The following is a 60948-nucleotide window of genomic DNA, read 5'->3' on the forward strand; positions in this document are numbered from 1 at the left end:
ACGTCAGCCCTAGTGAGCCTTGGGTCCCTCCAACCAGCTGGCACCCCCTCTAAGACCCAGGGATGACATGAGCACCCCCGACCCCAGCAGCCCCAGCCCACCCAGGAGCTGGAGGCAGCTCAGGAAGGCCCCGCCCCAAAGGGGTCTCCAAGGGCCACGCTCTCTGGAGAGAAGAGTGCTGTTTGGCAAGTCTCGGCACGATGCTTCCAGCCAAGAGTCCCTCAGCTCAGAGGGCTGACTGACCCGCTCGCCAGGACTTCACCCAGCCCTTTCCTCAGGGACTTCTGTGGTCCACTTCCTACAGAACTGCTGCCTCAAAAGCAAGCTTCCAGGAGCTCTTGGGCAGCTGAATGTCCCCACCATCACCAGAGCACAGAGCTTCAGGTGTCCCTGGGCCCTGAGGCGTAGTGTGGCTCCATGCAGGCAAGGCCATCGAGCTCTCCTGCCAGCTCACCAAGGAGGGTCTGGGTGGCTCTCCCATGGACACACATCTCTGTCTGCATGGAATTCCCAGAAGCCACCTACGGTCAGACATGGGGTCTCAGAGTCAAGAGAGAGGAGGGCCAAGGTTAGCCTCCACAGCCTCACTTACCACATGGCCCCTCTGCACTCACCCAATCCCCCGCCCTTCTCAGGCTCAAGGGCCACAGGGGACAATGACCTCACTGGTCCCTTAGTAGGCTGCAGGCAGACTGGGTTGAGATCTCAGCATCTCAGCATCTAGACTGAAGGGCAGACCCCGCTTCCCAAAGGCAGAGGCTGAGACAGGGGTGCTGAGTGCCTCTGACCCCTGAGTGTCTCTGGGTCGTGGGACTCCAGGAGCCATCTGCGAGGGCAGAGAGGGTCTGGGATCGGGTTCCTCGGTCCTATCGCCAGGCAGGCAGAGGCCAGGGTCCCACATACCAGGCTAATTGGCGTCTGGCAGAGCACGCTCCTCACGGGGCCTGCTTTCCCTCCCCGCTCTGCACACTGACACCCTCCAACTCTGGGCCCCGGAGTCCAGCCGGCAGCCCTGCGGCCTGTGCTGATCCGCCCTCCCCCTCCGGCAGTGGCACCAGGGCGGGAGCTCCGGGGGCTAGGAGATGAGAGCAGGCCACATAAACACCACGGGGAGCACGTCGCCACTCATCCAAACACTGGACACTGACCCGGCTCCCTGCAGACAGCATTTCCCCACAGGAATTGCCCAATGGGTCTGTTGCAAGGGTTTTGAATTCCGGCGCCTGCCCTGCAGATGGCTGCGGGGCCGGGCCTCCAGCCTCCAGCCCTGGCCACCCTGGAGCTCCTGAGGTTTGGGGAAGGATGGCCACAGAGCAAGAGCTCGGAGGCAGGCTTCTCTGGGCCAGGGGGCAGAAAGCAGCCTGGGAGGCAGGGTTGGCTCAGGGCTGGAACATGCCTTGTTCCCGGAACAGTCCTAGGCTATGACCGGCTTGCCTCCAGGAAGCAGGGAAGCCCCAAGCCCGTCCCCACTCTGGGGGCTGCAGGGCCAGGCAGCACTTCCCTAGGCTCCTGCCCTGAGCAGGGGATCCCCACAAGTACCCCCTCATGGTGGTCCCCGGGGAGCAGGAAGGGCCACAACCCCACCCGTCCCCACACACCAGCACAACTCTGGCCTCTGGGACGTCCCTTTAGTCCACATCCCAGTCAGGCCTTGGATGCCCTAGCCTCACCTCCCAGTCCCAATGTGGACAAGTCACACTGAGCACCCCCTCCCCACTGCCTCCTCTCCCAGCAAAAGCAAACGGCAAAACCAGCCCATCCCCTCTCATTTACCAAATCTCCCCCTGGTCTGCAGAATCTGCTGGGCTGAAGCCACCCCTTACCAAGCCCTTCTCCTACTGCCCGAGAGGTGTGAGTTCACCTCACCCTGTGAAGCAAGGCTCTTTGTCCCAGTCTAGAGGTGAGAAGGCCAAGGCAGGGGGGACACGGCCAGGTCCACAGCCCTGAGCCTCTGGCTCTGCTCTTCTGCAAGCCATTCTCCTGGCCTGGGAAAGAGCCACACTGGGACCCCCGTCCTTCCCTGCCCAGCAGGGCAGTACCTACTGCCTCAGACTTGCTGACTAGCCCAGCCCGGTCAACAGGCCTGTGGGCCACCGACCAGGCAAAGGAGGTAGCCCTAGGGTGGAGCACCAGCTAGACAGAGCTGCTGTGGCCTAGGCCTCCTGGGCTCCTCAGAAAGGACACCCTGGGAGGCCTCTGGTCTGCGGCATCCTGGAGAGCCACGGTAGTGACTTTTCTTCCGTCCAAAGGGGCCCGTGTGGCCCCTCCTCCTGGTCAGTCAGCACATCCCTGCCTCTGGGCCTCCACTCAGAGCTGATCTTCCTTGCCCTGGTTCAGGTCAGGCTATGGAACTCCTCCTCACCCAGGTGTCCAGACATGGCCAGTGCCCTGGACAGCAGGTACCCCCTTCGAGACTTGTGTCTTATCTGTGAACAGGCATGGTGACGCCAACTCCCTGCCAGGAGGCTGAGCTGGTGGCATCTGACGGGCGCTCAAAACACTAAGCATCAGTGGCACCCTCGCCACCAAGGGTCTTCGGCAGCCTGGCCTCCCACAGACTGGCTCCTGCCTTTCCTGTACACACGACACCCTGCGGCAGCCGCCCTCACAGAAGACTGTGGACAGGCGCTTACATGGGCTGCAGGAGCCTGTGGGGTCTCCTGTGTGTCCTGGGCCTCAGGTGCTGGTCTCTGAACCTCCTCCCATGAAGCCCCCGAGAAGAGGCAGAAGCTTCCAGAAGGTGCAGAGGGGAGCCAGCCCATTGGCAAACCCTGCTGTCCAGCTCTGGCTAAGCTCAGGGGCACGTCCAGGATGGCCACCTGGCCGCCCGTGGCAGGACCCACGTTCTGCACAAAGCAGCATTGGTTAAACGTTGTATTGATTGAACACCATCAGGAGCCAGCACGGGGCTCCCACGCGACCCGGGTTTTCTTAATGGGTGATCACAGACACTGGAGTTTGTGTGTTAAAGGAGGTTTAGGACGATTTAATAGCTCATAAAATTTTACGGTCCCAGTAGAAATCAGGCTGATAACTCTGGTCCTCGCGGCTGTCGTCCGCTAAACGGCTCCCGTCTATTTTTCCCGCTTATTGGAGAGTTGACATCTGCCCTGCTCGGGGTGCGGTGGCGGGAGGGAAGAAAAGATGATGTCTTCTTCAGGAAGCGAGGTGGGGCTCAGGCTCGCGAGGCAGCGCCCCCTTTCACACACGGGGTCTTCCTCTGAGCCACAGAGCAGCATGGGCTGGTCAGCCCCACAGTCCACCCAACGTGGCCGCAAGCCTGGCGCCCACGGCAGCTGCTGAGAGCCGTCTCTCCAGGCCAAGGCCGTGACTCAGGACCAGCCAGAACCGGTGGAGGCCACCACGAGTCATGACCCAGTAATTCATAAGGCACTCACTGTGTGCGTGGTCAGAGGCTCCTGAAGCAGGACTCGAACCCGAGGCGCTACGAGCTCGCATCCAGAGCCCGGCACCCAGCTCTGCGCCCAGGGACGGCTGGGCACTCGGGGAGCAGCAGACCCTCCCGAGGCTTGGGGGGCGCCGAAGGGCCCCAAGGACAGGCAGACTGTGAGGAGAACCGGTGTCCTGCGCCTCTCACCAGGTGCACTGACCACGGCCCCTCCATCTTCCCGACCCCCAGCTGGGGACCTGGAGCCACCCGCTCGAGGGCAGTGTGGACACCCGTCTGGTGCTGGACTTGTCACCAAAAGGAAGACACTGAGGAAGAGGACGGCAGCGCTTAAAGGTCAGCATTGCCACAGGCCCCAGCTTTCCACCTGCGGGGATCACCCCAAGGAACTGACGGCAGCAGCTCAAATAACCCACGTCCACACCGGCTCACAGCAGCACTGGCCACAGTGACCAAGCAGGAAATGGTCCAGCGTCCCTCAGCAGATGAGGGGACACAGCAAGAGTGGTCTGTCCACGGGATGGAACATCACTCAGCCAGGAAGAGGGAGGAGGCTGTGACCTGCTTCAACATGGAGCAGCCCAGAAACAGCATGCCACGTGACAGAAGCCAGCTGCAGAGGCCACGCGGGTATGGAGGGCAGACGTGGGACCAGGAGGAGTGACTGCCGCTGGGCGGGTTCTGGGGGTGATGGCAGCGTTCTGAAGCTACCAGAGGAGGTGGTCGCGTGTCACTGCGTATTCTGAAGGCCACCGACCCGAGAGCAGGGAAGTGACTGCTTTTATCCTGTGTGGATTTCCCCTCGGTAAAAACGAGCTTTTAAGGAAGGAAATTCATCCTGACCTACGTGACGCACAGGCGCCCCCAGGGCCAGACCCACACCCAGACCCGTCCCTGCCTCAGCCCTTGGTGCTGGGCAGTACGAGGCTGCCCGGTCTCCCAGTGTGATGGCCCGGGACCCCAGCAGCCAGTGCCAGCGTCGCGGCAGGGAGAGGATGAGGAGGCTGGCTCTTGGGCGCAGGGGGGCTACGATGGTCACCCTCTAGGAGGGTGCATCAGAAGTGGCCAGACCCCGCGGCAGACACGCTCTCAGCCAGGCGGCCACGCCCCACACAGCACCCCCCGGATCCAACCGCAGACACCCCTCTAACCTCCCTGGACACCTGACTTCCCATCCCCAAGTCCCACCCAGACCTTCCACACGCGTGGCTGCCAGTGACATCGTCCTGGGCTCCCTCTCGGGCATCTCATCCCCGCAGTCCTTGCTGGCCTGTCACTCCATGCCCTGGCCTCCTGGGCTTTTGCCCAGTAGGGATAAAGATCAAAAGAAGCCAGGGGACCTTTGTCCCCTGCCACATGGACACGTCTGTGCCAGGTGAGCAATACCGTCAGCACACAAGTCAGGAGGGAACACGCGGCCAAGGGACCCGAAGCCGTCAAACGCAGGCAGACCCTGAGGGCGTCGCTGCCCCTGGAAACAGACACATGTGGAGGAGTCCCTGCTGCCCTTACTCGGCCATTCCTCTCGAGTGGACAGGAGCCGTTTCCAGAGTGCTCCCGTCCGGGGCGCCTCCCCTCTCCCCGCCACGGGTTCGGGCAGGGGCTTTGGTTTGGATTTTTAAGACCATTCCTTAAAGAGAAAAGTGCAGGCATGCCTGCACTGTATGTGGCAGGGTTCCATCTCTTCTGGATGCCCCAGCCCCTGACAAGCATCTGGCTGGTGAAGGACAGGACCTGGACAGGCCACCCGACCTCAGGCCTGGCCATCGGAGCCACACTGGCTCCTGGCACCAGCTCTAATCTGCAGCTCCGGCAAAGGAAAAATTCCCCAGGACGAGTTTACTAGAACTTTCCCCTGTCGCATCTCCACAGGGCAGACCCCGCTGTCAGTCCCCTCCCAGGGCCACCTCCTGGAGACTGCCCTGGCCGGCCCTGGCAGAGCCCTGCAGCAGGCAGGGTGGCTTGGATGAGGACTGGACCCTGGAGTGGAAACAGCGGGGTCCAGACCCTGAGCGGGCATCCCAGCCCTGACCCTTAGTTGTTTGTGACCTCCTACTGGTCACTGGGCTCCTAAGTCGGGACAGTAACCAGTGCTCGCCATGATGCCTGCCCACCCCACAGAAAGAGGCTTCCAGGGACCCCACTGGCCTCGTCCCTGTCCATCGCGAGAGAAGCTCAGGTGTGTGGCACGGGCACTGCAGGACCAGAACCAGTGGAGGTTCAGGGCAAGAGGGGCCCCTCCCTGGGCGGCGCCTTGCACCCCCTCCCAGTTGTTTCCTGCGAGGTCCCAGAATCAAGCAGTTGGGCCGTCCTGGGCCCCAAAGACACGCGCTCCAAGGCCTCAGCATGGGGGGCTCCCTCCCTGCGTGCCCCCCGAGGCAGAGGCTGGCGGCTGGGCTCCGGCCTCCTGGGCTCAGCTGCCTTCCCACCTCCCCCTGGGATCTGCAGGCGTCACGGCGACCCTTTTCCATCACAGTTAAGGCAACGCACGACTTTTCATTTCCAAGTCTGGTTACTACAGATGCAAAATGAAAAATGAGCCAATAACCCAGCAAATCTGAGCCACTCGCACCAAATGCAATAAGCTCCATGCAGGGCCGGCGGCCATCCCAGCCCGACAAACCAGGCGGACGTCACCCGTCCCAGTGACAGGGAGAGGGCACGGGGAGGTCTCACCCTGAAGGAGAAGGAGGGTCATGGCCGAGTGGGGGTGCTGGAGTGGGCAGGGACGGCAAGGGGTCTGCCAGGAGACACGGCCCTTCACCCCCGGGTGTCCAGGTCTGTGAGGGGCCAGCTGAGCTCCAGCCGCCTGGGCTGCCCCAGCCACGGAGAACACACCTGAGAAGTCCTGGCACAGGAAAGGGCCAAGAGCAGCTGCCCACCCCGTCATGGAACAAACTCCGTCCTGCGACCTTGAAAGACGTCTTGGAGAGAGAAGCAGCAAGGCAGTGAGGCGTTCTGAAAGGAGGGCAGGCAGGCAGTCCCCATCCGTGTGACCGCCTGAAGGAGCCAGCAGGCTGCAACCCCCAGCCCAGCATAGGGACCCCAAGAAGTTTCCACCAAAGCTGGAGCCATGCGGGCGGCTTGCAGGGGCTTCATGACACCCCCACCCACAGGACCCATAGAGGGTTGTGAGGCCAGGTCCTGGTGGTCCAGGTGTGCTGAGCCAGCTAGGTGTGCCCGGTGTGCTGAGCCAGCTAGGCACCCCTTCTCCCCAAGGCTCCTGGGCTCGGGGTCTGCCAGACATTGGCCCAGTAGCAGCAAAAGCCACACCCTGACCAGTGTGTAGGGGGCTGCGAAGGTCTGGGGTCTCTGAGACCCCCTCCTTCCCTAGTCCACACTGGGCAGGCAAATCCCTCGGCCACAGAGGCCCCCAGAGACAGGCCCCTGCAAGGCCCTGCCTGGCCCTTGGAGCTGAGCTAGTGAAGTTGGGAACCGGACCCTCTTTAAACTTCCACATGGTTTAATTTTGCTTTTTAAAAACAAAGTAGCAGGCCTAGAGCCCCTGCCACTCAGGAGGTTGAGGTGGGAGGATCGCAAGTTCAAGACTGGACTGGGCAACTTAGCAAGACCCTGTCTCAAAATAGAAAACACAAACGCTGTGTTCAAACATCATTAGAGCTGTTCAAGCCTGGGACAAGAACTTCTGCTCGAGGCCCTGGCCCTGGCCTCTCCACTGGACGCACTGGATGCCCTGTCCACTCCCCAGCCCTTCAGACACATGACAGGCAGGAAGCTTTACGGGGAGACCCTCCAGGCCCTGGGCAGCTGTTCCTCCCTGCAGGCTCCTCGTGTCCCCAGAATGTGTGCCGTCACCAGGGTACGTCAGGTGGCTCATCACCAGTGGCTCCAGCCCAAGGGGCATTTTGGAAATTCAGGAAAAGTGGTTTTGGGTTTTTGTGATAACATTCAGTGACACCCAGGCCAGCCCTGCAGATAGTGCCCAGCAGACCAGGCATTCAGGTAAATGGCCAGGTGACTTCTAATTTCCTGAGTTGGAACCCCCGGCTCTTCTGTGCCTGTTTGCAGGTGGGATGGGCACAGGGATCTGATGACCTGGGCAAGTCTTGGAGGGATTCTACTGGAGAGGGCCAGGCATTTGCATATTGAAATATGTGTTATTTTATTATCAGTGATTTCCCTTTAATTCCTTACACTACAATCAGGGCGTGTGTGTGTGTGTGTGTGTGTGTGTGTGTGTGTGTTCCCAAAATCATGTGTGAGATGAGCGGTGTTGTCTGAGTTTCATTTCAGACCACCCTGGACTCAGGGTGAGAGCCCCCCGCCAATCCGTAGCCCAGCCTGCCACCACGTCTCCTGGGATGGCCGCACCAGGGACACTGACAGGCTGCTCCAGGGCTGCCTGGGTGGGCGTGGGGCATCTCTAGTGCAGCCCAGGCGGGAACCTCTGTCCTGGCCTTGGTTTTCTCAGCACTGAAGTGAGGATCTTCCGGATGTGCCCAGAACGAGTGCAGTCCCTGGGATGTGGCTGCCGGGCTGGCTCCTTCTCCCCCTGACCACATGCTGGAGCCTCCAGGAGGCGAGAGGAGCCTGCCAGGAAGGAAGGCCACTTACAGGTGGTGGTCAGCTTGGTCGAGGAAAACAGGCTTTGGGGGCACGGGACCCAGTGTGAGCAGCAGTGCGACATCAGGGCCACAGCAAAAGGCACGTCCTCCAGGAGGAGCAAGCCGGTCAGAGATGCCTCTGCGAGAAGCTGCGAGAAGAAGTGTGGCCTGTCCTGAGCCTGAGACCCCCGCTGGGGCAGGCACGGCTGCATCCTGCAGAAGTGAGGCAACAGGCCCTCCAGGGCCTCCCTCGGACACCCACGGGGCTGCAGAGGAGCAAAGGGGCACCTCCTCTTGAAGGAAGACGATGCTGGTCAGCCCGTTAGCATTTCTGCACCTGACGGCTGGCTTTGAGGTTCCCGCTCCTCACCCTCCGTCCTCCACTCCGGGAGCTCAATCCTTTCTGCTGGAAAGACTTTTCCTGTTGCTTCCTTTGCTCAGTTGGTGAAACTCCCCGGGGAGGCGCACCCCTAGCAGAGCTCTGCCCTGCAGCCCAGGCGTGCCTCTGTCCCTTCTGGGAGGGCCCTTGTGGCGGGACTGAGGGCCCCACGTTGCCCACTGTGGGAGGAGACCCCACCCCGTGAGCTCCAGGCACAGCGAGGCTCAGAGGGACTCGGCGGAGCACCCTGAGCGAGGCGAGGAAGGACGCCTTCCACCGTGAACCGCGGCGCAGACACAAGACAGCGTCCCACGGCCTGGCCACGCCTGGGCCTCCAGGCTCCCGGGACCAAGCTGCGGGCTGAAGCTCTGCCCTAGGGAGCGGCGCTGCCTTCGAGTCCGCAGGAGTGGCAGAGGGCGCGTGGGGTCCTGCCTTTGCATTGCCAGGACAGGAGTCCCTGTGGCAGGGACAGGCGGGGACTTTTTCTCCACTCCCCAAGAGAGGGACTTCTGACCAGGTTCTAAGAAAGACCCACATCCCAGGGGCCCTCAGCCCAGCCCTGCTCCACAGCAAAGCCTTCTGCAAATGCGTTGCTGTGTGCAGACGTGGGGTTGGGAGGCAACTCAGTGACCTGAGGCTGAGCCATTTGTCAACCACGGGCAGTCAGACCCTCAGCTCCTGCCTTAGGAGGCCAGGGGCCACTGTGACCCTCAGCTGCCACCAATCTTCTAGAATCACAGGCCTTTTATAAACAGGGTGACTGAGGCTATGGATGCCTGAGGATGCCTGAGAGGGGCTTCTGGGCCCTGCCTCTCCTCATCCACCCACCCCCATGCAGGTAACGCTCAGGGCTACACCTGTCCTGGCCCCAGCCCTTCCAGCCAAAGAAGGGAGCGGCCCGTGTCCCCAGCCTGAACTCGCCTGGGCGACGGTGAGTTGTGGGGAGCTGGCTCCACACAGCCATTTCTCAGCCCTGATGGCCTCGGCTGGGGCATCCCTCTGTTCCCAAGGGAAGGGACGGCTGGGCTCAGAGGGTGGCTGTGGGGGCGGCCAGCTCACTGCCTGTGCGTCTGCTGCCCGCTGTGAGAAGATCACTCAGGCCCTGATACGATCGCCGCGGGACAGGTGGAAATTGGAGTGTCCCGAATGCTTGATGGAGGCAGCTGGCGCTGCGGCCGCAGGGACATTAGAGGCCAGCGCAATGGCCTCATTCAGCTCCCCTGCAGCCCCATGACCTTGGGCAGCTCAGAGTCTGTGCACTTTCCTAAAGAAAAATCAGGTGTTAGGGAAATGACCACGAGCAGGCGAGCGCAGGGTGGCCACAGGGGCGTCTGTGCACCCTGATGTCCGTCTGTCTGTCCACGCTGGCTGCAGACCACCTGCCCCTCATGGTTAGGGCCTGGGAACCCTCAAGAGCTAAGAAATCCCCACTCCCCAGGAGGCTTGGCTCTAGCCCGTAATGAGAAGTGGGGTCCCCTGCAGGAGGCCAGCCCCCCTCAAGATCTGCAGACCTTCCAGGCCCCTCGACAGGTGGCCTGACGGACAGCGCCTGGTTGGTCTCACACTGCCCACATGTCAAGATCAAGGTCAAGCCGTGACCCTCAGCTGGGAAGCCTGGCAGGAGGACTGCACCAGTGTCCATGGCTCACGAAAGGCCCATGGGCAGCTGCCCACTCACACACACAGAGGTCGGCAACCCCAGCCCTCCAACCAGCCATTGGTCAGCTCTTCTGCCCACGGGCTGATGATACAAGTGGGCTGTCCACCCTCCAGCAGGGGTGGACTTCCTACACGGCCCGCCCTCCCAGAGGGTCCCACAACACCTCTCAGCAGAGCTGGAAGTGAGGCCCAGGCCCCCCAGGCTGAGTCCCCTCTGTCTTGCCCAGCACCCCAGGGCTGGGTCAGGCTGGGGACCACGGGTCACCTGGGAGCCCGCCCTGCCTCCCTGTGTGGTCCTCTGCTTACCTCCACCTCTCCGGGTTCAGGAGCTCTTCTTTGCTTCTCCTGCAAGCACAGGGAAGGGCCCCAAGACAATGAAAGGCCCACTCCCCAGGCTACACCTGCACCACTTCCCGAGGGACAGGCAGCTTACTCGGGGTCTGGCAGGGGCACAACGCCAGGGCTGCTGGCTCCAGGCCTGCTGAGGCTGGCCTCTAGCAACCAGGGGCAGGGTATGGTCACCCCACCCTCAGACCAGAACACAGAGGCACAGAGAGGCAAAGCAGCTGTCCCAGGGTCACACAGCTACCAGGTGGTGGAGCCAGGACCCAAACCCCAAAGGAGCCCCAGAGGCCCGTTTCCTGATTATAGGACTGACCGTGGGGTCACGTCCTGGTGTTCCAGTTATTTCCTACTCCTCCTTAGAAAGTGATGAAAAGATGAAAATCCCTCTCTCCTGACAGAAGGCTGGGCTGGGAAGGGTTGAAATGGCGCTGTGCTCGCACATCCCACCTCCCTCCTCGTCCCGTCCTGGGCCTCATCCCTGTCCCAAGACTGGACCTGGATGTGACAAGGCCTTCTGCCATGGGCACCCAAACAGGAAGCAGGTGCAGGGCAGCTCCCGGTCAGTCCCTGCTGCTGCCACTCTGGGTGTGTGAAGGTCCGTCTGGTGAAGTCCTGGTGGTGGCAGCCGGCTGCTGCCCCTCAGACTGGTTGGAGTGACCTTGAGAAGCAGACTTGGTCTCCCCACGTGGGCTGCACTTCCTGGTCTGGGAGCCCAGATGCTTGTCCCCTGAGACAAGGAGACTCAGACGAGCCCCAAGAGAAACCAGGACCTCTGGGGACCCTCCACCCATTGCCACAAGTCACCCCACTGTGCCCGTGTGCCCCCCAGGTCCACGTCCTCCTGCACGGCCTCCCACACATGCGGTCCTGGGTCTCCCCGCCCCCGCCCCCTCCGATACTGTTTTCAGCGGCTCTTGGCCAGGCGTGCGATGCAGGACTGAGCCGGGCGAGGTAGCACAGGCCCACGTCCCCGCAGGGCAGGAGGCTGAGGCAGGAGCTCAGGACCAGCCTGGGCAACATAGAGATCTGGCTTTTAAAAACGTCCTGAGGATGCGGCTCAGGGGTACAGTGCCTGCCTGGCACGCACAAGGCCCTGGTGCCATCCCTAGCGCTGCCAAACAAGTGTCACCTACACTGGGACTGAGAGGCCAGGCACAAGGGGCCAGGTCGCAGGGCCGGGCATCACAGCCATGAGCCCTGAGACCCAGGGCGATGACAGGCTGGGAGAGTCACTTGTCCTCCCAGCCCTTCGTCATCTCAACCACAGAGCCAGCCTCCCCCCAAAGCCCCTCCCGAGGGGCCTGAGGACGCTCCACCTTCTGGTCCTGACCCCTCAGACTTGACAAGCCCTGACCCCAAGAGCCAGCCTACTGCTGATGCTACAGGAAGCATGTGCCCACGGGACCCCAGCCCCAAGGCTGGAGGACGCCCACTGCAGGCCCGGGGGCCGAGGCCCCCATCAGCCCCTCCACAGGCCTCCTCTGCGGCACGTCCTGGAGTCCTCTGCCTGGCGAGCGAGACCCCTCGGGAAGTCCAGGTGCCATTCCACTCCTTCTAGCCCTGCTGGGTGCCGAGGACAGAGCCACCACTGAGCCACCCACAAGGACACAGACCACCCCCCAGGTGGGGGAAAGGGTCTTTGTCCTGCTTTGCCCAGAGGACGGGACTGGGCTGATGAGGTCCAGCCCTCCCGCCTGTCACCTGTCACACACCAGCTCCAGTTGGTCACCAGTTTGACTACCCCACGTTGAACCTCGATATGAACGAGACAGAGATATGCTGCTTCAGCGGAGCGCCTGTCCAGGAGGAAATCAGGAACTTCCTAAGCAAATGCAGAACGCCTTCCTGACCAACGTGAGGGACGCCACCCGCAGGGCAGGCAGGCGCAGGCCCAGGCGCAGGACGGGGCAGGCAGGCCTGAGGACTGCCACGGAGCAGAGAGCCTGGCGGTCAGTGTGAGGACACCAGGGTTCTGGGAGAACAGCAGGGCAAAGGCCTCAGACAGGAGCCAGCCCGAGAGAGGGACCTGGCCGAGGACAGTGTCCCGAGTGTCCAGGAGAGTGCCACAGGGTCAGCATGACCAGGTGGCACGGACCAGGGGCCATTCAAGGAACAGCCTGATTCACGAGGGCAGACCAGGTTTCAGGTCTGGACAGCCAGTCTCAAGTGGTCAAGGAGCCTTACGTGATGATTCCAGAAGGTACCATGTGGACTGCTGAGTGGGCAGTGGGCTCACAGACGTCCGCAGACCCCTGGGCGCAGGCCAGAGCGGAATGGAGGCACGCAGGAGCCACGGTCACATGGACACAGTCAGGTCACAGTGGGGCAGAAAGCCCAGACTCCCGGAGGCCAGGAAGGTGGAGCAGAGACCGGGCAGGCGCCCACCACGTGAGGGAAGGCCCTGGGAGGCCCGAGCAGGTGCAGAATGCAGGGAGGTGCCGTTTGGGGAGGGGAGGCTGGACGGCCACCAAACCTGCTGGTTTCACGGGTGTGGGGAAGGGGGCGCCACCAGGAAAGAGGCTGGAGAGGGTGGGGTGGGCAGGGCGGCCTGGTGGAGGGGGCGGGAATGAGCCTGCAGGGAGGGAGACTGACCCCAACTTTGGCGCTGACACCCACCCCGGCCCCTCATCTGTCCTGCTGAAGCCACAGGAGTGATATTCCGGGAAGCCAGTCGCCCCTTCTGCCCAGGAAAAGTCCAGGCGTCTTCCCAGGCCGGGCCGGGGCGGGCCTCCCGGCGGGCTCCTCCTCAGCTCCACACGGGCCTCCTTCCCAGGGGTCCCTCCAGAGCCCCATGTGCGCTCCCAGCAGCCGGAGCCCAGCCCAGCAGGCTCGCAGACCTGACCACGGGTCTGGGCTGCCAGGCCTCCCCCCTCGCCCTGCTGGCCTGCAGCATCCCTCGAAGCCTCCTGGACAGGTAGCTCCTCGTCCTGGTGCCAGCCGTAGGTGGAGCGCGGTGCAGGGGTGGAGGCTCTTCCCCGTCGGGGTGGTGCTCCCTTGCCCCACCCCAGGCCTGGCACACATCCAGAGGCCCTCCACAGGCAGGAAGGTGCCAAGCTCTCGGATCGCTCCCCCATGTGACGTGCTCCTTTGCATTTACACCCGTTAACGTGACCTGGTGGAAACGGTGTGTAGCACACCCCAGAGTGTCACACAGGTATTCCCAAACCCTCTTTCCCCACAGTCCTCGGCGGCCTGCCGGCCATTCATACCCATCATCCGGGAGAAAAATAACGTCTCTCTGTAATGCACACCTCTCTGTGGAGGCGCTATAAATATGTACAATGACATCGCCGGCAGTGGGGCCTGTGTGAGTGATGTAATCTTGGGGCGTTGCCTAGCAACCCCACAACGGCTGGGAGCTCCACTCCAGAGTGGGGTAAAGTCACATTTATGCAGTTCAGTTAATCAGCTTCCTGGCAACTCCGCCAAGATGATCTCATTTTATTCATGATTATTTTATGTGAAATGCACTTTTAGCTCTAAGAGAACACAAAGATTTAATTCAAAACCCGCTATCGCTTTATGTTTCCAGGGTGTCGTTAGCACGGCGTCCGTGCAAATAACCATGGTAACACATGGGTAATTAGTATATATGGCGTGCGGCATTAACACGGAGCCGGCCGCCTCCCAATCAGCGACGATCACCGTGTGTTATTACTGGAGTAATTACCTGCACTAACACGCAAATTGAACTAATGGTCAATTGAAGTAAAGTGAATGGCTTTTTATTCTAGTCCCTAAATAATGTGTCTGCTTGGCTGAGTGGTTCAAGGTAAATAAAACTCTTAAATTGGCGCCTCTCCACCGCCCTCCCGGTGGAGACTAGGATTTGAGGGTCCCTACATGGAGGGCCAGACCCGCGTGCTGGAGGCGCCTGCCTCCCACCAGCTCCACCTCCCTGAGGGGCATCCTGTGGGGGGCACCCACCCGTGTCCCTGAAGAGCTCTGGTCCTTATTAGGAGTCCAGAGGTCTGCCTGTCTTACTTGTCCACCCCGCCGAGGGAGGGCACAGAACTTTCCAGACTGAGGACAGAGGGCAGAAGGCAAGGGTCTTTCTCCCAGGGATGTTTCCTTGCCCCTGGGGTAGGTGGGGCAGAAGCCAATCTCTGGCTTCCTATTACAGGATGTGGGGGGAGGGGGGTCGAAGGTCACCTCTGCTCTTATTAACAGAGCATTTCTGAAATTCCATAAACTTAGAAAGTCTTCAAACAGGAAGTCAGGCTAGACCTCTCAAAGAGATGTGCACATTCCAAGTTGGAGCCTCTGCACGCCCTTCAGGGAGGGTGGGGAGCAGGGAGCAGCGAGCAGCTGCCAGGAGGGGCAGAGCAGGCTCCCGGGCCAGGTGCCCAGCGATGGGGAAAGGAGTGAGGCCAGCTGGTGAGGGGCCTGGTTTGAAGCAGTCCTGGGGGGCTGGCCGCCAGGTCTGGCTGATGACGCCCTGAAGGCAGACTCGAGTGCCAGGGCGCAGCATGGGGGCACCTGCCCAGCCTCTGAGCAGCGGGTCCAAGCCGAAACAGGAAGGCAAGGGAGGTCACCCTGCATAGGAGGCCAGAGCAGGAAGGTCACAGTCAGAGGGCAGCGGCAAGAAGGCCCTGAGACTGAGGGTGACCAGAGGGCTCTCTGGGACCACGCCCATCCTGTGATGCCCACAGTGCCCACATGGCAGGTCGTGAAACTCCCTCAGCCCAGGCACTGCTGCCGCCCAGAAAACACCAGGAGGCCTTCGGTCCCCAGAGGGACGGCCCGGAAGGGAACGGGCCCTCTCCAAAGGAAGGGCTCTGTGACCCCGAGGCCTGCAGGCACACCGCCCCACACAGGGCAGGGCCAGGTGCAGAAAAGAGGGGACACAGGGCCCGCAGGGACCAAAGCAAGACCTGCCCCCCCACGAGCACAGCAGTGGCGCCAGGGACGGACACCACAACCTGGACACCCGGCACTCCCTGTGGGAGTGGGACCCGCGTCCAGTGGGGCAAGGGACAAGGGAAGTGTCGGGCAGCCCTGACTGAGGGTGAGCTACAGGCACTGCAGCTGAGGAGGTGACCTCTTCCTTCCCAACCGGGTCTGCTGTGCCCACTGTCCCCAAGGCAGAAAGGCTACTTTGTCACCACATGCCAGCCAGGGCCCAGGGACAGATGTTAGACAGTGGTCAGGGCTGGACCTGAAGAAGAGTGGAAGAGGTAGGGGCAGTCGAAGCAAGCCCACAGCCTCCACCCCGGGACAAAGACGTGGAGAGGGAAGGATCGACCTTGCGTGGCGATAGGCAGAGACCCCGAAACCATGATGGTTGGGTTCCACAAAGACACCGGCAAAAATCTAACATCTGTGGAAAGGAAGTCACCAGGTGTGGGGCCACACCTGGTGTAACCCCAGCTACTCGGGAGGCTAAGGCAGGAGGCTCACAAGTTCCAGGTCAGCCTTGGCAACTTAGACCCTGTCACAAATAAAAAGTAAAAAGGGCAACGGGATGTAGCTCAGTAGTTAAGCACCCCTGGGTTCAGTCCCCAGTACCAAAAATAAATAGAGTGAATAAGACACCAATGCATTTGACAATTATATGGAGTTAGACGAAAGGGGCCAGTTCTTCAGAATAAATAAACAAGTGACACATTGAGCCAAATTCAAGAGGAAATGGAAAACTAACAGACAAAGAAGAACTGGTCCTGGAATCACGACACAAACTTAGTCAGTAGCTTAAACAGGACTTCCATAAGAGAGCCCAAGGACTGGGTGACGCAACCTCTAAGTCCCACTAAAGGCATAAGAACCGTGATCCCAGACCTGTAGACTTCACCAGAAAACAAAGACCAGATGTGCCTCAGTCCTTTTGTAAGGGTAGCATGAATTGGAAATCAAGCTCTAAAATAAACGTATGGGAGAACTCAGGCAGGATTTGAGTGAGGGACCAAAGTCCTCACATTCAAGGACCAAGGTTGGAAAAGAGCGGGGACCAACTTAGATTTTACAGCTCAGGGACCTTGTAGTCCCAGCCCTGGACAGAGAAGAATAGATATGGAGATGGTCATACACAAATACACTGACTCCAGCAATAAAAAGGACAGCTTATCATTAAAGATTTCTCTTCATATCAGAAATACAGATTTTACTGTCATTAGAAAAGCAACCAGTGTAATCCACCACCTTAAGAAGAAAGAGCAAACAAGAATCTTACCACACATACAAAGACTTGAGAAAAGTGAACATCCACCCAAAATTAACACTAAAATTGTTCTTAGCAAAGTGGAAATAAGAGAACTTCCTTGATGTAAGAGTACCCACAGGAAGATAGCACTCCTCGTCCGTAACGGACAAGTGTGGAAGACTCTCCCTCCAAAACTGGAAGCCAGGCAAGGGACTCCCCTCACCATGTCTATTCCACATTGTGATAGCAGCAGTAGCCAGTGCAATAAAGTAAGAAAAAGAAATAATAGGTGTAAAGACAAGGAATCCAAAGGTGAAACTATCATTTTTCAAAGATAGCATGATTGTATACATAGATCTAAAATAACCTATATAGGTCAATGATTATGATTACTAAAAGTTTAATAAGGTTGTTGGATATCAAATCAACATATAAAATATTTATTTCTATGTAATGATACTAAATGAATAAAATCAAAATTTAGGACTGGGGGTGTAGCTCAGGGGTAGAGCACTTGCCTAGCGTACACAAGGTCCCAGTATTCAATCCCCAGTGACAAAAATTTAAATAATACCACTTCCACAACATCAAAAGATGCCAGGTTCCTAGAAATTGGTCTAGTTGAGTATGTAAAAAAATCTCTAGAAAAAATTATATAACTTCATTAATAAACATTAAGGAAGACCCAAAAAATTGGGGGGCATGGATCATGGCCATGATCTAGTAAACTCAACATTATGAAGACATTAATTCTCCCAAATTGATTCTGTTAAAGTCAGGTTTCTCAACATATAGCTATCCACAGTAAAACCCACTCTTTTCTGATATGTAGCTCTGTGTGTTTTGACAAACTGAAATGGTCATGTGATCAGCACCATAATCAAGATGTAGAGCAATATCCACCTTCGGGATTTCCCAGACCCCTCTGTGGTAAATCTGTGCCCAGCTCCAGCCCCTGGCAAGCACTGATCTATGTTTTGCCTCTATATTTTTGCCTTTTCTACAATGTTATATGTGTGTGAGCAGTCGTGGGCGTGATGTACTGGGGATTGATGGATGTACCACTGAGTTACAGCCCCATCCTTTTTCCTTTCTATTTGGAGACAGAGTCTCACTAGGTTGCCAAGATTAGCCTGGAACTTGTGACCCTTCTGCCTCAGCCTCCCGAGTTGCTAGAATTACAGGTGTGCACACTACACCCAGCTCAGGATGTGATTTCAGCTCTAAGATGTAAACCAGTCTTTGGGTTTGGCTTTTAGTCAGCCTAATTCGTTTGGAATTCATTCATAATCTTGCACGTATCAATAGCTCATTCATTTTTGTTGCTGAGTAGTATTTTACTGCTTGCGTGTACCACGGTTTAAAGGATATTTGAGTCGTTTCCAGTTTGGAACAATTATAAACCAAGCTGTTGTAAACACTAATTCACAGATTCTCATGTGATTTATCTTGAGTGAACACGGAGGAGTGGGACTGCTGAGTCACATCATAAGTATATGTTTAACTTCACAAGAAACAGACGGACTCTTCCCAGAGTGGCGGCGCCATCTTGGGCTCCCATTCGTAACGTCTGGGAGCACCATTTGCTCTGCATCCTCACCGATCTTTGGCCTTTTCAGGACTTCCAGTTGCTTTTGCTTTTGTTTTACGAGATGCTGAGGATGGAACCCAGGGCTTGGTGTATGCTAGGCAGGTGCTCCACCTCTGAGCTGCATCCCCAGTCCCTAGAACCAGTTTTTAAGAAGTCATGTACGCATTGCGGTGTCTCATCTCAGCACTTACCTGTGACTAACCACATTAAGCATGTTTTATGTCCTCATTTGGCATGCACATATATTCTCTTGATGAAGTGTCCAAATATTTTGCCCACTTTTTATTTGCCTTGTTTACTCACTAATGAGTTGTGAGAATGTTTTATGTATTCTGGATATAACACTTTTTTCGGATTCGTGTTTTGAAAATATTTTCTTCAAACCTTGTGTATTGTCTTTCCATTTAGAGTTTAGATTTTTTTTAAGGCTGGTAGTCTAATCTACCAAATTTTTAATGAATTGTGATTTTATTGTCAGATATAAAAAATGTTTGCCAAAACCAAGATCATAGAGGTTTTTTTTTTTTTTTTGCCTCTTTTTGTCTAGAAACTTTATGGTTTTAAATATAAAAGTTGGTTCCATCTTTTCCTTTTTTTTTTAACAAGAGATGGGGTTTCGCTAGGTTGCCCAGGTTAGAGTGCAGTGACTGTTCACAGGCATGATCCCACAACTGATCAGGGTGTGCCACCTGGTGGTCCCCTGCTCCTGGTAAGTCACCACACTGATGCCAAACCCAGCGTAGACCCCTGATTGGCAGAGTGCACTGCAGTTTCCAATTCCTGGGCTCAAGCAATCCTCCTGTCTCAGCCTCTCAAGTAGCGAGGACTGTAGGACTCAATCTTCCATTTGGAGTTTATTTCTGTATCAGATGTAAGGTATGAATTAAGTCTGTTTTTCTTTCTTTCTTCCCTTCTTTCTTCTTTTCTCTTTCTGCATAGGAATGTCCAATGATTCCTGAATTTTATATGAAAGAGTATCCTTCCAAATTGAATTATTTCACACTTTTGTGAAAAATCAATTGAGTATATACATAAAAAATTGTATATACAATTTAGCAAATCAGTTAAGCATATAATTGGGGTCCATTTTGAATTCCATTTTTTTTTTGTTCCCACTGTCCTTTGCTAGTACCACACTATCTTGATTAGTGTAGCTTTAAAGTTTGTCTTAAAATCAGAGAGTGTGAGTCATCCAAGTCTTTTAATTGTGGGTTGTTGTTTTTTTTAAATATATTTTGGCTCTTCTAGGTCCATTGCCTTTTCATGGATTTTAAAATCAGCTTGTTGGTTTCTATAGACATTTCTCCTGAGATTTCCATTGGAATTATATTAACTCTCAAATTCTGGGAGAAATGTTCATATTAAGTATAGTCCCCCAATCTATAAAAATGGTATATCTCTCCATTTACCTAGGTTTCAATTTCCCTCATTGGTGTTTCATATAAAGATCTTGTACATGCTTAGTTAGATTTGTACCTAAATATTTTATGGATTTTGGTGCTATTATACATGGCATTTTTTTCACATTTTAATTTCCAGTGATTTCAAGTCCCTAAGATTTCAATTACTTCATCATATATTTAACCTTGTATCTTGTGACCTTGCCAAATTTACTTGTTAGTTTTAGTAAACATTTCATAGATTCTTCAATATTTTCTTAAAGACAATAATGAAAATAGAAATAATTTCTTTTCATTTCCAATCTAAGTATCTACACATGTATATTTATATGTATATATGTAAACGTGTGCGTACGTTTTACTTGATTCTTTTTCCTGCCTTACTCTTTAGTACAATATTGTTAGGAGTAATGACACTGCATATCCTTGCTTTCTTCTGATCTTCAAGAAAAATATTCAGTATTTCATCATTAATTATATTAGCTATAGGTTTTTTGTAGATGACCTTTATAAAAATGAGGAAGATCACTTCTCTCACTGATTTGCTGAGAATTTTTCATGAACAGATGCTGAATTTTGTCAAAAAATTTTAACATCTATTGGTGTGACCATATGGTTTTTCTTGTTTAATCTACTGATATGATTAATTGGATTAATTTTTAAATGTTGAATCAGAATTTCATTCCTGGGATAAATCCCACTGGCCATTTATTCTTTTTACATTTTGCTGGATTTGACTTTTGAATATTTTATCAAGGATATTTATGTCCATGTTCATACGGGAATTTGGTCTGTAGTTTTCTTATAATATCTTTGTCTTGTTTTGGTATCAGGGCAATATTGACCTCATAAAGAGTTGGGTAACTGTTCTCCCTCTTCCTTTCAGGAAGAGATTCTGTGTGATTGGCATTATTTCTTTCTTATGTGTTTGGTAGACTTCACCAGGAATGACATCTAAGCCAAGAGTTAGCTTGTTGTTGGACGGGTTTTAATAATTCTTTAATATCTATTAATTTCCTTAATATCTACATAGGACCATCTATTTTTTCCTGGGTGGGCTTTGGAATTATCTTTTGAAGAATTTGTCTACTTCTAAGTGGTAAAATGTATGAACATAAAATTGTTGCCCTTTTGGCGTCTGCAGAACCTGTAATGATGTTCCCCATTTCTTTCCTGATGTGGCAATTTATGTCTTTTCTCTTTTTTCCTCATTCAGTCTAATCACAAGTCTGCTAATTTTATCAATCTTTTTCATAAAAGTAGCTTTGCTTTCCTTGGTTATTTTTTTTCTATTTCACTCGTCTTTACAGTTTCCTTCCTTTTTGTTTTGAGTTTAATTTGCTCCTTTTTAAAAGTTTCTTCTGATGAATATTTAGATCATTGGCTTTTTTTAATATAAGCATTTAATGCTAGAATTTCTTTCTATTATTTTAGCTATATCAGAAAGATCAATATATTGTATTTTAATTTTCATTCCATTCAAAATATTTTGCATTAACCTTGGCCTTAGCCATTCCAGTGCTAGCTGTGTGGCCCCAGGTGAATGGATGAGCAGGGATTGCAGGGGCTGGGGGAGAGGAGGGGACTCCAGGGTGGTGTCCAGTATCTTGCTGAGATTCCACCCACCCCAGGCCAACCCCCAAAGAGCAGAGGGGAGGCGGGCCAGCCTCCACCAGGCCACCTGAAGGCTCCTTTTTGGCTCAACCCTCCTCAGATCAGTCTGCCTGGTATGGCACTAGGCGCACAGCTTCCTGATGCCTGGGCGCCTCTCTGGCACCAAGGGCCACTTAACTTGGGGTCCCAGAGGAGAGCTAGCGCTTCCCAACCATTACCCCCTGAGCCCACGAAATTCCTGTCATAGCAAGGAGTATATAATTCCTTATCCAAGGTCACCCAGCCAGGAGGGTCCAGGCCAGCCGAGCTTCAGGGCAGGGGTCTTACCTTTTTGACTCACAGAGGTGTCCCTGGGGTTCAGGGGACACTTGTTGCAGAAAGGAAGTGAGCAGGGAGCCAGGGCCAGGGCTGAGCTGCCTGGCTCTGGGGTGACTCGGAATTGCCTGCCTGCTGAATCTCCTGCGAGTTCCTTCCTCCAGTCTAGAACCCAACCAAGGGGCAAGGGTGCTTTAGAGGAGAAAGACCAAGTCCTGCTCCCACGGCTGGCAGTGAGCTGGACACAAAGACTGGCCCTGTCCCCGGGTTAGGAGGATATCGCATCCCATGCTTCCCCATGCCCCTCCTGCTGCTCCTGCTACAAGGATGGAGGCAGGGGAGTGGGCCGGCTCACGGGGTGTGACCTGGAAGCGCGGCTCCCCGGAGCACTGGCAGGCATCCTGCTCAGCCCCCCACGCTGTGCCAGGGCCAAGGTGGCCTTTCCCAGGGGAACTGCAGGTGCCTCCCCCAGGGCCCCGGCTGGGGAAGTGGCTGGCCTGCCTGCGCCCTCCCCACCCCCCAGACCCTCCCTCCCGGCCACACATGCTTCCTGTTGTCTCCATGACACCGTGTTCCCGTACCACATCAGCCACACTCAAGTGCCCGCCACCCTCCCTGGCGCTGACTCACTCCCTTGATGCCACTTGAGACCCACAGGCAGCATGCCCTCTGCCCTCCGCAGAGCTCCCGGCCTCCCACAGGCTGCCCGGAGCCCCGCACCTCAGCAAGGGCTCATCTCAAGGGTGCTCGGCAGCGGCCTCGGCTCCGGCTCTCCACCGCGGACTCTCCACCAAGGACTCTCGAGACGCAATTACCCTGGGATTTTTATGGGACGCGGGACCACAGGGACCACACAGTCCTCCAGGAAGGAGCCGGCGGGATGCCGTCCCTCCCGAGCCCACCCCCTCTTCAGGGGGGAGGATGGAGACGCAGGAAGGAGCAGCAGAGAGAGCGCCTGGGGGCCGGGGGTTCCACACGCAGCCCTCCCTCCCCCACAGCGGTCCCTTGGCCTCAGCACCCCCAACCCGCCAGCCCCCCACCTCCACGGCCACCTGGGTCCAGGCCACGTCACCCTCCTCCCGTGTCCCTGCTCCCCCACCCGAGGCCACCTCCCGCCCCCGAATCTACCAGGCCTCCCTGCCCGCCCCGTTCCCCTGCGCCTGTGAGTCCTGACCTTCGTGGACACTGCCTCCTCGGGAAGCCGGCCTGGATGCACAGGTGGGCTGGGATGCGCCCCGTGCCCTGTGTCCCATCCTCTGTCCTCCAGGGTGCACAGCTGTCCCAAGGCAGCTCACAGCCAGTGTGCAGGACACAGTCACAAGCGAGGGTGGAGGGAAGTGCCAGAGTGCTGTCCCGGGCACTCTCCAGGGTCCCTGACTCTGGGAGGGCAGGCCCCACCCACAGAAGCAAGGCAGGACCCCCAGGCGGCAAGCTCCAGGGTCAGGCCCTCAGTGTGTCCGCAGTGAGGGAAGAGCCACGTCCTGGGGGAACTGAAGGGCATACACTGGCCTCAGGAAGGGTGCGGAGGAAGCATTCCAGGCAGGGGCCTCCTTCACCCAGAAACAGGTGAGGCCAGGCAGGTGCCATCTTGCAGGCTCAAGAGGGCAGAGAACGGCACTTCAGCTTGACTCAGAGCACTGGGAGCCATGGAGGGCTTGAGGCAGGGGAGGGTCATGGTCAGGACAGATGGCTTCTACAAACCCTGCCCCACATCCCCTTACCTACCCCCACCTGTACCCCAGGACAGGTGGGAGGCTCCTGCCACTTAAACAGCTGATGTCCACCTGGACTGACAGGTGGCTTCAAGACTGGGCAAGACTGGTCCACGTTTAGGACCAACTGAACTCCCCAGGGTCCAGCTCCACACCCCGGCCATTCAGAAGGAGCTGACAGAAGAACTGAGACGCAGCCCAAGAACCGAGCCAACGACAACCATCCACGCCCCTGGCCACCAGCCTGCGGTCGCCCTTGAAGTCGCCTGGGCCTCCCTTTCGGGGTGCAGCTGGAATTCTGGCCCTGGACCCTGGGTTCTTCCTCCTCACAAGCCCCCACCTGGCGGGGGCCCTGCCAAGGCCCCAGGGGCCCAGCTGCACCCCCGGGCAGTGCTGGCACCAGACCCCCGATCTCACGCGGCACGAGCACAGGGGCGCCCTGAGCGAGGCTCCCTCCACACCGGCCTCGCCAGCTCCTGCCTTCTCTTTATGTGGCCACCACCATCAGCGCTGGCCACTCTGCGCTCTTGGCTGTGCTGTCTGAAGCCCCCTTTGCACTGCTGGAGGAGCAGGAGGGGCGGGGGCAGCCGGGGCACAGAGGATGCAGGACGGGGAGGGAGGGCACAGGGGCGTGGGGACATGCCTGGGTCCCCAGGGTCCTCACCACGGAAGGCAGGAGGGGTGGCCTGGGGAAGTGACTCACCCCCCTGAGCTCAGTGGCCACAGTTCCTGTGCCTCACCTTGGCCCCCAGTCCCCTGCTCTGGGCTCTGGCCCTCAGCCTCCTGGCCAGGCCCTTGGGTCTGCACCCGCCACACACCCGTCTGAGCTGCCACCCTGCAGCCTGCTCCGAGGAGCGGTCCCCTGTGCCCTCTGCCCAGCTGAGGGGAGGGAGCAGGAAGAGCTGGTGGAGCCCGAGGCCAGGTCCAGGCCACTCCCTCCACTGCCGCAGGACCAGCAGCTCCCACCCCAGGGAAAGCACCTTGGCACGTGCCTCCCGTGATCCTGCTGCCAGGCACCCCTCTCCCCCGCCTGGCTCTCCACACGCCACGGTCTCCACCTCTGGCCCTCTGTCTGTCTGTCCTTCTCTCACCCTCCCTCTCCCCAGCGCCTCTAATGGCACCAGCCTGGGGGCAGCAGGGGCCCGCAGGCCGCAACCCTCCCTGATCCCGCTCCTTTATTTACACCCGCGCAGCAGCAATTCAATCTGAAACAGTGCTGTGTTTTCGGAGGCGTGCGGCCGAGAAATGGATGTTTGTGTTAATCAATCTTGCAGGAGCCTGCGGCTCCGGAAGGTGCCGCACGAGGGATTTCTTCCACTGATGGATTGGAGTCCGAGCAGGGAGGGATGAGGAGGAAATCAAACACCCTGCCTGCCTGAAGCCCTTGGCGGTGGGTCGGCCCCCCAGGCACATTTCGGGGTCCTGCACTCCAGGGGCCCCATTACCATCTCCTCATCCAACACGGAGCCAGGCTGGGGACCGGGACTCCTGTGCCGGTCCCGGGACTTGGGGGTCACCTCCGGATGGGAGGTCTGGGGACACTCCGACCTTGCCCCACCGCCCTCTGCGCCCAGCTGGGAGGCCCGAGGCCTCCAGAGGCTCCAGGGCTCTACCCCGAGGACCGTGTGGCCCAGGCCTGCACAGCTGGAGGCCGGGCTCGGGTGGAGCGGCGGGTCTGCCAGCTCAGCCGGCGGAAAGGAGGCTGGCCCACGGTACGGAGCCGCGAGCCATCGCTGATGCCAGCAGCGGACCAGGAGGGCTCCTGCTGCGGTCAGCCCGGCCCAGCCTCTCCTGACCTCCGGGCCAGCCCTGGGAGAGCTCCTGTGGGAGGCTCCTCAGGGCGGGCTGGGCTGACGCCGCTCCCCAGACCCTTCACAGGAGAACTCTGAGGCTGACAGGCAGCTGGACCGCCCAGCGGGAGGCAGAACCGGAACCCAGAGCCAGAGCCAGGCCCAGCCGCCCTCTGCAGTCCAGGGACCTGGAGCTGGCTGAGTGTCGCCTGGCAGGAGCATGAGCCTGGGCGTCCCTGGGGCGGCCGTCCCACCACTTCTGGATGGAGGGAGTCTCGCCTCCAGGGAGAGGACTCTGGCCCAGACCCACCCAGGGGCCGCTTGACGCCTTCCCCCACGGGCAGAGCCCTTGCCGTCCCCAGGAACAGCGACCTCAGCACACACAGGTGCGTCCCTCTCCACACCACATGGGCACTGCTGACTGAGTACCTGCCGGTGGCCGACCCCCCATGCCTGGTGCCAGGCGTGCAATGGTGACCCCGTCCCTGGGTGTCCTTCCCCCTCAGAGGCCACGCCTGCAGACGGGGCTGACCACTTCTCAACAGTAAGGGGCGGTCACAGGAGGGGACCCCTCCAAGGCCTCTGGCCGCTCTCTCAAGAGGCCTGGTGGCGGCAGAGCTGTGATTTGGGGCAAAGCCACCAGGACAGGAGCCGGAAAGGGGACACCTGCTGCCTGGGCCTCTGCTCACTCAGTTGGGCCTCAGCGTCTCCACCTGTGAGACGGGTCAGAAGAACACGGTCAGCGTGGCTGCCACCCAGGGCACATGATGGGAGGCAGGGGTCAGTGGGCACCATGGGGTGTGGCCTAGCCCTGCGGCAACCTGGCCTCTGCGCACCCTGCTGGAATGCACTAGGAACAGCCCGGGAACCTCCTCCTTTGAGGGCCCAGGTAGCCTCGGGCAAGTGACCTGGGCGTGGCCCATGCCTGTCATCCCAGCTACTAGGAGGCTGAGGCGGGAGGATCGCTGGACAGCCAGAGTGCGACACCAGCCTGGTCAGCACAGCAGGGCGGTGGGGCCACCACAGGTGCGGGGGCCACGGTCCTGGGGCCCGCGGCTGCCCCAGTCCTGCAGGGACGCTCCCAAGGCGGCCAGAGTGAGTGCGGCAAGGCGGCAGGCAGAGCAAGCGGGTTTCCAGGGAGATCAGAAGCTTCAGACGACTAACGGGGCTCCCCGGCCGCCCGCCCCCACCCCCTTCTCGACTTCCTGCAAAGCGCAAGCCCTGGTTCTGCAGCGCCATGGCCACGTCCAGTCCAGGACGACAGGAGCCAGGGGTGGCCCAGCCGGCCAGCTCAGAATGCACTCAAGGAACGCACTGGACCTGCCAGAAGCACCCAGCACAGGTCTCAGCGGGCAGCCCCCACAGGACACCCTCAAAGGGCGGCTTGGCCTCTGAACGCAGAAGCCCTGACAGGCAGCTCAAGCGGAGGAGAAAGGCCAGCCTAGAAGGAGCCCCGCGGGGAGCGCGCAGCGTGGGAAGGCGCAGCGGCCCACGCGGAGGTGACGTCCACGCCTCTGTCACGGCCAAAGCCGGGACGCAGGCCAGCCCGCTCACTCCACCGGGCGTTTCAACTGCCCACTGGAAAATCCAGAAGGTAAAAAGGCACAGGACCCCGCAAGGCCCCGGCCAAATGGCAAAGCTTTCAGACACGCCACACGCCGACACCTCTGCCACACGCCTGCTCACAGACCACGTCACACGCCGACACCTCTGCCACACGCCTGCTCACAGACCACGTCACACGCCGACACCTCTGCCACACGCCTGCTCACAGACCACGTCACACGCCGACACCTCTGCCACACGCCTGCTCACAGACCACGTCACACGCCGACACCTCTGCCACACGCCTGCTCACAGACCACGTCACACGCCGACACCTCTGCCACACGCCTGCTCACACAGACCACGTCACACGCCGACACCTCTGCCACACGCCTGCTCACAGACCACGTCACACGGCGACACTTCTGCCACACGCCGACACCTCTGCCACACGCCTGCTCACAGACCACGTCACACGCCGACACCTCTGCCGCACGCCTGCTCACAGACCACGTCACACGCCGACACCTCTGCCGCACGCCTGCTCACAGACCACGTCACACGCCGACACCTCTGCCGCACGCCTGCTCACAGACCACGTCACACGCCGACACCTCTGCCGCACGCCTGCTCACAGACCACGTCACACGCCGACACCTCTGCCGCACGCCTGCTCACAGACCACGTCACACGCCGACACCTCTGCCGCACGCCTGCTCACAGACCACGTCACACGCCGACACCTCTGCCGCACGCCTGCTCACAGACCACGTCACACGCCGACACCTCTGCCGCACGCCTGCTCACAGACCACGTCACACGCCGACACCTCTGCCGCACGCCTGCTCACAGACCACGTCACACGCCGACACCTCTGCCGCACGCCTGCTCACAGACCACGTCACACGCCGACACCTCTGCCGCACGCCTGCTCACAGACCACGTCACACGCCGACACCTCTGCCGCACGCCTGCTCACAGACCACGTCACACGCCGACACCTCTGCCGCACGCCTGCTCACACAGACCACGTCACACGCCGACACCTCTGCCGCACGCCTGCTCACAGACCACGTCACACGCCGACACCTCTGCCGCACGCCTGCTCACACAGACCACGTCACACGCCGACACCTCTGCCGCACGCCTGCTCACTGACCACGTCACACGCCGACACCTCTGCCGCACGCCTGCTCACTGACCACGTCACACGCCGACACCTCTGCCACACGCCTGCTCACTGACCACGTCACACGCCGACACCTCTGCCACACGCCTGCTCACTGACCACGTCACACGCCGACACCTCTGCCACACGCCTGCTCACACAGACCACGTCACACGCCGACACCTCTGCCACACGCCTGCTCACAGACCACATCACACGCCGACACCTCTGCCACACGCCTGCTCACACAGACCACGTCACACGCCGACACCTCTGCCACACGCCTGCTCACAGACCACATCACACGCCGACACCTCTGCCGCACACCTGCTCACAGACCACGTCACACGCCGACACCTCTGCCGCACGCCTGCTCACACAGACCACGTCACACGCCGACACCTCTGCCACACGCCTGCTCACAGACCACATCACACGCCGACACCTCTGCCGCACGCCTGCTCACAGACCACATCACACGCCGACACCTCTGCCGCACGCCTGCTCACAGACCACGTCACACAGCGACACCTCTGCCACACGCCTGCTCACAGACCACGTCACACGCCGACACCTCTGCCACACGCCTGCTCACACAGACCACGTCACACGGCGACACTTCTGCCACATGCCGACACCTCTGCCACACGCCTGCTCACAGACCACGTCACACACCGACACCTCTGCCGCACGCCTGCTCACACAGACCACGTCACACGCCGACACCTCTGCCACACGCCTGCTCACAGACCACATCACACGCCGACACCTCTGCCGCACGCCTGCTCACAGACCACATCACACACCGACACCTCTGCCACACGCCTGCTCACACAGACCACGTCACACGCCGACACCTCTGCCACACGCCTGCTCACAGACCACATCACACGCCGACACCTCTGCCGCACGCCTGCTCACAGACCACATCACACGCCGACACCTCTGCCACACGCCTGCTCACAGACCACGTCACACAGCGACACCTCTGCCACACGCCTGCTCACAGACCACGTCACACGCCGACACCTCTGCCACACGCCTGCTCACACAGACCACGTCACACGGCGACACTTCTGCCACATGCCGACACCTCTGCCACACGCCTGCTCACAGACCACGTCACACACCGACACCTCTGCCGCACGCCTGCTCACTGACCACGTCACACACCGACACCTCTGCCACACGCCGACACCTCTGCCACACGCCTGCTCACAGACCACGTCACACGCTGACACCTCTGCCACACGCCTGCTCACACAGACCACGTCACACGCCGACACCTCTGCCGCACGCCTGCTCACTGACCACGTCACACGCCGACACCTCTGCCACACGCCTGCTCACACAGACCACGTCACACACCGACACCTCTGCCACACGCCTGCTCACTGACCACGTCACACGCCGACACCTCTGCCACACGCCTGCTCACTGACCACGTCACACGCCGACACCTCTGCCACACGCCTGCTCACACAGAGCACATCACACACCGACACCTCTGCCACACACCTGCTCACACAGACCACGTCACACACCGACACCTCTGCCACACGCCTGCTCACTGACCACGTCACACGCCGACACCTCTGCCAGTGCATCCCAGGGAGGGGACAGGTCACCGCAGGGTGACTATAAGGTCAGAGGCAATCGGTGCTGTGGGGGCAGGACCCGTCCAGGCAGGAGCAACTGAGGCCTGAGGGGCAGTGGGCACAGCCCGCAGGGCCTCCAAGGCCAGTGGGCACCCAGGGCTGGCTGAGAGACTTAGAAGCCGCACACCCTGCCCTCTCAGATACGTCCACAGTGGGCAGCAGGGACAGCAGGCTCTGGAAGAGCCCTGCAGGGAGGGCCCTGGGAGCGGCAGGCCAGTGCCCCTTCGGGTTGTGGGGAAACAGCCAACGGCAGCAGAGCAGGCGCCAGTTCTGGGTATGGCGCGAGTGAGACAGCCAGACACAGTGGGAGGGCGGGCCCTGGGACGGGCCCACCAGAGCTGAGGCGCAGCTGGCCTTCAGGATGGAGCCGGGCAGGCACAAGCCAGAGGGTGAGGCTGAGAAGCCAGGAGCGGTGGATCTGGGCCAGAGGACTGCAGACAGCAGGGGCTGCAACACGGGGCCGGGCAGCGGTGCAGGCCAGGTGTTGGGGCCTGGCTGCAAAGCCAAGGCCAAGTCCACCTGAGGACAGCGGCTGCAGTAGGCAGAAACAAGGTCAAGGTGAGGCGGCCAGGGCTGGAGGGATTACCCACAAGGATGTCAGACTCAGCGAGAAGATGAGAAGAGTGGCCAGCCCAGCCCATTGAGGATGAACTGGGATGGGGACTGCACAAGAAGGCCCTCCTCAGGCCCCGGCAGCATCCTATTCCTGACTCGCCCACTGCGCTCTTTCCACCTCAGGGCCTTTGCATATGCTGGTCGTCAATTTCCTTTCTCTAGATGTGTGGGCCCAGCTCCTTCTGGTCCTTCAAGGAGAAGTTTCCCCTTCATCTCCTTGGAGAAGCCCCCAGAGCTCTCAAAACATAGCCCCTCCAAGGCCTGCAACCCTGCCAGTGTGCCCGTGCGTCCACCTCAGCTCCTCGAGGACATGGCCACCAGGACATCGCCTCTCTTCTGCTGCAAAACCCTCCTGCTGGCCCCGGGAGGGCTGGCTCGCTTCCCAGAACCCCACCCTCTTCTTAGAGCAGCACACACCTGCCCCAAGCCCACCCCAGGCCACTGCTCACATTCCCTAGGCACTCCTGCGTGCACTGGGCATTTGTCCACTGCTGGAGTGTCCCCCGAGTGGGTGGAGTCACCCTAGTGACAGAGCAGACACCGAGGAGGGCAGGGCTGGGGCAGCTGAGTGCACGGTCCACACCTACAGACTGGACAAGGCCAGCCAAAGGATGGGACACAGGTCCCTCAGACCTGCCCTGGACAGCAGCCTGGGAGGGCAGGGACAGCACACTGGTGGGCACTGGCCGGTTGTTTGCTGAAGGCCCACAGCAAGAGCACTGGGGCCAGGCACCCTGGCCAGGTCCTGCAGCCTGGTCACCAGGCTCTACCCCACCGTGGGGAGGGCCTGGGACTTGGTCCACTTGCAGGACCCTGGGAGGTGGCCATTCCTCTGAGGACACTGCCTCCTGTCGAATGAGCCCATGGGGCGACCACAAGGGCTGCGGGGAGGAGAGGCCGCCCACCAGCCCTGCTCAGGGCGTGGCCTTGGCTGCAGAGGTCAGGCTGGCAGGAGCCCTGGTGCGGCGGGTGAGTGGCTGTCTCCTCGCAGGACCACTCACAGCAGTGCCCGCGGCCAGGCCCGGCCCAGCCAGCCTGGGCAGCCTCCCTCCTGCCTTTGCCCCCCTGCAGCCCAGCTCTTCCCAGGCAGAGCCCACACTCGGCTGTGAACGTGAAGCCCTGGGGACCCCCTGCCCCACGTGGCCTCTGCCTGTGCCCACCAGGCAAGCACCACAGTCCCCGCGAGCTCAGCAGACACAGACCTCCGGCCCCACAAAGGTGGGCAGATGACGTCCAGCGTGTCTGGAAGGGACACATGGCCAGCGTGGAGGGCCAGCACAGACAGAGATCCTGAGGAGGGAGGAGATGAGGGAGGCTGGGTGAGGATGGGTGAGGAGGCCCGAGGGCACCCAACAGCCTCCATCTGGGCCCATGGTCAGGCCGACAGTGCCCCCGAGGCAGGAGAGCCCACGCGCCCAGCATCGCACACGGGCACACAGCTGCATTCCGGGAACGAGGCGTCCACCAGAGGGAAGAGGGCTGGGGCCTCCCCACAGGTCCCCCCCAGAGGTGACCTCCCACAGACACAGAGGGCTGGCCACAGAGCAGGGCCAACACAGTCCTGGCTCCCAGGAAGGGGCTGCTTCACCCAGGAGGGGTACAGGAGGGACGGCCAGTGTCCACAGTGCCATCCCTCACCCACAGTGTCACGCTCCCCTCCTAACGACACCCCATCTGACAGCCGTGGAAACGGAGACCTGGAGAGTACCATGCGCTGAGTGGTCGTCCCCCAGAAGAGACGTCCCTGGAAGCTGAAGACAGCCCTGCTTGGAAAACGGTCCTTGCAGGTGTGATCGAGCAGAGGACTCTGAGAGGAGATCGGCCAGGACTAGGCTGGGCCCCCATCGGTGGCAGGCGCCTATGGGAGACAGCAGGGGACACACAGGCAGGGCCACAGGAAGGCAAAGCAGAGGGTGGGCCACACAGCCCAGGCCAGGGAGCAGGGCCAGCAGGGGCTCCAGAGGAGCGAGGGCCGGGGCCTCCAGGTCCGGGAGGGCATCGATATCCTGTGCTTGGAGCCACCTGGTTTGCCGTCCCTGGGGAGCTTCTACAGCCTCCGGCATCCAGCCTGGGAGCAGCCCCAGAGCGCAGGCTGCTGCCCAGAACAGAGCAGGGCTGAGTCCAGCTGGCCCTTCCTGTACCCCAGGTCCCCACAGCCCCAGCATCCAGCCCGGGCTGGCCCCTCCTGGGAGCACGTGTGGTCCAGTGTGGGCTCTGCCCTCTGTCATGGTGCCTGCGAGGAGCCGTGGACGGATGTGAGCAGGCTCCAGCTCAGCAGAGCCAGAAATAGCAGAGGCTGCCCTGGCCACAGGACAAGGCCACGGTCACTGGGTCAGGGTCCGGACACACGGGAGAACCAAGAATGGGCTGGGCCAGCAGCAAGTATCCAGGCCTCCTCTGGGTCACACCACCACCCCCACCATCACAGGACCGCATGGTCCACAGGAAGTCCAGCTGGACCAGGCACACGACACAAGGTGCACCCCCCACTCTGGTGCCCTGCGCAGCCTCTCCCCCAACAGGGAGGCCACCAGGCCTCACGTGCGCGCGGGCATTGAGCCAGCCCCTGGAGTGGACAGTGCTGCCCCTTACCACCATGGCAGCGGAGGGCATCGAAGGGTTGCCACCTCCAGGAGTACCGCTCTACACTGTGTGCGGGCAGTGAAGGGCCTGGCAGCCTGGTCCCCAGCCCAGGGACCTCCCTGCCTCCCTCATCAAGGGTGACCTGGAGGCTCCCCCACCCCCTCAGAACCAGACCCAGGCATCAGAGCTGTGCCCAGGTTTCCAACGCCCCCCCACGTCCCGCTGCACACCAGGGCCGCAGCTCCACCTCCAGGGCCCAGAGGTCCTGCGGTGCATGCAGCCGGCTGGAGAGGAGCAGACAGAGTGGACACGGCTCTGGGCTCTGGGCAGAGCACCAGCTTCCTCAATGAAGCACCAGGGGCTCCGCAAGGTGGACGCCCGGGGCAGTAGCCCGTGTCTGCTGCCGACTCCACCAGCCCCGTGCGCACCCTCAGTGAGCACGTGTCCCCTGAACATGGGGACTTCACGGCTGCCACGGGCCTCCTGCCCAGGACAGTGCATGCCTGCCACAGCCCACGGGGGAGCCGGTGTCCCCCAGAGCTAGATGGTCTCAGCACGATGCCCATCCACCAGAAAGCTTCCCCTGGCCCTGCCCAGGGATGGACACATGGGTGAGGAGAGCTGGGTCCACTCCCGTGTCCAGCAGGCACGTGGCCTCCCGACTCCACAGGGCAGTGCTGGTCACACGCGCCCTGAAAGCCCAGACCCAGGCGTGGTGATTGGAGTCTGGGGAGCAGAGCTGAGCACTTCCCAGAGCCCTCAGCCCCTCAGCCCCCGACTGTGAGAACTCCTGTGTTTGGGCCAGTGCTGGGACAGGGGCCTGCCTTCCTGCTGGCATGGGTCACCACCTAGGTTCTGTTAAAAACCAGGGGCTGGGCTGGCCTTTGATATCACCAGAACTGCCTTCAAATCCGTCCTCACTCCTCACTGGCTGGGGTCCTCTCTGAACTTTGGCTTTCTCCTCTGTCATGAACAGAAGGCAGTGGCCCGCTCCCCAGGGCCAGAAAGACCGTGCAGCTGGCACCAGGAGGTGGCTTTGGTTGGGAGGCCGGTGCCGCCCCTGCTTCCTGAGCGGTTCTACGTGGCAGCATTGTCACACTGGATTCCCTGGAGCCTCGTCTCTGAGAGTGAGTGTTGGTGGCCCCCAGGAAGGACCTGGAGTACGTGGACGTCAGCGCTGCCCGCCCTGCACATGCAGCGCTGTGGGCGAGGAGGGCCTTCCAGCAGGCGGCTGGGGCCTTCTCCTGTGCTGTGAATGCTGGGCGGGAGACGGACAGGGCTCCGGCTGGAAGGCCCAGAACCTGCGCCCCAGAGACGGCCGGGATGCCCTCCAAGGAAGAGCAGCCCCACGTGGGCACCACGGCCCAAGATAGCACATCCCAGGCGCTGGGCGGCAGTCAAGGGCCCGAGGCGCCGCCACAGGAACCGGCAGCCTTTCCACACCAGCGAGCACAGGGCCCAGGCTGGGAGTTGGCCTATCCATGCTCTGGGCTTCTCCCACCCTCGTGGTGACACAGCCCATTGTCCCCGAGATGACTGCTCACCATCCCTCAGCCCCCGTGGAGGCCCCAGAACCTTGGCCAAGGGAACCCCAAGAGCCCACCAGAACGAGACAGTCAGTGCCGCCCCATGTGGCCCTCCCACCTCTCCAGCCCCAGTGGGGAGAAGCCCTCACCTGTCCCCCGCCGACCTCCACAAACGCCCGTGGAGACAACTAAGAGAGAATGGGAGTAGGAGCCCTCTCCAGGCTGCCCTGGGACCTAGCCCTCTGCAGGCTGCCCTGGGACCTAGCCCTCTGCAGGCTGCCCTGGGACCTAGCCCTCTGCAGGCTGCCCCTCAGACCTAGCCCTCTGCAGGCTGCCCTGGGACCTAGCCCTCTCCAGGCTGCCCTGGGACCTAGCCCTCTCCAGGCTGCCCTGGGACCTAGCCCTCTCCAGGCTGCCCTGGGACCTAGCCCTCTGCAGGCTGCCCTGGGACCTAGCCCTCTCCAGGCTGCCCTGGGACCTAGCCCTCTGCAGGCTGCCCTGGGACCTAGCCCTCTGCAGGCTGCCCTGGGACCTAGCCCTCTCCAGGCTGCCCTGGGACCTAGCCCTCTCCAGGCTGCCCTGGGACCTAGCCCTCTGCAGGCTGCCCTCGGACCTACACACAGCCAGACAGTGGGGCAGCCTGAGAAGGCTCTGGAATAGCCCGGGGCCAGCTCCTGATGGCGGAGGACTTGTATCTGAATCCTGCATAGTCCTGCAGGCCCAGGCTCTGTCCCTCCCCGACCCCACCCCTGGCCCTTGGGATACTCCCAGGGAGCCGGTCACGAGATGTTTACGTCCCAGAGGAAGGGCAGCCCCAGCGCTGGGTCCACACAGGGCTTCCGGTCCAGCAGCAGGGGCCAGGGCAGCACCGAGCACTCCAGAGGCAGCTGGGTAATTCAAAAAAGGCCTCCAGTCAAATGCTGGCCCTGGGAACGCTGTCCCCTCCTCCCCACCACACGTCCAGGGGTCAGCGGTCACTTTATTAATAGAGATCCCTGAGGACAGCCTTCATCCCCTGGATGGTCACCACCCTCCCCCCAGCAGTAGCAGAAAGGCTGCCCCTGTGCAGGCTTGGCCAGAGGCCCGGGGCATCCCTCAGGGGGAGCCCAGTCTCCGCCACCACGCAGCCCGGGGCCCTGTGGACACTGCGAGGAGAGGACGAGCAGGATTCCAGACCCAGCCAGAGCCCCTTCAGTAGCCACAGGGGACGAGGCGCCAGCTAGGCATGGGGAAGGAAGTGCACACACAGTGAGCAGGGCCTGAACCAGCCTGAAGCGCGACGTGCCTGTGTTGAGCCACCAGGCCCTTAATGCACAGAGAAGCCGGGAGGCCACTGGCTAAAAAGGCCTTGTCCAGCCTCCTCTGCCCACCCCGCTTTCCCAGGCCACCTGTGCAGAACATGGAGCAGGCAGAACAGCTCACCTGCTGTTCCTCCCGGTCGCCTGGCCAGGGCCTCTGAGCACCTCACTCGCTGGAAGCCAGGAACAGAGAAGCCACATGCCACGAACATGTCTGGCCACAGAAGTGCAGCCTGGTGCCACGGCGGAGCTGGTGCCCAGCTGGCCCAGCTCCTGTGTGGTCTGGCGCACTCGGCTGTGAACGGCAGGTGCCTGTGTGATACAGAAAAAATGAACTCCTGCAAGAGCCGAGGCAGAGGTGTCCAGCCCGCACCTGGACCCCCAAGAAGCCTGCACGCGTGCCACCTGAGACCCCGCCAGCCCAGGGGTCACCTTCAGGCATCCCATAAACACTAGAGTCCCACATTCTCTCTCTAGAAAACCAGCCAGCCATGGCCGGCCAAACCGAGGTGGCCACTGCAGCTCTGTGGTCAGACCAGGGCAGGGACTAGGCCACTTGCCTAAGCCCACACAGAGGCCAGAGAGTGAGCCCAGCCTGGGGGAGCCTGGAGCTGGGTAGCCACGCAGCCCCGGGCCCAGGGCCTGTGGCCCAGCTGGGCTGTTCCAGCGCCTCAGAACCCTGAGTGGCACAGCCCCGCCCCCTGGTGGAAGCTCTGGGAATCACCGAGCAGGGGGCTGCAGAGAGGGGTCCCTGTCCTTGGCGGCGCCCACGCCTTCATGCCCAGAGACCTGACACTGGAACCCCATACCCCTGGGCTCTTCCCAAGGAGATGACAGCAAAGACTAGGGATAGGAACCTACTACCCAGGCAGCCTGCCAGCCACTGTAAGGCCCAGGGTCACCAACTCTACAGACTGTTGGTTCAGTATGGCGGCCTTCACAGTGGCCTTGAAGCTGACCCTGTGGGCCCCAGCAGTCACTTCAAAAGGCTCGTGATGGCCCCAGGAGCGGCCCAGGTCACCAAGGCCTTCCATTTCAGAGGCAGAGAGTCCCTGGGGCCTGTCACTCTTACTGGGAATGCTGCCCGACTCTGCTGTCCCAGAAGCCTCGTAGGAGCTCAGAAAGGCCAGCTGCGCTGGAGGTCTGTGGGCTGGAGGTGTGCAGGCGAGGGTCAGGCAACCCTACGGGTGCTGCCAGGAAGCTGTGTCTCCCAGGGAGATCCCCAACCTCAGCTGCAGCCCGACCCCCGTCTCCAGCCTGCAGGACTGACCTGGAAACCGACTGCACTGCCCTGCCCTTTCTGGTGCCCTCCTTTCTCATGACACCCACAGCTTCCAGTTGCAAAGGGCAAGCCCACCTGGTCCACCCAGAGAGCCTGGGGAAGGAAAATGGCCTCATCAGGGGCTCAAACTGGTCTCAGACTTCCCTCCAGCTGCCTAAGTACTGATTCACCCCTCTTCTCCAGACCCAGGGCAGAGGGGTCATCCCAGGTCTGAGCGATGCAGGCTGCTCAAACCCACAGGAGCCTGGAGAGGAGCATGGCGACCAGGCTGAAGCGGCTTTCCGCTTTGAATGATGCAGACCCTGCCTGAAGCCAAGCACTCCATGCATGTCCTATCTGCACTTCCCAGGGCCCAGGCACCTAGAACAGGGCTGGGCTCTGGCAGGGCCAGTCTCCAAACCTATGCCTGCAAATCCCGCAGCTACCACCAGAGGGTGCCCTGCAAGCTCTGGTCAGGATTAGGCCAAATGAAGGTGAACCACTGAGCTTTCCAGCCTGCCTCTGGCCTTCCCCTTCCTCTCCCTGTCACTCCTTCCCTGGGCGCTCTGTCCTCCAGGCACTGTCTTCCCAGAACACAGAACTCAATCCCACCAGGCTCGGAATACACTGGCCAAGACAATGGACTAACAGCCCTCACCCCCAGTCTGGTTTTCACCAGCCCACAGCCCTTCTTTACAGAAAAAAAGGAATTCTGCAATTTTCTTTAACACAGAATTTCTCAAACAGTTTTCTTCCCTTTTTCCACAGGCACCTCAAGAGACAAGTGACCACTAGTTGTTGGGAAATGCTGCTTTGTGGGTAAAGGTCAGAATGCCTGTCCCGTTATGATGATTGCAGAGTTTAGCAAATAAATGCACAGGGCACGCTACTACATGTGGCCTGGGGTAAAAAACGTTCTAGTGGAGAATGGCCCCCTGAAACATTTGGGGAGTGCACTAAAAAGTTACCAATAGCTCACCCAAGATTTCAGTTAAACTGGGCATCCTGGGTTTTATCTATTGACTCTACCTGTGACATCTGAAGGGAAAGGTGGATGCAGGCCGGGCTCCTCCAGGTCTGGATGCTAACCCATGCCAACCCCTAGCCATCCCAACTCCTGGGAGCAGGCTGGTGGGTCCCTATCCCAACCTCTTCAGCGACAGCTTGCCAGGTGCCCTCTACATGTCTGGTAAGTGGAAAGCTCAGGTGAGCAAGGTGACCTCACCTTTTCTTACTTCTAGAACTTTCTCTGTACCTCCTGATTTCACATAGAAGCCTTTGAGGACAGCCCTTGGGAGGAGACTCAGGTCCAGCAAGGAATCTTCCTGATAACTTGGGAAGGGCAGGGCAAATCCCACAGTGAACAGTCTGCTGGTACCATCCGCCCTCCCACCCAGGCACAAGGACCTTCCCAGCATGCTTCCCACTTCCTGGGATGGAGGTGTGGCCGAGCCAGCATGTAGGCTAAAGCCACAGGCCTAGACGTGATAATCCCCACCCTGACCAGGCCCCATTCAGCAAAGCACCAGGCTCCACGTGGGGTCAACAGGACCCAAGGCATTTGGCAGAGCACAGGTCGAGAGGCACCAGGGACACCAGAAAAGCAGCCTCAGTAAATGTGGCAACAAACAGTCCCAAGGCTCCTTCCCAGTCTGCAGGGATCCCAGGAAAGAGTGGTGGCCTGCCAGGGCCTTCCAGCTGGTCCTGACTCTGTGAAGACCCTCTGGTTGTCTTCCTTCATCCTGAGTCACTCTTGCTAAGTCCCCAAATAAGGTGAAAACGCCCCACCTGCACCCAAAGACAGGCCATCACGAAGCCAGGACCACAGGGCTCACGAGCACACATCCCTGGACCTGGGCCCAGATCCAGACTGAGGGCAAGAGAGTGCATTTTAACAAACCCAGTGCTCTGTCTCGATGCTCGAGGGGCCTGGTCTGGGGTTCACAAGGACCCACTTGCCCCCAAGAAAAAAGGAAGGCCTGACCCCAATGAAGCCTCCCATGCACTGCTCCCAGAACCAGAGAGCCAAGCACTGGGGCTGAGCCTGAGCCACCACTGCAAGCTGCAGGCCAGGAGGCTGACAGGCGGAGGGCACAGGCTGCAGGAAGCTCTTGCGGTAGCCCCGGCCTCCTCCTTCTGACAGCATCTTCCCTGCGGGACTGGGGGCCAGGTCAGAGAAGACCGGATGGCACCTCCCCGGCCTTGGCACCCAGCGGGTGCTCTGTGCAGGGTCTGCTGCCTGGTCTCTCCCTGGGTACAACCCCTCCCCAGGCCACAGCAGGGGTCAGGGCAAGACCTGGCAGTGCTGAGGGATGGAGGAATCTCTCTTAAACTCACCAGGCCACTGGCACCCCAAAATGAAGCCAGGGCTTAGCGTTCAGCCCCCAGGGCACTCAGGTAAAAGATGGCAGGCTCGGGTCTGGAACAAACTCTGAAGCCAGGTGAGTCTGACCAGGACAGATGAGCCTCTGCAGGCAGGTGGGCAGGATGTGAAGGCTGATGGGGCTGGTGCTCAGGCTGCAGCCAGTCCCCCCACACAGTCCCAGCTTCAGTGACACCCAGACCTCGGGCCGCCTGCGTGCTATCCCCAGCCTCAGGTTGCAGTTCACTCGGGTCCTGCTCCAACCTCCAGGCTGCTCCTTCCTGAGGCCTGAGGGGAGCTGCCCCTACTCCATGGCTGCCGCCCAGTTAGGGCCATGCCCTGGTTCCGCCTTCCTTCTTCCTGTACTTTCTATTAGTAACAGCGTGCTTGCCCTGAAGCTCCACAGCAGACCACTCTGGGCAATGAGGCGCTGCCCACCCTACCCACTGGGCAGTGCCCAGATGGGCGGACCAGGCACTCCTTCCTCCCAGTCCTTCAGGGCCCCAGCTCCAGGCCATCTGGAGGGCGGGAAAACTGAAGAATCCTAAGAAACTGCCTTGAAAGACAAATTGGTTGGTTGGTCCTAGTGAGCATGCACACCTGGGCACTCACACATCCAAAAGAGCTCCGGGAAATACACTAGGACCATTAGCACTCCACGTGCGGAGACGTGCAGTGGGCCCGAGGGTCTGCACTTTTCCGTATGTACACGTCTGTGTGTGGACGCACCCATGCGAGTGTGCATTCTCCTGTGTGTGGACTTGGGCACACGTGGGCATGCAAGTGCACGCGTGCACACGCTCGTGCATGCGTGGCGCGTACGGACACGTTTGCCCGTGTGAACACACACACACCGTCGTGGTTTAACAAATTCAGGCTGGCGCCGCCAGGCTGTTTGGGCTCACTGCCTTTCTATCAGGAAAGGACTGAGTCTGAGCCCCTGCAGTGGGAACGACAGCAGGGAGGCTGCAGCACCGCAGCGCAACCCGGCAGGGAAAAGGACGCGCGAGCCAGAGGCGACGCTGCGTGGGGCCTCGAACCCTCTGCTAGAGGAGGCGCGGTAAGGCGCAAGCGCAGACATGTGCGAAAAGACAGAGCATGCGCAGGCCGCGCCCCGCAGTCTGGGGCGCCTTGGCACCGACAGTTCCGCGCATGGGCCTCGTCCGGAAGTCCGTTGAGGGGAATCTTCCGACACTCGTCCTCTGATTCGTTACCAGTCACTTCCACTTCCGCAGAGAGTTCTGTTCCTCTTCCCGCCCTCCGCGAGACCTATCCCGGTAAGAAGTGCGAACCCTCCCTATTTTGTTTCCGGGGGAGTCGGCTTCTTTGAAGGACGCTCGGGACTTCCGGTGTTCCCCTCATCCTGATTGGCTGGCTTTATGAATTCATTAAAGCCGGAGGAAAGTTCGCTCCCTTCATGTTCAATTAATAAAAAAGATCAAATGTGAATAGTAACGACCCAGTAATCAACGCAATGTGTCTATCTGCGGCTTCTGCGGATGGCGTGCTGAAAGTCACCATTAGCGAAAGGTGTTCAGGACAGTGGTCCATAAATATGGACGCCCGCACAAGCCGGCGTGTGTTGTATGAAAGGAGAGAAGGTTAGCACTCCCCTTGACAAGGATGGAAGAGGCCCTCGGGCCTGACAACACGCATACGGTTAAGGCATTGCCACCTACTTCGTGGCATCTAACCACTGTTTTTTTTTCCCTCCCCTCCCCCGTCTGTGCACGTGCTCCACCAGTGTGCAGCGGGCCTTAGCATGTACAGGTGTACAGGTGTATATATCAGAGGCTGATTTTTAAGACAACCGAGAGATCCGAACACAGCTACTTGACGAAGAGTGCTTCCCGTGTGAAGTAGTAAGCGGTAACTAGGCTTTGCGACACTAGCACCGCTCACGGAGCCCTTGTCCAGAGTCAGTGTTCAGACACCCAGGGAACATGGGCAGCAGCAGGTGAAGTTGCTGAAGCCGGTGACAAGACACGAGGGGGCACCACACTCCTGTTTTCGTGTGTGGTACTGGGGATTGACCCAGGAACTCAGCCTCTGAGCTACACCCCAACCCTGCTGTCTCGTTTTGTGTGTATGGTGACAGGATCCGGTTAAGTTGACCAGCTGGCCTCAAATGCTGACGCCTCCCTCTGCATCCCAAGTCTCCGGAGTACAGGCATGCACCAGCACACCCAGCTTCCTCCCCTTACTTCTCTGAAAGCTTCCGTGATGGTTTTAGTGAATACACTTTAAGACATCCCCCAATTGTTAGCAATGGTAGAAATTTAGGTTATCTATCATCCTTGTGTGCTTAATTAGCACAAATATCTAACTTTCACAATAGAAAGTTATTTTTTAAAAACATGCAAAGCATACTAGCTCACACTGAGAGACACTGATCAGCCTGAGGGCCAGTAGTTAGGTCACCTTCCTCACATAACTATATTTGATGAGTCAGGAAGTCTGGGCCATCTTGGGAGCCCCTGGTGCCGGCTGGGATCACAACGTGGGATTTCTTGTTGTTTTGCAACTGGGGATTGACCCCCAGGGTGCTTTGCCGCTGAGCTACATGCCAACCCTCTTCAGTTTTTACTAAATTGCTGAGGCTGGCCTCTAACTTGCAATTCTGCCCCGGCCTCCAAATCACTGGTGTTACAGGTGTGGCCAGTGCCCCACTGGCAGGACTTCTACGAGGCACACCTCTGAAGGCCACCATCAAAGCTTCCTGCTGGCTGTTTAAGTGGCACTTCCAGAACTGAAGAGAACACAAGCTCCTCTTTACATAGTGGCGACATCTCCACTAGTCTGTGATCAAGAGTGAGATGATTACAACCTGGCACAGCTCACTGCACTTAACACCACGCAGAGCGAGAGGGCTGCCAGCCTGTGTGCACTGTCCCCACTCCTCTGGACACCGGAACACATCTTTTAATACCACACGTGGCTCTACCTTTAACACGTGCAATTTCAAGAGAGCGCCTAAATTTAAAAAGTTAGAATTCAAAAATAAAATTAGTCTGTTTCATGGGTATCCTTTAGCAATCCCCAAATCTATAAAGGGCTTTGGTTTTCACTGTGGCTGGAGGCACCCACATTTTGGAACAATTACAGATGGGGACAGCAGAGGAGTGATATCGGAAAGGCACAGTGAGAATGGAAAAAACAAGGACTGCCGCCCTTTCCTCTGTGGCAGGAATGGGCGCTGGTGGCTCCCATTTCCACCTCACCCACGCAGCTCCCTGGGAATGGGAGGCTGCAGTGCCCGAGACAAAGCTGGACTCAGCTCAGGCGAACGGCCCAGGGAAGGCCACAAGCCCCAGGACAGCAGTGAGTCATGGCCAAATTCCAAAGCCAGCTTCCCACTAAGCCCCAAACACGGAATCATGATACTGCACCCCTGAAGGATTTCAACCAACTCCTCATCAAAGTTAAGTAAAAACCAATTTGTGCTGTTAAAAAAAAAAAAAAAAAAAAAAAAACTTAAATGGGACAAAATTACAAGACATGAAAATCTTTATTTTCAAAAAGAGGTGTATTTTTACATAAATCTACAACAGAATTCAACTGTAGAAAAAATAAACTATATCCAGGAATACAGCGTTCAGCAGAGCAAGCTCCTCCTCTGCCCAGGAGCGGGCAGGCCCTCCTCCCCTCAGGAAGTGCCGCAGCAGCGCGGCCACAATGCCAGCTGGAGCCTCTGGTGACGGCCAAGCAAGTGGCAGGCTGGGGGCTGAGAGCCGGCACTGGAGGCCACCCTCGTCTGCAGCAGTGGGCTCCGTGAACAGGTGACCCTGTGCTCATGTCCTGCAGAGGAGGAGACAAACTGCAGGAATCTTCCTTCCTGATGCCTTCTAGGATTTTTACCTCACCCCGTTTGTCAGCTGCCACTGGAGGATCCCCACGGGCCTGCTGGGGACAGCGGACTGATCCACTGACCATCCAGACAATCCCTGACTCTCTCTCCCAGGCCTGTCCAGGTGGGGCATCTACAGACCCCAATCTGGCAGGCTTCCCCAGCACCAGCTCCACATGCTGTGGTTGGGGCACACGGGTGAGGGGACATGCCCTCCACCCAGTCCAGCAGACCTGGTCTGAACCCCTGCATCCACCTGCTCAGTATCAGGTTCCCCAAGAGCACAGTGAGGCAGCAGCTGTGACAGCTCTGAGGTTCCGAACTCAGCCACCACCTCACCAGACCTGACCACCAAAATGCCAGATTGCTACAAAGGCTCCAGCTGGGGCGGGGACTGGAAGGGGCTACACCCAGCACCCCTGAGGAGCTGGCTGCAGAGGCCACCAAGGGAGGAGGCTGTGCCTTCTGGGGCTGCTGACCTGCTGGTGCTCAGGCCACCTGCCCTCCCCCTGACACGAGTGGGCCTGAGACCGACCCGTCTGCAGAAGCTCAGGCGCCTCTGCCAAGCAGGCCGCTCCAGGACTTGGCTCCTTGACAACCGAGCTCCCCTCCCACCGCAGCACGCCACAGGGACGGTGGCCTTCAGACAGGAGGCAGCGGCAGGGGCTGGGGAGAAAGCCCCTTTCAAACTCCTGCCCTCCTCCAGGAGACGAGCTTCACATCAGAACGCTGTGGACAAGTGTATACAAAATCCCGCCTTTTATTACAGCTCGTGGGCAGCAGTGTGAGCGCCGGGCACAAAGCAGAACACTGCAGCCAGCACCCCGCCAGGCCACCGCCAGGCCACTGCCTGACTCCTAACACGGGACGACCTTCACAGGGGGCAACCTTACAACACTGCACTTTCCAGGAGACTTGGAAACGCGGTGGGAACTACAACAGGCAGGGACTGATGGACAGGCAGAGCTGTGGTGTGAGGACACCCTGTGACAGGTGAGGATGGGAAAGGCCAGGGAGGTGGTCCAGGCCCCAGCCTCCAGCAGGGACTGATCACAGCGCTCGCACTGGGTAGTAAAATATCAAAATGTACAGAACAATTACTGAAAAACACAACCCATGATAAATTGAACTTCACTCTTGTAATAAAAAATTAAAAATTTTGTTGCCTCTCTCTGAGCACAACAGACTGGGATCTCTTCCCAGACAGCGCAGAGCTGGCAGGAAGTGTCACAGCGACCTCGAGAACCTTCTGGTGGCACGCACTTCCCCTCGGCCACCTCAGGCCTGAACTGGGCTCCTCTGCCACACCATGTTTCTTGCCCATCAGGGTCAGCATCCTGACAGCCCCTGTGGCACCGGGGACCTAGCAGTCACTCTTCCACAGCTTAATGGTTTTGTCATTTTCTAGTGCAGCCGAGGCGATGATGTTCTCTGTCGGGTGACAAGCCGTGGAGATCACAACATCTGCAAACAGAGGGATCAAGGCGCAGTCCCGCCTGGCCCGCTGGCCTCAGGAGGACAAGGCAACACCCTGCCCAGCCACTGACCACCAGCAGGGGTTTCAGGACAGGGGCTAAAAGTGCTGCTGGCAGCAGGGGTCACTCTTCTGTCAAGGTGCCCTCTGTGCCTCCCACCACCAAGCCCAAGCCCAACAGGGATGCTCAGCCACCACGAGGGCAAGTGCAGATCAGGCAGGGACATCAGCACTAAGGAGCTGGCACACCAGGTCGGCACTGCCAGGTGTCTGCAGCTTTAAGTAAATGGAACCCCAAGACTGCACCCCTCAGACTTCCAAAGGGGCTCACTTGCTGCTCCCAGGACCCAAGTCAAAGAGCAGGGACAGGGCATCTAGGACCCAGGGGGAGGGGGCAACCAAGGACACTGGGAGTCCACAGGAGCCACCCCTCAGAGCCAGGGATGCACGCGCTGTCTGCCTGGAGGTGAGAAAGGTATCCCTGAAAGAGGCCGGAGCCTCTGGGAAACGCAGCTCGCACACCCCAGCCCCCTGCTGAGTCACAGAGCCACATGGACATCTGGCAGACAGGAGGAAGGCAGGTAAGGCCCGGAGCCAGGACTGACCAGCTCTGGGCCCCGTGCAGGAGCAGGGAGCATGTCCCAAGAGCAAACTACCCTCCTTAAGCACGTCACCCCACAGGGCCCACCTGTGTGTCCCTGCAGCTTCTGGACGATCTCCTTGGTCTGCAAGTTCCAGATGTACACCAAGTTGTCCTCAGAGCCAGACACGATCCACTGGTCACCACGCCAGAGGCAAACGACAGGCCGGCGCTCAGCATGGGGACGGACTCACTTCCCAGCCAGGTGCCCAGGCCCCACCCTTCCCACAAGACTGTGCTCAACCCAAAGCACAAAGCTCCCCCTCGGCAGCAGGTCTGCCACTCACTCTGAACCCTCACCCCAGTGCACGCTCGGAGACTCAGGCACTCAATCACCAGAGGGCCTCCAGGCCATAGGCTGCTCCCTTAAGCCACCAAACCTCAGGTCCTGCTGTCACTCACGTTTAGCCCAGAGTCACCATCTACTCTTAGGCACTGGACTGAGTAGGACGTGACACAAGAGTTCAAACCAGGAGGGCAGGCCCAGGAGAAGGCATACCCCACTCAGTGCACAAGGGCCTACCAGGAGCAAGCAGCTCTGCTCCTGGGCCACTCAGCTCGAAGCCACACCCACTGCATCCAGACTCCAGGAAGGCAATGGCTGGCCAGCTGCAGCGGCCCCACAGATAGGCTGGCCCAAGAGTAAGGTGGGCCCAGCAGCAGAGGGGAGAAGACGCCCAATGCGCTCCACAGCAGTCTCCAACACTTGGTCTGCTGTGACCTGACTGGTCAGAACACACAATGTGTTGTGGGCACAGGAAAACTCTAAGGACATGAGGTGGGAAGAGGAGGGGAGCTGCTCCAAGGGGCACTCACCTTCCCGCCAGTCACAGAAAAATTGGCAAAAATGCAGTACTTCTCATTCTTGTGCCCAGTGTATGTCTTCAGGCACTGAAAAGGCAGGACACAGGCAGGGTCAGGGCCCCAGGGTTCCCTTTGTGCTGGAGAATTCCCAGTTCTGAGCACAGACTGCTGGCTGAACTTAACTCTGGAAAGTGCTCCAGACACAGAGCCCAGTCCAACCCACAGTCCAAGCTTCAACCTGCAGACTGGCAGCCCGAGAAAGCACGGGCATGTGAGGCCCCGGGCCCCTCCTGCTACGGCTCCCGGGTCTGCCATACCACCGCCAAGGACCCCAGGGGACGGTGCAGAGCAGGCTGAGCCAGCCGCCCGCGCAGAGCTCACCTTGCCCTTGCTGTAGTCCCAGAGCTTCAGCGTGCTGGAAGACAGACAGAGGTGAGGGCGCTGCCACACCAGGACGACCAGCCACGTCAGCACCAGGCACAACACTGGTGGGACTGGAGGGCCTGGGAGCCCACCCACCAAAGGAAGGGCACCCGGCACCAGAGGGACCCGCAGGTCCACCAAGTCCAGCAACCTGATGGCACCCTGAAGCCAGCATGAGAACCCCACACATCAGCAGCTACTGGGTCCTAAAATCCCTAAACCAGCCCTGCCAGTGGCTCAAGGCACAGGCTGGACCTGGCTTCAGCCCCAGCCACAGTGGAGCCTGGACCACTCCCCAAGCACAAAGAACCCCACAGCTGCACACCAATGGGGGACGCGCACCCGGCACCGGAGGCGGGCCGCCCGCCCTGCCCCTCGTGCAAATGGAGCACTTACTTGTCCAGTGTGGCAGCCAGGATGTATTTGCCATTCGGAGAGAACTTCACAAAGGACACCGGGGGGTTATCATCATCTGCGTGAAGAACAGGCAGGCCGACTCACACAGACCAGGACGGCCAGACACGCTCCCCGCCACCGTGCGCGACAATCGTGTGAGGCCGCTGCCACCAGTGCAGCACCACCACCCCTGGCAGCCCCCCTTCCCACCTGTGGTGGCCCTGCAGTGTGTTCTTCGGGCCTCACGTCCTGGACCCCCAGGGCCCTCACACCCCAGGACTTGAAGAACCCAGTGCCTGCGGGGCCTCCCCAAGTCTGGAGACGCCTGAGGGGCCTCCCCAGTCTGGGGACACCTGGGGGCTCAGGGTACTGGCTGCCCCACAGATGGAGGTCTGCAAATCCCTGAGGAGGCTGGGCAACCTCCCCAGGAGCTGGCTTGAGAACCACGGCAGAGGCCTCCCCTCACTGGCTGGACCACCGTGCCCGCCCCTCTGCGCCACACACCCTAGTTCTAAGGCTCGAGGTGGAGCCTGCAGACACGGCCCGTGTCCACTGAGGTATGTTGAGGTCCACCTCCAGGACACTAAGATGTGCGTTCACACCGCGGGGCCAGGGCGCTTGCCCTCTCCCGGGTGAGGAGGGGAGGTGCTGCCAGCCTCCAGGGCCCCCGTGCCCCGTGCCCAGCACACGGCATTACCACCTCGGGTCTGCCCGGGCCTCTGCTCGCTGGGGCTGGCCACCCACACTGAAAAGGCACACGAGGCAGACTGAAGCTCGGATCGCCCGGCTCGCCAGCGTGCTTCAACCCAGTCCACTCTAACCAGCAGGGCACCCAACATGCCAGCTGCCTGGCCACTCAGGCCTCAGCATATCAGCTGGCTGGGCCTGAGGAGAAAGGGCCACCCAATCCTCCCGCCCTCTGCCCTGCCCCTCAGGCCTTCTTCCCACCAATTCCTTGCTCAAGTCCTGGCCCTGCGGCTTGCAGCCTGCATCCCACAGCTCAACGAGCCACAAGTCAAAAATATGTAAAGACAAAAAATTCCAGGAAGTTCCAGAAAACGAAACTTGAATTTGCTGTGAAACAAGCACTGCCTGGGTCCGCAGGGACACGGCCTTCAACGGCGCACAGGTCCTGCTCCAGGCACACCCGCCAGCCTCGCACCCTGGCCAGGGTGGAGCCCAGTGCTGCTGGGGCCGCCCCACCCTGCGCCGCAGCTGCACCTGCACCGCACAGGCACCTCTCCTTGTGAACATCTCTGAACACGTACGACCACTCAGGAGCAGCCTAGAGAGGAGGACACGCGGCCCTACACTGATGCTACGCCCTTCTAGACAAGGGACGGAGCATCTGAGGGTGTGGTGGGTCCTTGAGCCAATCCTCCAGAGACAGGGAAGTGACTGTGCTTGCTGCGTGGCTTCAGACCCATTAAACGGACTTCTCTGTGCCTACAATGCCTGCTCTGTAAAATGAGGACACCCCTGCTGGCAGCTGGCTGAGGGCGGGTGGTGTAGCAGGAGCACACAGGTGTACATGTGCAGCACCTCCCTGCTCTCTGTGCAGCAGGACAGGGCCTGGCGGAAGGCGCTGGGCATGGACTGGGAGACGTGCTGACGCGTGGTTACGATTCTTCTGTGGGTAGTAAGAGTTTGGGCTCCCAAAGCAGGAAGGCACAAGGCCGCCGTGCAAGTATACTGTCCCTGATTCATGGGGCCACACCAAGAGCTTCGGGACAATGACTAGCCTCAAGACTGCTTCCCAGGTGGCTACACTTGAGGTGAGACCCGCAGGGTGACCCACCACCCAGTTCCCACCACGCCTGGCCCTTCTGTGCCAAAGCCTGAAGCTGTGGTCCTCCAGGCCTGCAGTGATTGGGCCCTGGACACCAATCCTCCCAGCGGATACCCTTCAAATCCCACTTCTACCTGCCCTGCCCAGCCATGCCAGGTCTTCCCCTCCCACCTGCCTGCTCCCAGGTACCTCTGTCCACCTCAGCAGCACCTAAACAGGGGGACACACTTCCCCAGAAAGGCAGCAGCCAGGGGTGGGCAGGGGCAGCAGAGTGCAGGTGCTCAGAGGACACAGTGGAGCAGCCCTGAGCAAGACCAGACCACACAGGCCAAGGGACCCCAATCTGGCCTGAGAGAAGACAGCAGCAAGTGTCATGAGGAAAGAGAGCTCAACAGGAAGAAGGTGCTAGTAAGAGAAGGATTGACAGTGAAGAGGAAGAGGGGGAGGCCCGGTGCTGGCCAGGCCCACCCATGGCCCACACTCACCGATGAGGGTCTTCAGGCACTGGCCCGAGGCAGTGTCCCAGATGCGGCTTCAAAGCAAGAACAAAACTGTGAGAAGTGAAGCCAGCTGCCACCACTGGCTTCACACCAGCAGCCCTCACACCCTGGACACCCTGCTGTCCTCCCACCATCTACACACTGCCTAGGCACACACCTGTGAGCACAAGCGGCCTCCACAGCCCAGGGACTGGGTAGGCACTTTTGCAGGAGGCAGCCCAGGCCAAGGTGCACGGCAGGGTCCCTGGCACACAAGCACACCAGGCAGGGCAGGCCCTCCTACAAAGGAGGCTGGTGCCGTTTTCTGGACACCCACCCCGTTGGTTCAGCAGCAGGAAACCAGGACAGTCATGCCAGCCTCCAACAGCACCCGCTTCAGGGCTCCTGTGACCTCTGCCAACACGCACAAGGCCGCCCTGCACTGTGTCAGCACGCACACTTCCAGAGAGACCGGCACGGTGCTGGCTGGAAGGGGAGACTTGCTAACCATTATCTGTGGACAGACCGTCTCCCAGTGTAAGTCCCCGTCCCCAAGCTGGGTTGCACTCCTTGTACCTCACGTTGACAAGACCCTATGGCTGCTCTGGCTTGGCCTCTTCTCCCCGCCCACAGGACGGACCCCACAAGACCCCCTGTGTGCTTAGCAGGCCGCCTCGGCTCTGAGAAGCCTCTGAGCTGGCAATGGCCCTCCTGCTCTGCATCTTCTCCTCGTGCTGCTGAGCCCACTCCTCTGTGGGCCTTAAACCCCTCCACCCAGCTGCAGCAGGAACCCAGAGGGATTCTAATGCAACCACTGCACAGTGCAGAGGCTCTGGGCGAGGGACACGGACCTCCGGGCTGTGGTGCCCGCCCCACCCTGCACTGGCAGGTGTCCATCAGATGCCGCGTTCCCTGCTAAGCACACTCCTGGCAGCTCCACGGGCCTGCTCTCCCGCAGAAGTGTCCCAGTCTAGCTGCAACTCCCAGCGGACAAGAAAGCAGTCCACCTGGCCAGTGCACAGCAGGCCACAGCAGCAGGGCTGGGGCTCAGAGCTGGGTCCTGCCTGTCACTAACAGCAGAGGGACGACTGGCAAGTACTTATGCCAGTCATGGCTTCCCAAGTACAAAGTGGGGATGAGAAGAACCAGGCCATGCTGAAGGATTAAGTGGGTGAACACTGGCAAAGCGCCTCGAGCTTTATCAGTGCTTAGTGTAAAAATGTTAAGAACACACAAAGCATCACATATGAGCATCCACCCAACCTCACACAACCGTTTTCCTTTGTCACATTAACTAGGATGGCTACTGGTGCGAGGGAAGGGACAGCCAGGCAAGCTTTTCTCCTGGCTAAGGCCAGGTGGTTCAGCTTGTCACCACACACCACAGGATTTTCCAGCTTCCAGTCAATAACCAGTGGCCCCTCCAACCAGCCACGGGTGACCAGGAGGAGGGCTGCCAGATTTGCTCAGGCACCTGTCTCTACTGATAATGACCCACGTGGCTGGTGCCTTCAGCGTTACTAGGGACCAACTGTCTGGGGTCTGCCGTTTCCACCCTGTCACTTTCCCACAGATCCACTGGGTCACACGGTATTTTTGGGGCACTCTCAGGTTCAGCTTGCTGGTATTTTCCTCTGGGCTGCAGGTGGACCAGCATTCCTCCCTCCCTCTCACTGCCGAGTCCTCCAGCACCAGGGGTCCCGCCTTCCCCCAACCACTTACAGGTAAGGAGCCATCCCCAACCAGGACTTAGTCAAGGCTCCAGGCACAGGGCAAGGGGTAAACATGCGCCTTCCCACATCTCCTCCTCCTCTGGACCCTGAGCACCTCCACCAGGTCAGCATCACCACCCAGGGGACCTGCCTGGGTGTTTCTGCCGAGACCTGTGCTCCACTCCTCTCTCCCCTACACTGGGTGGGAGACCACCTGCCAGGCTAATGGCACCAGAGGGTCACTTTAAGCTGGGTCAGCCCCTCTACACAAGCCCTGAAGGACACACTCAAGGTCTGTAGGGACTACACCTCATGGCTCTCCCCAACCCCAGTCCTGGCCAGTCTCCCTCCCTAGCTCTTCCCCCTACCCACACCGAGTCTGCAGCCCACGGGGATGCACTTCTGGAGAGTGAAGATATGCACCCCAGAGTCAGAAAGCTCGGAAAGCAGGCCTGGAATGAGCACGTGCTGATCACATGAAGTAAAATCCTGTCACTTACCAGAGACCGTCGTAGCTACTTGAAACTATCAAGGATCCGTCTCGATTAAATGGACCTAATGAGAGAGCAGGAAGGAAAAGAAACAGTCCCCAGTCATCAGCAATCACTCCTCCCCCAGCACCTCCCTCAGGACCCAGGACAGTGCCGTGCCCGCCTCACCACATGCTCCTCCTACACCCTGCTCCTTTCCTGGGTGCTGACACACAGCGAATCGGGAGTGACCAGTTCAGCAATGCTCTGCCTGCCCTGTCTGGCAGTCGGTGACAGAGGACACAATGCCAGCCTCCCAGCACACCTTGAGCACTGCAATGACAGCTGAGACCCACCAAGGCCCACAGGCTTCAGGAGGGGAAGCTTCCAGGTCTGTCTGTTCATCTGTCCTGCCAGGGACAGACCAATAGGCAAAACAGCTAAAAATAACTTCCCCGATTCAACAGTGAAGGAAAGGCAAAGGCCAGAGCACCCCTGCTCTCAGTAACCCAGGCTGGAACCGCCTTCATGAACCTGTGCCCCGCAGAGCCACCAAGAAGCCTGAGTCACAGACACCTGTCTAACTGCTGATTGCAGGCCCTGAAATGGAGGGCTCACCCAAGCTCTCAGCTGGACAGAGGGATCCAGGGCTGCTCCACACCTGTCTCAGGACAGGTGAGCTCCCCACATGCCACTGGTTCAATCCGACCTCCACTGACCCAACCACTCACTCCATCTAAAGGTCTGGCCTTGCTCACCAGATAGGGAAGTGGGCTAATTTTTCTTTTTTTTCTGGAGGGGTGGAGGGACTGAACCTCTGACCTTGAACTTGCTTTACAAGTGGTTCCACCATGGAGCAACACCCCAGCCAAGGCACTTTCTGATAGAAAGGACACTGTATCCAACAACAGTCCTCACTCATCAATGACTTATTTCAGTTCTTTTTAAATTCTTTTTTTCCAAGTGAATCTCAGCAGAAAATACATGGAATCACAATGCCAGAAGTTAAGAGTCCCACAAGTTTCTGTCACTGACCTGGCAGATATGACCCAGAACAAGTCTTTTTACAAGCATAACTGCCTTGCTCCCTGCTCTTTTTCCTATGTAAGTCAAGCCACAGGGAAGCCCCTGGTGCCACCACGCAGGGACGGGGCTCCAGCTCTGTGTGCTCCACCACCCAGGCACCGCAGAATTCAGCAGACTCTGCCCTGGATAGCCACAGCCTGGTCCCACACCTACCAGGGACCTACAGCACCTGGCTGTGACAACCAAGTCTCCAGATGTGGTGAAGGCCACATCCAGAGGGGCTCCTGGAGGGCTGCCACCGCACAGAGCAGCACCTCACCTACTGCTGGGGCCATGGCCTACTCAGGGGCCACGGCAGCCCAGGAACATGCTTGTCAAACAAGCTCAGGAGGGCTGCTGCTGGCCCAGGTGGTTCACTCAGGACATCTGCTGGACTTCATGGGGCAGTCAAGACTGTGGCAAGGTCCCTCACAGCTACAGTCCACAGCAAGAGGAACAGGCAAAACTGGTAGGCTTACTCACCCTTAGATACCGTTCAACAAGGACTACTGAAAAGATAGAGAAATATCTGACACTTCTCAGCTGTGCTGCCCCTGCTCAGACCACGTGAAACCACTTGGTGCAGCTCCGAGCTTCCTGATGGCCATCACTGCTTCTACTGTCCACCACAGGGAGCTGCTCCTGCAGCGCCAGGTCCTTAGCCCACCACCTGAGGGCTGTCCCTAAAAGTCTCTCCAACTGACAGCCCCCCGCTGCCCACCACTCAGCCTTTCCCGTTGAGGCTGCTCTGCGTCACAGCAACGAGACAACAGGCCCCCAAGCTCACAAGCCTAGTTCTATGTTCCACTCAACTACCTGCCAGCAAAAGTGGCCCATTCGATGTGGCTTTTCCATCCAACTGACATTCAGGTTCGAGGCAACACAGTCCACACGGGAGTAGGGGAAAGGTCCAGCAGCAAGGCAGAGCCCACAGGGGATGAACTGCCAGCGAGAGCTCTGAGGGGCGATGCACTGCTACAGCCAGGCAGCACCCAGTGTAGGGACACAAAACACACAGCGGAGAGCGAGTGGGCGTGGTGGCGGGGCTCGGCAGAGCAGCAGGGCTGACAAAGCCATTTGGGGCCAGAGGAGACCGCCAAGCACACGCAGCCCAGTCTCCTGCTCCGAGACATGCCTGCTCACTGTCCCCGAGTGCCAACACTGTGCAAGCCAGTCACTGCACAAGTGAGGTCGCCAAATGTATCCATCAAAGTAACAAGCCCACAGTGGGTCCCAAAGCCATTGATACACACAACAAGAACGCCCAAGGGACCTTCTGAAGCGGCAGACGGCAGCAGACAGGACCACTACCCTCTAGAAACAGAATGGCAGCAAGGAAGGCCAAAGACATGCAGAGAACAGAAGCCCACGGTCGACATCGCCAGCTCTCAGAACCTGCCTGGAGCTGAGCTCAGGAGACTCCTCCCCTCGCCTGCCTGCCTTTCCACTGAGTGCACACAGGTGAGCTTTGCAGGAAACCGCGGGAAGACAGCCCTGCAGCCCTCACCACTGTGATGCTCCCAAGTCCTGGCATCATGCTCAGGGACACCATTTTCCTGGCTCACTCATAATCCCATGTGAAAGTCAGCTCTACCCTGGGGCCTCATGTTCTGGAGGGCAGGGTCTGGGAACAGGGGTCAGGCCAGGCCCACGCAAACTGCTGCCTGGGTGCCTCTACAGCAGAATATCCCCTGCATTAGCAGCACCTCTGGGCCAGCAAGGACCAGACTGCACATCTGCCTGAAGTGTGGCCTCAACTGGGCAAAAGCTTTCAAAGCCAAAAATGATTAAAATCCTGCACCACCAGGACTTCAAAGAGAGCAGTTCCATCAGGCACAGAGGCGACACGGATAGTCTCAGTTGCTCAGAAGGCTGCAGCAAGAGAATCTCAAGTTTGAGGACCAGGCCTGGGCAACGTAGTAAGACCCCATTCCAATCGTGAAAACTAAAGGAGGACTGGAGCTGCAGCTGGTTAGCACTAGTGGTCCCGCACCAAGAAAATGACTAGCGAGCCACCTGTGCTGGCCAGCAACAACCACACAACGGCCCTTGCAGGACGCTTCCACTCTCCAGCACAGCCGCCAGACTGCCTGGGGCTCTCACTAACACAGACCTTTAAGCCCTGCCTGTGGGATGCTGGGATGGAAGCCAGGGTCTCGTGAGTGCCCAGGAAGCACTCAGTCCGAGCTTCACCAAGTCTTGGGCCACTCTTTTAAATGGCAGTCTGTACTTTCCATGGAGTCTGACTCCTGTCCATCTGTTCTGCACCCTGAGAAGTGTGAGTGCAGAAGTGTGAGGGGACCAGACCCCTGCCCACAAGGGCTCCCAGGTTCTCGCCATGAGCTGGGCCAGCCCTGCCACCCCATCCTGTCAAAGCCTCTCGCACACAAACTCACCTAACTGTGGTCGCCCTGCCTGCCACGCAGCTCCCTCTTCTCCAAACACCCTTCCAGGAGTAGCCAGCCCCATCCTGTGGGCATGTCCCCAGGCACCCCCACCTCTTCTCCACAGCACACAGGCCTGAAGGTCTCTCGGCCCCAGAGGTGGCACACCATCACAAGTGTGCCGGGGAGGCCACGTGCGCCCGTCAGGGGACTTACAGCTGAGACTGGATCCGAGTGAGCCGGCAGCGTCTTGAGACACTTCCCCGTTTTCACGTCCCATATCCTCACACTTCATCAAAATGAAGACAAGAGGGGCAACTGAAGTGACTACAGGAAGGAGGCGCCATGCCAGAGGCCCCAGAGCCCAGACCTGCCCGTCCCGTGCTGGGCATGGCACAGGAACCGCACACCCCACCGCGCCTCCCAGAGGAAGAGGAGCACGCACTTACAGACCCTGAGACGATGAGGTTGGACTGCGGGTTGAAGTTGCAGCGAAGACGTCGTTACTGTGCCCCTTCAGTGTTTTCAGACACTTGCCCTTGAACATAGCGGCATGGGACCATGTGGCTCCAAACACCGTACTGACCGCGAGAGGCCAGCCATCCCGTTCCACCTATCCTGGCCCCCCTGCCTCCTCCATACCTCTCCCCACAGAGGACCAGTGTCACTCACCGAGCTCACATCCCAGATCTTCAAGGTTTTATCATCGGAAGCCGAAACAAGGAGATTGGAATCTGACGACCAGGCTACGTCCGATATCCTTGAGGAAGAAGAAACATGGGAACTGTTCTCCAGAACAAAACACACTGGCCAATAAGAGGCCAAAATCCCAAACACACATCACCCCCCTGGGGAACTCCTTTAGCTGGTGTGAGCCATGGGGAGATACACACAAGGCCCAGAGAAGGTGGCCCTGCAGCCTCACAGACAGGCAGGTGCACACCTGTGGAAGTGAGGTGCTAGAGAACAGCAGCAGGCCAGTCACACCCTGAGGGCACTCAGCTGTACCTCCCACACCCCATGAGCACCCCAGCCACCTGCTCCTGACCCTACCAGCTTGTGACCAGAGATGGTCTTCTCAAACTTCCCATCATATGCTCCCCAATTTAATGAGTTTATCAGCAGCTGAAAGAAATGAAGAGGAGCTAATGCTCAGAGCAGGAGTATCGTTGTGCAAGTTACCAGAGGGGGAGCCTGGGTTGTTCCATACCCCGAGCCCCTGCTAATCAGCCCAGATCTCTCAGGGACTGGCAGGCACAGTCACAAGTAGAAGGGGCCAGTCCCCCACTCTGATGCTTCACTGCAGGGTGTAATGGGCACAATTTCAAACAGGCTGTGATTCTTCAGTTTCAGATAAAGGACCACTTACCACGAGCCCCTGGAAAGCAAGCCCACCCCACTCTGATCTGTAACTCAGACCACCCGTCCCAGTAGCTGAGGTGCTCCATGATACGCACATGAACTTGCCAACCACTCTCCATTGGGGCTGAACTTCACAGAGGACCCGCTTTCGTGTGGCCAGCCAGGTGAATTTCAGAGCATAGTTTTGGTTTAACAGGCGTGGGCTGTTGGAGAGAGTGCGGCTTGAAGTGAGCCACAGGAACAGCACTGCCACACGGACTGACTGGGCCCATTCACGCCACATGCAGGTCCGCCCTCTGAGCTCAACCATGAGACACCAAGTGCCTACAGACACAAGCGTCACTCTTCACACTGACCACATCAAGTTCAGTCCATGACCTCCCCCTCAGAGCCTGTTTCTCCTGCAGTCCCCCCTCGGCACAGCAACTACCCACCATTCCAGGTACATGTCTGAGGTTCCTTGGGGCCCTGCCCTGTCCCCGGACACCTGCCCCAGTCCCAAGTCCACCAAAGTCCAGCATGCCCAGGGGCCTCCCCAGAGGGCATCTGAAGGCCTTGCTTCCTGTGCCTGGGGAGGGGGATCTGCAGAAATATGGAATGATGGAAGCGATTGCTCAGAGATGTCTTCTGGGTAACCACAGACTTACAGTCAGAACAACCTCCCACCACTATTTCCTCTCAGGTGACAGATGTGGGAATCCTGCATGATGGTAGGCACTCATAATATTACGTGGCCAATGAATAAAACTGGCTATGAGCTCCTGGCTTTGGCAAGGAGCATACCTTGCTCTGTGTGGCAGATGAGGAGGGGGTGGGCTGGGCTCTTTGCAGCCTCCGTCTCAGGCTTCTTCTCCTCCGTGGCCATTGCTTGAAGCCCACTTGGGCAGAGAACCCTCAGATGAAGATTCACAATGGAAGAGCCTGTCTGCTAATCAAAACCCCTTTAATGGAAGCCTAAAAACAAATCATTTTTAAGAAAATTAATTTTCAGAACTGGGGGGTGTAGCTCACTAGCATGCACAAGGCCCTGGGTTCTATCTACATTACCCCACCGCTGGATTCATTTCCAGGAGAAAGAATAAGAAAGACAATCATTTGACCATATTGAGTCCTTCTGCAAAGAAACTGTCCAAACTGGAGAACATAACTAACTTACCCTAACTCCAGGCCACGTTTCTCAGACACCACCAAGATACTCCTGCTCTTACCCCTTCTGTGATCCTAAGAGACATCCCACCCACAGCAGGGCTTCCTATAGTGTTGTCCAGGCATCTGCAGGAATGCAGCACAGAGAATGCCAACAAAACTCAAGGAATTCCAGGAGACTTTGACATATCAAAAAAAAAAAAAAAAAGAAAGAAAGAAAAGAAGGCTTCTTGACAGAAACCAACCTGTCAGATGTCAGGACCACTAAGCTTCAGGGCACACAGTTTGGGAGCACATCCAAACCATAAATAAGTCCAGGGAATGCAGCCATGTTAACACCCTACGTGAACACAGGAGCACGCAGCCAGCAGCCAGCACCCCACGGGTGGGCTTCACTGTTGCCTGCACAGACTGCAGATGCAGTCTGCCTTCCAGAACACTGACATTCACAGGACTCCCAAGCCCATGCAGTACTACCGAAGAGCCGCAAGAGTACACCACAATGGGCTCTGCCTCTAGAGTTTCCACATCCTCCCCTCTGGAGAAGCAGCCCAGGGTGCAGCACAGGCATCCTGCATAAGACTCACGCTGCAGAGGGAAAAAACTGCAGCTTAATCAGCTTTGGTGTGACAATGTCAGTCCAAAACCTGTTGTCAGCGACCATTTTCATCTAACAACAGATCCTGGTACAAGGGACACATCATAAAAAGGGAAACCAATGACATGCTTGCAAATACCACTGGTCTTCCCCGGTACCCAAGGCTAGCTCTACCATTTGCCTAATGAGTCTGCATGCTGTAAATTCTAGCTATGAGCTTTAGACTTTAGTATTGCACAGGTCCCATGCAACACTTGGGCAAAACAGGCCATCAAAAGGAGCAATGTCTCAAAGTCTTCAAAGGGAGAGAAAATACAACCCCATTGCACATGACAAAGATGCAGCCACACTGTCACCTGCAATAGATTCCACCCAGAGATGGACAAGTGCTGTGTGCCTCAAGCCCAGTTATCGTGGGCATGGGGGTCCTGCAGACCTCTCTGGGGACAAAGCTGGTGCACAGTCAATGGCCAGCTGCTTGCTACTTATCCTTAATGCAACCTGGCCACCCCAATGTAACCCAAGGCCACCATCTCCTTTGTAGACTGGACATGTAGCAGGGAGACAGGAGCCAGGGAGACCCAAATGAAGCAAAGAGCTGAGCAGGTCCATTTCAAGGACCTGAGCCCTGCCCCTACCCCAGTGAAACACACCAGCACAACACAAGGGGCTGTGGGGCTGGACTTCTGAGGCCACTGGGGGTGGGGGCTGTGGAAACAGCACCTTCTAGCCTAAAGCAGGATTCACCTGGAGGTGGGCGGTGACTCCTGCAGACAACTGGGTGTCCCCTGGTGAGAACAACACAAGGATGGTCTTAGTGAGAAATCTCTGGACTCGTGGGACATTTAACATGTAAGAGAATCAAGCTCCCACTGCCCCAGTGGGGGTCCAGGCTGGGCATCTTCCCGAACGCCCGGGGTTCTAGGAAACGCTGAGGCAGGCGGCCAGCGGGTTAGGGGCTGGGCCTTGGGGAGGAGGGCGCAGGAAAGGCGAATCTGGGGTGGCCTCGCCGCCCGCGCCGGCAGCCCCAGCCCCAGCCCCCAGCCCCCGCCCGGTGGGCCTGACCGCAAACGGCCCGACGCCCCAGCGGGGCAGCCTCGGCCGCTCCCGGGCCTCTTCCACATGCAGACCGAGGGCTCGGATCGGACCGGGACGGCGCAGGTGAGCGAACGCAGGCGCGGCGCGTCGAACCTGCGCGCTGGTGCCGCGCCGGGCGCCTCTCGCTGCCGGGACCGCGGACGCCCGGGAGCGGGGCGCGCTCCGCCTCAGGCCGCGGCCGGGGTCCCTCCCCGCGACGCGGGCGGGCGCGGCGGGCGCACGCGGGGCACTGCGGGCGGGCGGGCTCCCGGGGGGGCGGCGGGAGCCACGCGGCGGCGGTGGCGGGCCGAGGCCCCGGACACGTGCGGCGGCCCTGCGGCAGCCCGCCCGCCCCGCGGCTCGCGCCGCCTCTTACCTGCCGGCCGCGGCGGCGGGGCGGGCGGGCGGGCGTCGCGGCGGCCGCCGCCTGGCGCGAGCGCGGACGAACTGGACGCGGCGGAGCGCGGGCGGCGGGCGGCGGCGCGCGTGCGCGAGGGGCGGGGCGGCGGGGCGGGGCGACGGTCGGCGGCGAGGGCCACAAAGCCTCGGCGGGCGCACTGCCTTAAAGGGGCCGCGTACGACCCGCCTTTCCTACCGGAAGCGTTTGCTCAGGCTTGGCGGATGTGGGCAGTTCTCCTGTACCTTCTGGGGTACGCCGGAACGTGCTGTTGTGCCCCTTCAGCCGTCACAGACCGGGCGGGCGCCCCGGGACGGGCACTTGCACTTGGGCTCGGAGGGCCGAAGCCTGACCTCGCGGGCCAGGGCTCTCGCAGCGGCCCCAGCGCTGGTCCAGCTGACCGCAGGAGCCGCAGGAAGGCCTCCTCGTCCGCCCGCTCAGACTCAGACTTTAATTGGGATCTGGGAAATTGCAGTCGGGAGAGAGGATCCGTTCAGAGAGCTGTGCGTCTGTGTTCCTGGGCAGGCTGGAAAAGTGGCACCGGTTGAGGATAGGAGACAAAGACGAGAATGTGTAAGCACAATGCAATCCCGGAACCGGCACCCTCGCACCCTCCATTACTCACGCAGATGGGCCGGACGAGCGAGGTCGAAGTATGAAGGTGACCAGGGTTCCTGCTTCATGCGGGAACACAGAGCGTTTCGCTAGTTTTCGCTGTACTAATAGTCGCGCGCCTGCAGGCTGCTCTGTTGGTGGACCATGCCGTCTTTTCTCCTGGGGTCCTCCCCTGCCTTCCTTCACAAATGAGGAAGGGGACACCCAGAGAGCCTGGAGCTGGTCTTCTGAAGCCCCGTGCACCTTAGAATCTTAGAGGTGGCATGACCCCACAGCCCCGAAGGCTCAAAACAGGCCTGGGTAAGGGTTCTCAACAGCCGTCTTCTGTCTTCCAGTTAAAAGTGAGAATGTGCAGCACACCTGTTATTCCAGCAGCTCAGGAGACCGAGGCTGGGGAATCCCAAGTTTAAAGCCAGCCTCAGTAACTTAGCAAATCCCTGTCTCAAAATAAAACCTAAAAGGGGGGAAGGAGGGATGCAGCTCAGTGGTTAAGTGCCCATGGGCTCAATTCCTAGTACCAAAAAAAAAGTGAGACTGCCAAATATGACTCAGGAACTGTTACCAAAAGCTCCGTCCTTGTCCCCAATACCAATCCAATAAGGACGGCACAGTTTTGAGAAAAATAAGTTTTATTGGTTTGCTAGCAAAGCAGAAACAGAGAACTTCTGTCCCAGAGGCTGTGGTTCTGCCCCTCAAGGGGAGCAGGGGGTTTTAAGGAGGTGATTCAAAGGCTACATTCCACATGTTCTCTGTTGGGAGTTGTGATTCACTTGCTAACTTGGGAGATAGTAATTTCTGAGATCTGGTGCCATCCCCAGAGTCTGAATTTGTTCCTGTGGCGGGTGTGTGCTCAAGGACAGATAACTCAGCCTAGGATGGATTACTAATCCTGCTTCCCTCTGAGATTATGGAGGGGAGAAAAAGAGAAAGAAACGTGTCCATTTTAAAGTAAGTTGCCGTGGCAGAGCAGCTAGGGCTATATTCAAAGCATAAAGTGGACCACTGTACAAAGAAACCCAGAGGGTGTGCAGTTGCCATAGCTACAGGAACCCAGAGAAGCAGTTAGTCTGAAATCCCTTCCCATGAAGGAGAGACAGCTCCCTGTGGATCTGTGTGCCCAAGAAGTCTAATCCCTGGGGCCAGGTGCCCTGGAGCACAAGGACGTGACTACGGCCAGGTGAAGCCAGTGCCCATAAAGAATGACTTCTCTGTCTCTCCACCCACCTGCCTGAACCAGACAGAGCTCATCAGGGACTGGGCAACCCTCCACCCCTCTCAGAAAGCTTTCAGATCCATCCACACGTGGCCCCACCCTAGCCCTCCTCGGGCCTTGTCT

General features: G+C 58.8%; 1 protein-coding gene and 1 long non-coding RNA gene across 2 annotated transcripts; one reads left to right on the top strand and one right to left on the bottom strand.

Annotated features, from left to right (window-relative positions):
* Positions 1-11586: 11586 nt before the first annotated feature.
* LOC306644613 lies at positions 11587-18467 on the top strand. Its single transcript, XR_013759422.1, has 3 exons — positions 11587-12236; positions 12269-12775; positions 17604-18467. It is a non-coding gene; the product is annotated as an uncharacterized lncRNA (long non-coding RNA).
* Positions 18468-43901: 25434 nt separating this feature from the next.
* LOC306645591 (WD repeat-containing protein 5-like) lies at positions 43902-56644 on the bottom strand (the record flags this gene model as incomplete). Its single annotated transcript, XM_079113492.1, is given in 16 exon segments — positions 43902-44245; positions 44944-45031; positions 45712-45786; positions 46081-46114; positions 46519-46594; positions 48793-48839; positions 50999-51123; positions 51294-51378; positions 54867-54955; positions 55090-55163; positions 55455-55542; positions 55837-55922; positions 55925-55942; positions 55945-55982; positions 56214-56361; positions 56563-56644. Coding segments are annotated over 16 exon segments (1254 nt in total). The 3' UTR covers positions 43902-44144.
* Between the last annotated feature and the right edge of the window lie 4304 nt (positions 56645-60948).

This window comes from Sciurus vulgaris (assembly GCF_902686455.1).
Source record: "Sciurus vulgaris genome assembly, chromosome: 15".
In the NCBI taxonomy this organism is placed as follows: domain Eukaryota; kingdom Metazoa; phylum Chordata; class Mammalia; order Rodentia; family Sciuridae; genus Sciurus; species Sciurus vulgaris.